General features: G+C 40.6%; 1 long non-coding RNA gene across 1 annotated transcript; it reads right to left on the bottom strand.

The window, feature by feature from the left end:
• Window positions 1-39246: 39246 nt before the first annotated feature.
• LOC112956884 lies at window positions 39247-62611 on the bottom strand. Its single transcript, XR_003251121.1, has 3 exons — window positions 62552-62611; window positions 54757-54917; window positions 39247-39388 (listed from the first exon to the last, which is right to left on the bottom strand). It is a non-coding gene; the product is annotated as an uncharacterized LOC112956884 (long non-coding RNA).
• Between the last annotated feature and the right edge of the window lie 9478 nt (window positions 62612-72089).

Raw genomic sequence — 72089 nt, 5'->3', positions numbered from 1 at the left:
GTGAGCCTGAGATGGATTTAGAGAATGTTAATGGGATGGTTAATATAGAACCCAATTAATAAATAATTAAGGAGAATAATATAATTGATGCATATCATTTGGGCCTACAGAAAGGAAATTTCATCTCTCTCAATATTGTTGAGGAAGGTTGCTTAATAGGACCTTGGCAGAGTAGATTTCTGTAAAATATTCTACTTAGCAGCACACAATTTGACCCAGCAACAAGCACAGGGAGAAAACATAACAGATCGATCATGAAAAGCCTGAATCTGCTTGGAAATAAGGTGCCCTTTTTAAAAAGCAGATTCTTACTGGTAATTTTTAATCACTATTGTACACAGAAATCTAGAAGCTTTTGGGGGAAGGGGAGGAAGGATTTATTTAATTATGTTCAATAGAACTATCAACAACTTGGCATTTTAATCCAAGTCTTTAATAATGTGCCAACTCACACGATCAGAGTCAGGAAAGAGATATATATATATATATATATATATATATTTATATATATACACACACACACAGAGTTTTTTATATATACACACACATACACACACATATATATATATGTTTGTGATGATATGGAGATGCACTTATAACTTTTATAACTAGTGATTGAGCGATCATTAAACAGAATATGATCATTTGTTAAGAGAGAATCACAACTCTAACCATTCCCTGCATGACTTCTTCTCCTCCCTTTCTTAAGCACACTGTTGTCCAATTAACACTGTCATCATTAGTGTGTTGTCACTGAGCTGTCTGAGCCACTTAGAGCTGAATCCACCAGGTGAAACTGTTAGGCAGCAGAACAGGTGGCAGAGTAAAATAAAATGCTTAAATCACACAAAATATTTCCTAATGTCAGGCCAACAAACCTGAAGCGAGATGGGAACAGGGTAATTAGCAGTGACATAGCTGAAAAATTTGTTGTGGTTAGGGTTAACCATAACTGACTAGAGGCTTGAAAATTAGAGAACAATGTTTGAAGGAAAGAGGGAAGATTTTCTTCTTCGGAAGAAATAAAATTTGAACAACATATGACAAATCCAGTGGAGAAGATGAAGGACCTGGAAGCTAAGAGACTAGGCTTTCCTTTCTTTAAATCACTGATTAGACAGGTGGTCCAAGACACTAATTCCTCCAGCATTTTAAACTTATTTGCAGTCTCTGTCGTGGGAAGGAGAATCCTTTTCCCTATCCCTTGACCACCAGTCTTGCAATCTCCCCTGCTAGCAATCACAAGTATCTGGTGTTAGGAAATTGCAGCATAAAGGTTTGCTTTTGTTTTATGTTGTTTGTTCTGTGTTTCAACATCTCTAATGCGAAATGGAAATAACAGTCCTTTGCTTTGCTATCATGCCATGGAATAAGGCATGTGTTAGGAACATTGCTTGCCCTATCAGAAGATGTGACAGTAAATTATATAAGGAGAACAAAATTCAAAGGGAGGCTGCTGCAACGTTATAATCAGAGAGAATAGACATTAAAGGAAGATAAAAGTGGGCAGCTTTTTTGCGTCTGCAGACTGAGCTTTTGGTTGTGCTATAGCTTCTAATCTCACCATGGCTACAGAAGCTGAGCTTGCTTCCTTTACCCTCCCTCTTCACCATGTCCTCTAGGTGCAGTGATCAATTCTACATGTCAGATCTGCCATATTTTGCTTTTTAGTCAAACGCTGCAATTACTTTGGTAAGTTACCCTTATGGTTTCATCTAGCTGTTTTCTAGGAGAGTATCCGTGAATTACTGGGATCAAAAAAGAAGCTGCCATTTCATGTGGCAAGAAGATTTTATGTAGAAATACTTTTCTTCTACTTTGAAGAAAAAGGAAAGCTACGTTTAGAAGAGAGAAGTTTGAGACATTACATATTTTGCATTTTTTGTTATTAGAAAGAACAAAAGGTGCTAGCAAGAGCATTTACTAAATATATCAGCACTCTCTCTCAAGTCACTTCTCTGTATAGAATAACAGAGCAATAGGCCAGTAAGAATCCAAGAAGTCATCTAATCTGTGTTTCTCAGAATCTCCATCATTGGAGATTTTTTTTTTCCAGCCTCCTTGGGCAATCTACTTCCAGTGTTCATCTAATGTCATGTTTAACTTGTAGTTCCCTTGCTACAATTCAAGTCTACCATATCCTCAATAAAGTTGGACAACCATTTGCCTGCAGATGCATCAGTTAAACCTCTCTATCAACCTTAATTAATACATACAGAAAGTGCTATCACATCTTAACTCAGTCTTTTTCTTAAGCTAACAACTTCCAGATCTTATAATCCTTCTTTTAGGAACATATTTTCTATATTGTCTACCTTGCTAAGTCAAGGTGGACAAGAGCCACAGCTCTCCCATCGTCCATCCAGCCAGTCATTCCATCGTAGAGGCTGTCAGGTTTGTCAAATACAACTTCCCCGTGGTGAATCCATGCTGACTACTCTTGATCACCTTCCTTTCCTTGACATGCCTAGAGATGGTCTCTAGGATGAGCTGTTTCACCAGTTGGCTTCATCATATGGCTTCTGCTAATTCTTATCGTGTTAATCTAAACATATGTGGGCCTGCCAGGGTACAGTGAGACAGGTACATCTACAGACAGACATAACTATATGGGTAAAAATGTTTCCCTGCATGTGACAAAACTAAAGATGTCTCTCTCTTTACACTCAACTATTTCAGGCCTTCAAAGTTTAGCAAGGGCCAGTATCTTGGCTCTGGGAAGCCATGCCAGGGTGCCAGTTGTTGTGACGGGCTTCCCTACACTTGCTTCTGCAGTCTCTTGAGCGAGGATGTCATTTCCGAGATTAAACCATACCTAAAAAGGCTCCGATCTCCAAAATCCCTTCTTATTCTCTGCTGTCCTCCTTGCTACACCCTTACTAACCTCAGACACTGGCCAGGGCTGCTCCCCCATGCACTGCTTGCAGAGGGAGAACGACCAGGAGGGAGCGGACCATCACTAAGGATCTGAGTAACGTGGCCAATGCAGATGCAAGGTTTGAGAAAGGTGCTTAAAATTAAGTGGAAAACGGAAGGCTGTGATATGAACCTAACTTCTCATCCACCTCTGCTTGCTTTCATGTATTAGATGAGGATGAAAACTGCATCTCGTACCAGTTAATGTTTGCTACTGCAATAAAATCACAGCCTAATAACAAAGGCAGCAACCTAACTGGCAAGAAGGGAAACCTGATTATTTAAATAAATGTGGTTTTGCACTACAAGAGCATCAAAAGAAAATGTTTATGACCCACAGATCTTACTTGACAGTTGTCTCATTTGAAATGACTAAAACAGACCTATACAAAGGAATTACTGGTAGAAAATCTATGAGAACAAAGGGCAGGATTAAAATTGTTCTGTATCTCTTCCCCCAAAACATCTTCATTTATATGCTTGAAGTTAAGCATGTAAGTGCAAGTCTCTACCCAACTGAGGGAAGTGCATGTAACTGTTTTCAGTATTGCTAAAGATGAAGTTTATATTACAATAATTTAGTTACAAAATTCCTTCTCTTCTTTTAATAATTTCTAATACATTTTAATGTTTATGGTTTTATAATTTTTGTTTGTATTATTGTAAAGGATTTTAAAAATGTAAATATGAACTAGTTTGTATTATTTCAATCACTGACTCCCAAATCTGCAAGTAGCTATAAAAGGACAACATAAAGTAAAATACATAGGAGTATTTCTTCTTATATTCTCTTTTACCCCTTTAATTTTTGCTGGTATGTTTAGTTAGCCATTGCACTCTACCCTACACCAGCAGAGTCTGAGGCACAGATGACGAGCATGCAAATGGCAAAGGATTTTTACAGTGCCTGCCCTGGCTGCACAGTTCATTGCCCAGAAGACTGACCTAAAGTCAAGGATTCCTTAAGAGTCTACCTAATTTTAGAGAATCACTGCTACGTTCGGACCTTTTGCTCACAAAAATAAAGTGATGAGAAACTTCCCTAACTTAACATGAATCTTGATCAGCAACCTAATCCCTCACCGTCATGAAGGCATTAGTAAGGATACTTTACTATAACATAACTGCTGCAGCATTCCAGATAAAATTTAGGTGATTAATTTCTTGTTTAGGTGATTAATTTCTTCTGCTTCTTCATTAAATATTTGTTCTTAGTAGGATAAGTGTTTGTTTTACTGATTACTGACAAAAGTCAGAAAAATTTAGGATCTTTATCTGTCCTATAATTGTCCCTTCACTGTAAACAACAGATCTCATTTTGGGAAAAAATACCTAAATTACTTCTTGAAGATGGTCAACTGTGTAAAAACAACATCAGAACGGTTGTTGTGATGATTTACCGATGTCAATAATTAACTTCAGCTACAAATTATTGTATGTTTTCAGTTTTTGAAAGCAAAATTCCTTCTGCTGCCCTTCTTCATGCTTTGAGCTGCATTTAGCTTTTTTGAAAGACTGAAATCTGTGTACATTCTCATTCATGTATGCTACATCAGCATAAGCAGCTGACAAAAACTTACTACGGCCATCCAGAATCCTTATTTTTAATGAACTCTACTTATTTGCTGACAAATCTCAGTTCAGTTAGCTATCTAGATTCTCGAGTCAGACAAAGATGCTGAACGATTGTATGCAACCAGTTGCTAGATTAAACTCTCAAGCCTGGCTATTTTGACTGCTTCGTTAACTGAATAAATAAATAAATTGACCTAATAAGACAGAATAGTCAAGAATAACCTATTCATGGAATGACATGATCTGAAACAACACTGTTTTGACCCCAAAGTCCTGAATGACCCTCTTGGTCTCCCAGGAGGCAGGGGTGGCATGGAAACATTTGCAGTTTTATATTAGGTTTCTACAGGAGCTTGTGAGCGGGATAGCTCTCTTTAAATTATATTTAAATGGATGGTTAATGCCACTATGTTTGCAAACACTATTATACCCATATATCAGACCTTCACTTCAGTGTAGGGGGGAAGAGAAACAAACATTGGTATGTAGCCCTTATTCCTGTATATAAACTCCTGTACGGGCAGCAAGTCATAGCTAAGCTTTGATAACTCCAAAGCACCACGTTAAGCATCACCATCCATATCTTGCAGCAGTAGACCTAGTGATTTCCAAAAGCTGTCAAAGGGAAAAGTGGTGCTCCTGCTCAAAAATGTTCATACATTTCAAGAGAAGAACACTTCCTAATGGGAAAACTACCTAATATTGCTGGCACAGCTAGCTCAGTCAGGAAAGGGTGCAACTCCTGACTAACATTACGGCACCAGAAGAAACCGCTAGTTTCTTCTAGTTGGGAAGAGCTAGCAAAAATACCTTTCTTCTCTTGCCAATACTGTTTTCCTACGCCAATGTAACATCCATGAGGATTTTTGCCAGTATTTTACCAGTATTTTTTTATGAGGATTTTTGCCAGTATTATTCCATTCTAAGGAAAATACCTCAGCAGTACACTGCAGGCTAGGGGAGTATCTGAGCCATTTTGAACATGAGAGTGGAGATCGACTCTGTGCAGACTTGTCCATTCTTTGGAGATACCGAATTTTACAGAATTCATTCAAGGGCAAAAGCCTTTTCTGTATTTGAAATCTTCCCTCGAGATCAAACAACTGAATTCTAGGAGATATTTCAGCCAGGAGTTGCTCACCTCTTTCACTAAGGAAAATGATGGGATGCACTCAGCAGAACTGAACGAGACAAAATGGGCCTTCTGAAGGGAAAACTTCAGATATCGGTGACGGTAAATCCAAACGTTCCATACATTCCTCTCAGTAGCCTGCTGAAAGGAAGCTATTGAGCTTGCTGGGACAGCACAGGGAGTTGTCACTGCACCAGCTAAGGCCAAATGGGAGTGGATGGGAGCCCTGAATCTGCAGCTGTTGGAGAGATGGCAGAACCGTGTGGTAGAAGGTGGGACGAGCTTCCTCACACTTGTTTTCTTTGTCTCATATCTGACAAGCTGCGCCAGCTTTGTAGGGCAGCAGGCAATGGACTTTTGACAGCCCTACGCTTAAATTGCTTTTTTAAAGTATTCCTTTAGAGCTTTAAGTGCCTCTTGCAGTGCAACCATACTAGGTCACAGCCGTTTTAATTGAAAAGCTACATTTTGGAGTACCCAAGAACACTGAATTGTTAACAAGAACTTGATTTTAAACATTGTAAGGCAGAAGGACATGAAAAAAATGCTACCATATTTTTTAATCCTTTCCTCTGAGGCAGAAACACTCTCAGAACAAAAGGACGGACAATTTTTAGTAGTCAGAACAGCAGGTGTGGAGGTTGCCAAGCAGAAGGAAAAAAGGAAGCAGAGCAACAGAAGAGCAGCTTCTAACAATTTTATCTCTCTTTACACCCCCCTCTTGGGGCGCACATTTCTGGAAATAAAAGACCAGGCAAACCAAGCCCTGTTGCTGCTGATGACAACACTGGCCTCAACCTTTGTCTCACAGTCTTTGTTTCACAGGATATGCAAGGCACTTTTGTATAGCTTGCTGTTTCTGTAGAACTGCATGGACGTAGATGTGGCAGCAGCTACTTAAAAAGACTCACACAAATTTCCATAAAAATGCTGTTGCTTGATCTCACACAGATCCGCATTGATCTCCTCCATTGAACTTACGGGAGCTGGGCAATAACAGAAGGATCTTCAAAGAGCATTAACTGAAGACTGAAGCCATAATTGCACAGAAGCGACTTCCTTTGCCCAGCATAGATTTGTATATGCTCAGCGGGCAGGTATACACTCCACAGACTGTACTCCTTGGTCCTACAGCCTTATCTGTGCATCCTAGTCATTGGGCAGGGATATCCGTGATGTACTGTGCTCCACGAACCACATACCTAAGGGCTTCTCCGTGAATTACTTGCCATGTGTGTGTCTAACCACAGTCATACCGAGACATCTGTTCGTAAGGAAGAGATGCTGGGAAGAGCTACTGAAATCCTAATACATAGGCCGGGGAAGGACTGCAGCTCAGCATATACTGTGTTAAGAATATACTGTGTGAAGTATCAGTATGAAGATAGATGAGCATACTTAGCTTTAATTATGGAATTAAGTCCCGTTGGTTTCAGGTAGGCACAGAATTATGTCACTGCTGAAATCAGGTTTTGCTAGCAAATGCACCAGGACCACAGTTTCACCTTTACCTGGTACAGGTACAAGTCTGTCGTAGCAACTGGGGCTCATACTGAAGAGCATAAAACCAACATCACCCACCCTGAGCAACAGTGAGTTAGCCTGATAACACAGGTTAGAATCATAGAATCACAGAATGCTTAAGGTTGGAAGGGACCTCAGAGATCATCTAGTCCAACCCCCCTGCTCACACAGGGTCACCTAGAGCACGTGGCACAGGGCTGCGTCCAAGTGGATTTTAAAGATCTCCTGAACTCCACCAGCTCGTAGTCACTGCAGGCAAGGCTGCCCCCCACCTTCACATCTCCAACCAGGCCCTCTCTGTTTGTCAGTACGAGGTCCAGCAGCCCACCTCTCCTGGTTCATGACCAGGACAAAACACTGACTTTACTGAAGTCACTGGGAATTCTGCCTTGAAGCCCATAGGATCAACCCATGCATCAGTCATTCACATCTGCACTAACAAACTACCACTTGTCTTCAGGTTGCAGTAGCCAGTGGTTTCATTTGATAAAACTTTCTGAAATAGTCCTTTCTGAAGTGCCACATTTATTTCCTCTTTATCTTGTAGATCAGCACATGCAGTATCACACACAGAACATATCAATGCCAAATAATTCAAATAATTCATAGATAAGCAAGTAGGTAAGTATGGCACTCATATGTCATACAGCAAAGATATTACTGACAGGCTGTACTGCAGCCATATAGTCATCTCTTCTCCCAGATATTTTAGAGTTTAAAAAAAAGAAGGAAAAAAAATAATGGAGAGATTGTGCTATAAGAAATAGATGCACAGAACAGTTAGGGCCATAACAGAAGTATACATCAAATTTAGGTATTACATACTAAGTTTCTAGATCTAATGCCCTAAGCAGGAAACACTGTCAGAAAGCACCATATGCTGCTGTGAAAATCAACCAGGTTGAAAAACGTGGTGGTGCGTAATAAAATAAAATACACATACTTCTTGGAAGGACATAAACTCCATTTGATTTTTGTATTATTTAAAGACAAAACAGCACAGTTATATAGTTTTGCCTACCCTATTCCATAAAGCCCAATTTTGAAATCAGTGTAAACCACAGTGATGCTTCCTGTGCTAGTAAAGTGGAAAAGACAGTCAGAAGACTAACCCATGGCCTTTTGATGGGACTTAGAGTGTGCAGTAGTAAAATACTACACAGTATTTTACTGTGAGAAGCAGTAAAATAACCCAGAGAGGTAACAACCACTGGGCTCTACTTAGCTGACTGTATTCACCCGAGCACAAGATCTTTGTGATAACAACATCTGCCATTAACTGGCACGACTGTTACAGGACTAAGCTCATCAGTTAAGCAAACAGCAACTAGTGCAACTCAGTGGAGTCCCAGGAAAACACTGTAGGGTTCTTCACCCTGAGTGTCCAAGGGTGTCTTAATCTTGCAAGGAGTTGGCAAATGCTAGAGTACTTCTTCTCCCCAAAGGCGCAGGGGACCCCTTGCAAGGGGTTACCTTAGCCCAGCAGGCCAGGTAAGGGGAGCGGGGGATACTCACAGTCCAGCCGGAGGAGTTGGTCAGCGTCATTTCCCATCCCTGTTCAGCTCATCCCTCGACTCTGTCATCTATGCCCTTAGGGAAGACATGGGCAACTCTGCTATGGGCATCCTTAGGAAGTGATCTCTCCAGAACCTTCACGTGAGATCCATAAGAGTATCTGCTTTTTGCACCATCAGTGAGGTGACTTTTGCAAAAGTATCATTTTTTTTGGCAAGTTTGGGATTGTTGAAATTTTTAGCAAAGCTAAAAATCCTGTCTTCGGAAGACTTCCCACCTCTCTACCTTGCTGCTCTAAATACCATCATTTCCCCATCGTGTTTCTGCCACACGTACAGAGTTTGTGCAGTTCTGCAGTTTCCTTGGTAGCTCTTTATTCGCTAATCAACTAGATGGCAGCTATTCCATCTAGGTATAATTAAATATCCACTATTCATTGAAAGACTGTGATGAAAGATACCTCTATCAGTTTAAGCCATCCCCACACAAAACACCTTTTTTTTTTTTAAAAAAAAAAAAAAAAAGGCAAAATATCTTAGGCTATCCACACTTAACTTCTAAATTCAGAGATAGTGACAAACAGGACACCCTTTAGATGTCTTAAAGAAGCCAAATAGGAGTTTAGAGTTCTAAGTTACAGGACTGATTTGAAGAGCGAGATACTTTATTTCTGGAAATTTTGGCTGAGTGACATTTTCTCTCTGCAGCAATACTGCATAGGCATTACCTTACCAATGGCAAGGTAAAGAATCCTCAACCAGCAGAGGTTCTCCCAGTGTGGTCACACTGAACCATTTTTTTGGTGGTACTTTAGAATAAATAGTTTCATTTTTACCTGAAAACTTTATTATCCTACAAGGAAGATAGTTTTAGCTGCTTTAATTGAACAAGGAACACAGAACAGACCATAAAACCTCGCAAATGACAAAATAAGTTAGTGCTGTGGCTCCTGGAGTGTGTGTGTGCGTATGTGCACACGTGTGTGTACAAATTGCATGAGCAGAATATTATTTCAATCTTAATTTCTTAATGTTTTTCCAAAATGTTCTAAAACATGGCATCCACTGTCACTCTTGTCTAATAAAAATATAATCCTTTTGGCAGCCACCACAGATGCTCGTTCTGCAGTGATTTCCTTTTCATTAACCATAATGTTCTTTATGCCCGTTACATAATACATTTATCAGTATGTATGAAATCAGATTCCCCAGACAATCCATTCCATCTTGGGACAGCAGATTACACCCCTGGTATACCAAAATATGCAACTCTTAAATTCAAGTTAATTAGATTCTAATGAGGTCTAGCTTTTTATTTTTATTAACTCACTCCAACTACCAGAGACCCTTCCCTAAACAGAGGGGGAAAGTCTTGCACTTTTACAAACAGGTCTGTTACTCAGAAAGACTGAAATATGCTTTCCTAATTTTACCTGGGAATTCAATTCAGGGGGATGTCACTGGAAAACTCTGAAGGGGTGAGTAATATTTTAAGCAGTAATGGGAGGAGATAGAATAACATTGCTTTTGTTCGTGAAATTTGAGCAAAGTCCATGATTTACTTGAGCATTTCCTGGTTACATGGACCCGTTTCAGCCTTTTCCAAGGGGCTTTGAGCAGACTGCTGTAGCTCTTGTAGGATTTAATTGTCACTCTAAGGGAAACAAGCTTTTAAATATGTTGTCAAGAATTTTGCTTTAATAAGGTAGTTTTATAGCTATAGAAAAGTATATCAAGTGAAGACAAACTTCCCAAGAAGCCCAGGGAATCCAACATATTCCACTTGAAGATAAAATTATTTACTCTTACTTTGGATCTTATCAGTCTTACACTAATACTCCATGGGAAAAATGGAAACTGTCCTCAATAAAAATTGGAAAACTGAACGGCCAAAATGCTGGAAAATTTCCAAGCACTCAAACCCCACTGATTACCCTTTGCAGAAAGGCTCATAATCGGGCTGTGCATTTGCACTGTAACTGCCTTCCAATCTCATAAACGTTGTCAGAAAGAGCCTCTTCAAATGAAAGCAATTGCAAAATACGCTCAGAGAAGAGACCCAAATCCATCTGAAGTAGTAGTAATCTCTTCTTCAGGGAATCAGAACATCACAGTTGGCTTCTTTACAGGGCAGAGTTATTTGATAATTAGCAAAGGTAAAAGTTGCCAAAAGTGCACATCTAAGAATTACTGATGCATATGAAAGAGTAAGCCTATTTGGTTATCTAGGAGAAAAATATTTTGGATATTCAAGTGGATGAAGCAAGCCATAACGAAATCCAGAAGGCACTGCTTGTTAAAGTAAGCAGAAAGGAAAATTGGCTGGGAATGAAGACAAATAAGACTATTAATGTTTATAACCCAACAGGCAATGAGAGGAGTCAAAGCAGGAACACATGTGATTGCAATACATAGACCTCTAAACTACAGGTCTCTGACTGCTAAATGTTTGCAATGCAAAGCAAATGGATTTATTTAAGAAGATACTTGTGGGGTATCAGCTCAATCATGTTGAAACAAAGTGCTTGACAAAGCACTGCCTCAACTGCAGCATTAAAATACAACTAGTCCCAAAGAATATCTAGTTGAAGGGCTAACATTGCATTTGTAATTACATTCATCCATATAAAAACTGGTGGTCACATTGGTATAGCTTCCAACGGAGATTTTTAAAATGATTGGGGAAATAAAGTGATCAGTTAGCTTTCCCCCCTCCTAAAGCAGCATTAATATTTAAAATAGCAGAATTCCCATTACACATAGAAGAATACATACACGGTATACATGGTTTTGGAGCAAGTCAGTCATGAAAAGTATTGTCAGTTAATGTGAAGCAAGTGTTTAAATTCTGTTTGTCTTACTAGGGGAGGACAACAAGAGGCAGCTGAATTACTATTACTCACGATACTAGAAATTTAGTGGGTATCTGAAAGCAGTCACATAGAGCAAACATCTGTATCACCATGGAAAGTAGTGAAAAGCTCTCTCATCTGTCTTATGAAAAAGAAAAGCATCCCCATTAACTATAATTTCTCCACAGACAGGCCTCTCCTTGTATAATTAAGCTATTAAAATGAGAAAGAGCCATATGCCCATGAAGCAGCAGAAGACCAGAACAGGGAGCCAGCTGCGATACCTGTGTTACATGGAACACACACTCCTTGAACATCATTGCCTCTTATAACGTATCTCCGGGCTGCTCTTCCACCATGCGAGGAAGTGCCTGGCTAAGCATGAGCAGAGGGTAGCTAAAGCAAAATGTACAAGTTGGACTGTGTTTTTTTTTTTTTTTTTAAGTCCAAAAGTCATTTAGTTTTATTACATGCAGTTTACACGGTGGACATTACAGCAAAGGCATTCTCACTACAAGAGATCCATCAAACTGTCAACACTACAACACAGCACCTCATTAACTCACTACTTTTGCCCGCTTTTTTCACTTTGCATCATATTTTAATCTAGTTGTGTAGATGCAGCATGAAAAATACTCTGGACAAGTTCATTGCATGTAAGAGGAAAAAAACCAAAAGCTTGTGAACCATAAGTATTTACAATCACACATTATATATTTGCTTCTACTATCTATTTCTATCGCTAAACTTAATAAGATTTATACCTGAAAAAAAACCACACCTTTGGATTTTCTGTATAACTACTATTGTCAAGCAAATACATCATTCATATTGTTTGCTCGCAGGAAGATAAACATGTTTATTTTTTCCATTGACTCAATACTATGAGAAAATTAACCTACTATACAGCTACCCTAAATAAAATTTGAAAAAAAGAATAGTTCACTCAAAAATCTTCCCTACTGTAAAAAGATAATTGGATAATTAAGGAAGGCTATTTTTCAACAGGAAAATCTGCAACACATAATGAGTGCTCGTGCAAGCATTAATATTTTCTCCACTGTTGCAAGTGAAAATATGCAGATAGATATTTCCAAATATTGAAGGTAGTGCCTGCAGACAGTACTAACAGGTTCAAGTGGTACTCTTACCTATTCTTTAGCTACGTAGGGGCTAAAAAAATGTCCAGCTGTTTCAACAGCCCACAGCCAATTGAAAAATTAGATTGCTAATATAAAAGCCAAAAGTATCAATAAGGTAGTCACTACAGCAATTGGCAAGTCATTGTAAATACACCTTATCTCTGACATATAAACAACGTTCTGTCGCAGTACTGGAAGAGAGTATCAAGGCAACCTTCTTCGCTCAAAGTTTGCAGAGTAAATGACACTTGGATCAAAAAAAAAAAAAAAAAAAAAATCAAAGCTCCTACTTCTCTTAAGGGGTTTGGACATTTTTGATGTCTCACCTTTTAAAAATAAGCTTTTCAAAGATAAAATTGATTTAGTCAATTATAAGTAGCATCATTTTGGTGCAAATACTAAGAGATTTTAAATCTGGAGAGCAAGTGGGTGATGTGAAAGTGATTTTTTTCCTCCTCTCATTTGGAAGATCCTTGTAACATTTTAGCACAATGTATTTTCAGGCTTTCTTCTTATGAAAAAAAGAAAGTTCTTAAGTCTTAAAATTCTTTTTTCCAAAGCATTTCTGAAGGCTTTTAAATCTGACATATTCATATTGCCTAAAGAAAAGAAGCTCCCATCTCTGTGTAGCAGTTCAACTTGCAGCCTTTGGACTTCCTGCTAGCCCTTTGGGCACTGAGGAGAACTCCAATAGTGAAAGTCAGAATGCTTAACCTAAGCCACACACAAGAATAAGAAAGAATTCCAAAGATTAAGCTAGAAACGATGGTACATTGTCTCAAGCTGTTAAGTGTGAGAAATGAGGTTTATCAAACCAATTAATAATGTTTTAATATCTACTCCAATAAGTCTTTTTACTGTTTTTCAATATTATCACCTATTAATTATGGTGAAACTAAATTGCACTGCATAAAGAGAAAGTGATGTGAGAGGATATTAATAAAAGAGGAGTGAGAAGATGAAGCAACTGCAGAGAAAAATTTCTCATCAACAAGATACAGCATGAAAAAGATGCTACACCTATAAGGCAAGTTCATTTAGTTCATCCCAGCAGAGCAAGTATCTCTTCAGAAAATAAAAGTACATCTCTATCAGATGTGAAGAAAAAGGTACACAGTTAATATGTTAGTATAGTTAATACAGTTAGCAATTACTACTGATAACTGAGCTACCAGATACAGGGAAACTACTTTTGAACATAACAGTAGTTAAAAGAGCTTTCTTCATAAATACCCTTTGAAACTAAAAGCAATTTCGCAGAATGAAAACTGAAAGCCTATTTCAATGTTTATAATAATTAATGCAGCTGAAGCAGGACATAAGCGATAACAATAATATTCTATATTTCCATAATCACTACCATAACATACCTCTCTGTTGAGCAATATTTTAAGTCGCTATATAAACTACCCAAAAAGAACAATTCATTCAGTACTTGAAATGCTGACAGCTTTGTCACACACTATACCCTATCCAAATTACTTTGCTAGCATTTGCTTTTCTTAAGCCTGCACCTGCTTTATTAGATTAGCTAGCTAGCAGTACAAGGTTGCAGACACCTGCACAAGGTCTTCTTTGAAAAGTTAGCCCTGGTACTGACAGGCAGTAATAGAAAACTCAAGCCTTGCATATCCACTTGCTGGAGACCTGCAATCTCAGCTTGTTTTGCTTGTTTGGAATACTTTTCATCAAAAGGATAGTACTGCTTACGTAGTACTAGAGATTCAGGAGAGAGGAATACTGGAAACAAGTCCTCTGGGTAAAGCTACCGTGATGTGAAGGAGCTACGGAGCTCTGGTGATGGACGGACTGGCTGTTTTCTCTGTTCTTGCTTCCCATCTCTAGATGCAACCCTGTGAATCACCAAATTTCCATGATTGTAGCTCTTGTGGAAAGGACTGCTATGCCCCACGCTTCATTTCTCAATTCAAGGACAGAATACTATTCCTAAAAAAAGGAGGGATAAAAACATGCATTCATTGTCTCTCACAGAGGAAGGAGTCTCCAAGCAGAAATTCCCCTGGCAGATATTTAAACACTCCTGGGATTAACCTTGCCTGTCTTCAAAACTTTCTGCAGCCTATAGGTCTGTATCATACTCATTTAAATGGAAAATGAATCACTTGGAGAGTTTAGATCACGTGAACATCTCCATTCCGAAAATACAAACCGCACTGTGGACTCCACTGAATGATGACAGATGACAAAGAATCCCATTATACATAAACACCTTTAACAAATCCCACTCTATCTGCTAGCACAAAGTCCTAGCAAAGTGTAAGACAGCTTGAAGAAACTTTATTTCTTGTAGTAGTCAATTGTGCTTTAAATATTTGTAGTCAAAGTCTGCAGAGATGGCGAACTAAAGAGCATCCTTAAAGATGAGCACTGACTAGAAATCAGGCTGTAGCAATGATAAACAGAGAAAAACATACAGGAAGTCTCAGATTTGAACTTTGCAAAGAAATGAAGTTTTATCAAGTGAAGAAAATCCATGTTTATGGTGGATAGCTACTATAGAAATATCAAATAAGGTGGGGGAGTGAAGAGTAAGGTGGGGGAAGCAATATCAGACAGAAGGTTTAAAACAAAACAAACTATGTTTTTCCACATAGCATGCAATTTAACTAGATTTTGCTGATGAGGTGTACTTGTATTCTAAAAACAATTAAATTTCATGGATGGAAAGAGATTCCTCACTCAGAAAATACATGTGACACAAACGACTAGGAGAGTATATCTTGGGCTATATGTTTGCCCTGTACTTATATTGTAGCATAACTACCCCATCCAGCATCGGAGACATGACACTCATCTAGTGAAATGCTAATCTGACCGAGAACTTCTATTGTTATGGCCCTCTTCTGTCCCATCTGCCAATCTAAAAGAACCTAGACAAAGTCCAGTCTCCTTGCCCTGTCCCCTACAAGATGCCTGTATAGAGAAAACATCATTCTACAAGAACAGATCGCCAGGTCAAAGCCACCTTTTGCTAGCCTCTAGGAATGCCAGTTCTCTGAAACTGCCGGATACAAGATGCCCTTCTCCATGTTGCCTGAAAGTCTGCTCTGGGCAAATACAAGCTAGCACAGACAAGTGCTGCTGTTCAGATAGAGGAAACACAACTTTACAGTTTGATACTTACAACCTACGCTTCACAATATCTTACTGAAGAGCTGACCTAGCCTTGGTTCCTCTATAATCTCAGGATATAATGACATCACAACTCTGAATCAGAACAGGAAAGAGAATTCTTCAATCAAAATTATATATCTTGAGAGTAAGCACATATTAAAAGACAAAGTTACCATACTGATGTGCAGTTATTATTGTCTATGCTAATACTGTCTAGCTGTAAGTTCACCTTAAAGTTGCTCTGGAGTCTCCTCAGGGTGTAGAGAAGGCAAGAACCGCTTTGCAAGGAGTCTGCTGAAGTCATCCTGCACTCTGCTTAGATGCTGGCTGCTGTAGAATAAGGTCTTCAGAGAAGTCAAACTCAGGGTTATTGAATTGCTTAACAGGCCCCTTTTGTTAGTTGTAAGAGGGCAGAAGAAAAAAATAATCTCCCCAGAGTCTTCTGAGGGCACATTTGTGCCCCATTTGTGTCCCACCGATCTTTTGTGTGGCTTGAGGATTCTACTTACACTTCCCTGAGCTCTCTATCCTGAACAAGAAGAAAGGTTTTGGGTCCTGGTCATCTTCAGTTTTGAGGAAGAAGTCAGAGAGCACATTGCTAAGAAAATAGATGCTACACCACAAAGAAGACACGCTCACCATATATATATAGATTTTTTTTTATTTTTTGGGGTTGCGTGTGTCAAGTAAATGCAGACTTAAAAAGACCCTGGTGGGACTTGACCACTTCTGGCTTCAAGAAATACATTTTCAGACATTATTTCATTCTTTTAGTAGGGGATATCTACTGCTAACTACTCAAACCATTAGATTTTCAGAGCTCCTTCACTCTTATGATGGTAAGAACTTCAGTATTGCTTGAGTGCATATTTGCTTATACATTGTTAAACGCTGCCATTTCTACTCATTCTTACTTTAAAATCAGGATCCCTTTAATGTGTGAGGGTGCAAAGGCCTGAGACTGTCACCTCCATGAATTTCAGTTGCATCCATCATCACACAGTGTTTTCAAAATCCAGGCTCCGTATTTGCTAGATCATTACATTTGTTAGCAGTAGCAAGCCACACAACAGATGGCTTGCTTTGCTAGGTCTGCTTTGTTACTAATAGCTAGGCAATTTAATTTAGGTGACATCTCCTCTCCTTCAAAAAATAGAAACCCTGATACTGTTGACTTCATCCAGCATGAAACTATAAGTGAGGTAATGCCAACACAACCCAACAAGTATTTACCCCCCAAAAGTTTTACATTTAATATTCATATTTTTTTTTCTGCACCTGCATAACAGGAAGCTTGAGGTTCTATGATAGGCATTGTCAGTATGGGTATAAAAATTTAAGATACCAAGTTGCTTAAAGACAGTGCTCTAATCGCATCCCTCACAGATTAAGAGCAGAGCATAGGTAAATCATTCCCCCAAAATACGTTTTGCTCTTTTTAGTGGGTTTCCTAAATTCATAACTTGACACAAACTGTGAGGTCCTCTTGCTGCTCAATGACAGAAGATGTTCTAGTGCTAAAAAGACAATACTCCTCTCCCAGAACACCAGATTTGCTGCAGTGATGATTTTTTGGAAACAGGCTGATAGCAGCTTGCATCCAAAATCTCAGTTCGCAGGGAAACCTGTGCTCTTTTGAGAGGCCATTCTGTGTCATATAGAAGTTCTCCAATAAGGCTCTGCAAATCAACTGATTGTTTGGGTAGTCGAGATGGAAAAAAAATAAGAACAGGCAGATTCACATTCAAATAGAATAAACATTTGGTTTTGCTGCTGAAAGTGAGATATCAGAACATTATTTCATACCAAAGTAAGAGGAAAAGCAAAAGAAATTGAGACTATTGTTTCGATCAGTATTACATGGAACAAAACCACTGCCATTATTTCTACTACTACTTCAAAGCTAGATCTAAAGAAAGCACAATACATATTTTTGAGCCAGAACTCAGGCAAATTGGGCAAGTTTGTAGGTAGCTTCTAGACACCCAAGCTTCCTTTGTCTAGCCCAAGCCATCGGTATTGCCAAACACAGCTAGATCTCCCTTTGGTAATTAAAACAAGTGACGAGTTCTAGTGCTATCCACTGTTTGCCTGAGAAGGATACACAATTGAAACATTAGATAAAACAGAAAAAAAAAGAAGCATGTATAGTAGCCAAAGGAAAGAGACGTCCACTTTGATCACAAAGGGTGAGGAGACATTGTGGTTTCACTGACATAATTTATCTACTGCTTTAGTTTGATGTTGTAGATAAATATAGCTATTGTACAGAATGTTAAAAACGGGCAGCACTTTTGCAAAGCTGAAATATCAAGAGACACCAGTATAAACACAGCCTGCAAGAAAGGAGTTCACTTTCTTGGGAACATTGCACCTCTTCCTGCATTTAAAAGCGTGGAGGACTAAGAGTTCTGACTAGCTTCACTGCAAGACAGTCTGAAAAGCAGGTCCCATTGTCAGGGCTCTTTCTTGATGTTTTAAGGTTGGATTATAAATAAACAGTGATTTAAGACTACTAGATTAAATTTCATGCTTCAGAGAGAAATAAAGGAGAAAAATATTCTATTAAACTTGAACACTCAGTGAACCCTTATGAAGCTGTTTGTTCCATATTTCCCTTCCGTGTCTGCAGTGGATTTACTAAAGTTGTTACTCATATTCAATAGGTGAAGTAATAAATTTTGTTCCTCACTGACAGTTCTCAATCACATGGATACACAGACATGCTACTATCAATCTTCCACTGCAGTCCAAATTCGAAAGATTCTGGGGAGAGGCCAAGTGAAGTCATATAACATATGCACACACTTACAGTCACACACACATTTGTGTGTGTATTTAAAAAGAAACTAAAGTTCACATAAATTCTGCATCAAAATTTCTCATAAGCAGTAACCTTGCAGCACCCCTTACACTGCCACTGTCAGGTTAGAGTTACAAAATTATAAAATGAATTCACATTATATGATGTGAATGTGTTTTGATGAAAGCTCTGAACGTACGTCATGCATGCACAGCGGGTACATAATAATTTCTCATATATAACAGATTCAAGGATAAAAAGTTGTAAGTAGGCTTCAGTCTATGGCCTCAGGGCTTAAATGATTAATCATAGAGAGAACTTTCTCTTTGCTCCGAGTACGTTACTATGAGAAAGAACATACAGTCACACAAAGACAATTAATGGACCAAATAGGACTCTGCTTAGAACGACCTCAAAGTGAGGGCAGTTAATGATAAAGAGGAGAAAGGCAAAAAGAAGTATTATTATTGCTAATTCCCTTCCTCATGAATTCCTCACTGTCATATTTATATTACAGGCTAGGAGTGTACCCTAATTTCTGCTAAGGGGTCCCAACAAGGGATTGCTTTCATCAAGGCATCCCTTAGATATACAGGGCTTGACCTTGCTTTTATTCGAATAAATGGGAATTTTTCTATGGACTCCTAAACGTAGGGTCCATGTCTGAAATACAATTATTTCATATTTTAAAAAGCTTGGAAAAAATTGTCCTCTACTGAATCTTAAACTCATTGGTGTTTTCCACTGAAATAATGCTGAAATGCTTCTGTGCTGCAAGGTGTCATAGTTTCACGAGTGAGTTCGAAAGTAGCTAACAATATATGACATGGGCTAGTTTTTTATACAAATCATATCCCTCTAGTGTTTCAGGGAAACAGCTCCTGACAGAAGTGGGAAGAGCAGCAACTGGCCTGATCCTTGCCTGCAGTGAAGATGCTCACAGCATAGTGATCTGTGAGCTCTGCTGCTTTTCTAGCAGCAGAGCAACTTAAAAAAGGCTGTCCCAAATTACAGGTTAGAAGCAGAAGAGCTGCAGGCTCAAAGATCCCCCTCTACCTGCCACAAGGCTGTGGGACAGGATGTGGCTCAGCTAATGTCTCTGCACTGGAACCATCCTCCTGTGGTTGCCTACACGGCTGCTGCGTTAAGGGAATGCATTGGCTAGCCCAAATTAAGCTCCCCATAGATTAGCAAAGACTCCGTCATGCACAGTAATAATTAACAGTTTGAATTGTATGTACAGTATATGCTTGCATAGCTGACTTCAGTGATTGTTTATTTTCTGGCCAGAATCCAGGCTTCTAATTCCCTGCCAATGGTATTTCTGAATATGAAAAATCACCAATATCTTAATCAGCTGAAATATCACAATGAATTACTCTTGAATGCCACAAGATCAAAAAGGATAACAAGCATGATTATATTGAACTTACTTTATAAACATGGCTCCAGTACTGGAAACAGCTACAGCTCGATTTCTCATATGTCTTTGCAATTCCAGCCAAATCTGGCTGTGAGCAACTCTTCCAAAAAACAGTTATGCCACTAATGTTGTATTAAAGTCAAGGCTCCCTTAGATACACGTGTATCTCAAATGGAAATTTAACTCTTGGTGCAAGTGATTTTTATATTTAGCAGAATGAAGATCTTACTACTTTTTCCAAAGTTAGCATTGAAGACTGTCCTGTAAAGATGTCATTCAGTTTCTGTTCACAAATACTTGACTTTTCCTTATCTTTGAATAAGTTAAATTCTCTGTTACCATAAAAGTCTGGGCTAACACCACTTCCGCCTACAGAAATCACTATGTCTTTTACAGCCTTCTAGAAAGCAAATCGCTTTAGATTAAAGTTCTGTGCTTTATGATATTTCATATGAATAATTTTTGTTTGGTCTGTTCTGACAGCTTTCGCCCAGATTGTACACCACAGCTCTCCTCAAAAACAACAGCAAAAAAAACCAAACAAAAAAGCACAAAAAAACAAAGCACCAGACAACAACAACAAAATCCAACCATAGCTGTGCAAACTATACTCTTAAACCTAAAGTTTTGGTGTTACTTTGGACATTTACATTGCTATTCAAGATGAAATGTCTATGGTGGACAGAAAACACTTTTCGGGAAAAAACATTTCTCTCTGCAGATTTTTGCCTACGTTTTTGATCATAAAATATCAACTATCCAATTCTGACAAGGGACGTAATGGGAAAGCACTTTAGCTATGTGCATTAGGAGTCAAACTGAGAAGCAGCTTTAAATGCAGTATAGGGACAGCAGTGAAATGACCAAGGAGGGTTAGATTTTTAAGAAGGAGAAAAAAAATATCAAAAGTAAAAAAATGTTGGGTTAAAAAAATATTTTTAAAATATCACAACTCCGAGTAGAAGTTTGCAATTCTAACTTTTCCTTGGTAACTTCCAATAGTCTCCATTCAAGTGTGAGAAAGGCCTTTTTCTCCTTTGGATAAAGTGAAATCACTACCTTTTCTGCTTGATGTAGTAAATCCTTTGTAAACCAGCCACCATGTCACACTTCACTGCCTCTAGATTGTATCAGGAATGGAATTCGAATAGCCTGATCTAGTGCCATTAGAATAAATACAATTGTATCAGTAACATGATCAAGCCTCCGTTGTTTCTCACAGCAGCAAGAGCTCATAATCCTTCACAGCCCTGCCAGGAATGTTCTGGGATTTTTGTCTGCAGCACTCCGTCCACAAGTGTGTTACTGCTGGGAGGTTTGAGGCCTAAAACAATGCCTGATGTTTTGTGTAATGTTGTCATCTGGTCCTTTATTAGGAAGTTTCCTTCTAGCTACTGAAGTATGTTTAGGAACACATCTTGTTCCTATGGAAATTGGCGAGAATTCTGACCTCAGCTCCAAACAGAGCAGGCACTGGCTCCGTGTGTGCCGCATCAGCCACGCCAGTGCCAAGGGACAAAAGTGGTTTCCACACTACACTGGCAGCAGGCAGAGCCACCAACCCACGTGCCTCTCACGAGTGAAGGTGCCAAGACAAAGCCATCCTACCACCAGAGCAATGTTACGCCAGCTGAAGATAATGGACAGCTCAGATACTGAATCAGTGTCAAAACATCAAGATGCCACCTGAATTTGTGCAGCTTCCCAAAGGCTCCTCTTTGTAGGCATTACATATTGGCAAAGAGCATTGAGCTGTAACCAAAGAACATACTACCTGTTTTACTAGCTCTATATTGACCTTGGGGTTTTTGTTCTTTCTCCTTGGTTATGCTGTGACGTTAGATTCCTTAGGATGAGCAATATGTATGTGCACCTGGGCTACAGCTCAAATCAGAAGTCTACCTTCTCTGTAGGAACTGTTAAGTAAGCAATTAATTATTTCCCCCACTCTTTCAACTCAGAACTGTTCCAAAGGTTGCACTTTGCTCTTCATAGGTTTTAAAGGATTCTCCAGGAAGCAAGGCCTCCTGAGGTCTACAGGATAATATCTAGATGTTGGAGCAAAGATACAACATGGCAAAGTTAAACTGCTCGCCACATGTTATTGCATCTCTCTGGGGTCAACATTGAGTTTCCTAGAAGGATTACATCGCAGACATATTGCCAGGCCTCAGCAGATAAACTCACTACAACTGAGGCTAGGTAAGCCGCAGTGGCAGCGATGCCTTCGTGCTGTAATGCCTACAGCAGCCAGCACACACCTTTGGCTTTGTTTTGGGGATCTCTGAAATGTTTCTGAAGCAACAAGGCAGCCCCATGTGCTCACATTTCATCCACGTTTGTTATTTGACTTCCACTCCTAGAAGGTTTCTAGTGACTCTAGTACCATCACTTAACTACTGCCATTCAGTTCTGGAAGACAATATTGTAATATTCATTTTCACTAAGTATTATTATTTTTGCTTGAATTTTGAAGTCCATTAAAACGTGCATGAATTCTACACCTTCATACAAAGGCCATAGAGCACCATGTATCAGTGCAACTTTGAGAAAAGAGAAGTATTTTGCTCTTCAGATTTCTTATAGATTATACTGCAGTGATATTAAATGGCTAAGGCCCATAACTCTTGAACCTTGTTTAATATTGGTTTGTATAATAAGATTGGAGAGTAACAAGCTCGCATTGATTTCACTTTTCATCTGTTTTCCAAGTAGAGACCCACGTCCAAAACGTTCATGGTGACTAGTGGGCTTATGCACATTAACAGGGAAGCATGTAACTCTAGATATTTAAAGACTTTTCTTCCAGGGAGCACATTATTAAAAAGAACAAAAAACATATTTGCGTTGTTTCAAAATTGGCTCTTAAAAGGCTAAGTCATTTTGAAATCATTGTACAGAGTTCCTTAAAACAAACTAATAAAAGGATGGAAAGAAACTTTTCTAGACCTTCAAATGTAAAAGATTTTTGTGGAAGGAAATGCCCAAAACATAAGAACGTGACTTTGCCTTCTATCAATACGATAAAATATGTTATTTGCTTTATTTTAGCAGCTAAATTCTGACAAAAGACAAATAAAACTTACAGTAGAAGAGAGATCACTTTAAAAGTCACTTTTCAGCTGCAAATCTTTCACAGAAAACACCCCTGCCTTAGTCTAAAAACCCTTAGTTTATCAGAAAGCATCTGTATTCTCCAATATGGTTTCTTTGGAAAGTAAGACCAAACAAAAGAACATAGCTGGATCTACCACCAAATACATCAGATTTAAAAGTGTAAACATTTTTACAACAGTTTATCAAGAGCATAATTAAGCCCTCAACTGGAATTGACTGAAACAGCTCTCATACCATCCTAATGTCATTATTCGCTCCTGTCAAGTGAAGCCGAGTGTTTTATAAGCTCAAAACGGGAGTTTTGAAAAGTCACCTCTCTTTACTCCACTTGCAAACATGGGGAAGGAACCACCATGGATTTGTAAAAATCTTAGTGCTCTCCAACAGTGACTAGCGATCACGTGAAGATGAAACAGAAAGAAAAAAAGTTGACTATCATGCTTTGTTGTCGCCTGCAATAAGCCTTCAAATCTCTTCAAAAGATGATTTCTCCGGATAGAACATGAGCACAAAACAAGACTCTACACTGAAGATCTCACTCTCCAAATAAATAAGGCTGATGGAAGATAAATAGGGAGGAGATGTAAAAGAGGGGTAAGGTGACTTGTCCAAACCAAGGTGCTCAGTCCCCTCTACTAAATGCCAGTCCAGTACCTTATTCATCAAATCACTTGAGGGGCTTCCAACACCAGGAAAAGCAAACAATGGTAAGGTTATTTCCACATGCCAGCAAAGTTTAAATAGTAGATAGCGTGTACAGAAGCATTAGAAGTAATTTTGTTTGTGAAGGTGTACATTACAGCCAAGGAGCTTTGGCATAACACTGAGTAAAATATTACATAAATCTGTATCATTTTGTGGAATTAACATTCATATCTATGTTTTTTGCTGCCTGAAACAAAACACCTTTATCAATGGCAGATCATACACTCAGATGTCCTCCTATAAACTCAAGCAATTATTCCTCTGAAAAATAAGCCTTAAGTTAGTACAGCCTGTTTATGAATTATCTTTCTTGCTACCTTGGTTTCAGAAAACCCACCCACTATTCTCTCATGCCAACAGTGACCCTTGAATTGCAGTTTGAAAACTAAATTAGAATATCTGTTCTTCTTGCTATTGCTAGTAAAACAAAAACAAAACAAAAACAAAACACCGACTTCACTAGGGATGTATAGAGAAGAAGAAAATTGAGCTCATTTTCTTTCTACCTGTATTGTCTACACAGCAATAGAGTCGTAAAAATTTAATAGCTCAGTATGGAAATATAATTCAATGACATCCAAAGGAGATGAGATGCTGACTAAGATATCATTTATTTTCCTTTCTTTCTCTTTATAGGGTTGTCATACTTCACTAGGGCTGGTAATGGTCAGACAGTCATCAATTCTCAAGAATAAAGGCAGGTGTCTTACTGCTAGGCTGATGAAAACAATAGAGTATAAAAAGCAAGGTCACAGGCCTTGATACTTCAAAATATTTAAGTAAATGCTTGAATCACGAGTTGCCTACTGATATTAGAGAGCACTAATGCATTTGGAACGAGGCACACATTTTAGCACTTCACTGAACTGAGCTGAGGGGAGATTTCCTCAGGGCATGAAAGAATCTGATTTTATTATAGAACTAGCTTATTCATATAAAGTGTGCATTTCAACCACAAGAACAAAAATATACATGCACTTCTTAAGTTTCCCCTAATATTAAAGCTATTGTCATCTAACCATTATAACTGAAGCAGTATCTTGGTTCTTTAGAACTGTACATCCTAAAATATTTATTAAATATTCCTTTTCTGTGTTTTTCTATGGAACATCAATTACCAAAACATTTCCTGAAAAAGTCACAAAAAAGGTAGAATACATAGTTTCAGCTGTGTAGTTAAGAAGCCAAGTTAAAAGCGTATGGACGTTTCCTTAATCTCTCTTACTCCCAAAGAAAAGTGTTCAGGTCCTTCTCCAGTTGCAATACTAAGGCATTGCAAGACCATCATTCAGTTTTATAGCCTTTTTTTCTCCCCCCCCCCCCCCTCTCCCTCCTATCACACCTTCTTGCTGGAAGCATGCTATTTCTCATTCTAGTATTAAAGATGCTCCTATAAATTTAAAATTACTACTGTCCTATTCTTATCTGAACCTGTTGGAACTATTCCAGTGAAGCAGTGATGCTTAGTTGATATGAAGGGGATTAGAACATTGATTTCATCCGGGTGATACCTGCTAACATAATTTGAAGAGCAAACACAAGTGTGTTACATTAAGCAAAGACCAAAGACCAAAGATCCCTGCCAAGGTCACGCCACAAGAAGGTGACCAAGTTACCCAATAAATCACTCATCGTTCCCAGCTTTGTGCTGTAGCAATGAAGCTGCAGAGACTGGAACATAAAACCTTGTAAAAGATGCAAGTTTCTGTGCTCCTAAGAGATACATGAATAAGATGACGACAAACATTGTGCTGTTCAGTACGAACAAGCCTAAAGAGTACTCTGAACAAGTAACAGCCTGATTCACATTTTACTCTGAGCTTTACGGCTAAAGGAAATAATCCTGGAAAGCGAGGATTAAGAAATCTCATACAACTCTCATATTTCTGCTTAGCCCCATCCGTGCATCGTTAATTACTGCAGGCAAAATAGCTGGGTGATAGGGGAACACCGGATAAGGTCCACGGGATCGCTCAGGTTACATTTCGCAACAAGAACCAGCAGCAAACCAAGCACCAGCGCAGATACGTTTCCCTTCACGGACAGGCGAAGGGAAGGGAAACCGGGCAAACAGATAACCCCGAAGACTCAGAGGGGTCCTGTCGCCATGGAAACAAGTCGCCACTAACGAGCTTCCCGAGACAGGAGCGATTAATACCTGAGCCCTGTAAATAAATATTGATTCCGAGCCCAGCCGCGAGCGCGCGCGGGGAGCCCCGCAGCGAGCGAGCAGAGCCGCCCTCCCGCAGCGAGCGGCTCCCCGCGCAAAGTTTCCCGCGGGGAGCCCGGCGGCTGCCGGCCCCGTCGCCGCGGAGCGGGACGCGGCGCCCGCGGGGCTCCGCTCCGGTCCGTCGCCGCCCGCCGAGCCTCACCTTAGGCTGCGCGTCTCTCGGGGCGCCGCCGCCTTCCCCGACAGCCGCCGCCGGAGAGCGGCGGGCAGCGCTCAGCGCCGGTGCTCGCGGCTCGCCACCTCCCTCCCCATCTCCGCGCTCCGCAGCTCGCCCGCCGCCTCCCCCCGCCCGCTTCCCCACCCTCCGCTTCGCGCTGCGCCCACCCCTCGGCAGCCCCTTCTCCAACCAGGCGCTCCGGCTCTACCTGGGGCCGCCTCTCCAGGTGTCTCCCCGCGCCCGGACGCGGCCCCGCCGTCCCGCACGCAAAGTTGCCCGCTCGGCCAGGCGCCTTCCCCGCCGCGCTGGCCGCTCGCCTGAGGGGAGCCCGGCGGCGCCGCTGGGGCCGCCTGCCGGGGTGCGGGTCGGCACCGGAGCCCGCTGGCCGGCAGGGGCGCCAAACGGGTCCCGGCGGAGCGGGGCACCGCGCCGCGCCTGAGGGGACTAACGGCGGTAACGGCCGCCTCACGGGGGTAACGGTCACCCCGCAGAGTAACGGCCGCCTCACGGGGGTAACGGTCACCCCGCGGAGCAACCGCCGCCTAACAGGGGTAACGGTCACCCCCGCGGGGTAACTGCCGCCTCACGGGGGTAACAGTCACCCCGCGGAGTAACGGCCGCCTCACGAGGGTAACGGTCACCCCGTGGAGCAATGGCCGCCGCGCGTGGGCAACCGTCACCCCGCGGAGTAACGGCTGCCACGTGGGGGTAACGGCCGCTCTCCCTTCCCACCTCCCACTCATTACAAGTCCTCCAGGGATTAAGAGTACTTCCCGTTTTAAGAGCATTATATTATGAACAGTGATTTGGCGGTTTAAAATTACTCTGGGAGCATTTAGCTACCTGTTAAGAAGCAACCCCCCCCCCCCCCCCCGCCCCAAACGGTTAAATTGCTGGGATAAACCCGGGCGTTATGTTTTTTCTCCAGCATCCCTGCCGACCACAGCATATTTTTTTCTCATGCATTTTCACTGCGCTTGGTTGGTGGGTTGTTTGGGGACTTGGACAGCTTTAGTTTTAACTTGAGTTGGCTTTAGCAAATCTCCGCTTCCTTCACATACATTAAAAACCAAAAAATTCAAAAGGAGCTGCCAGGTGTTTGAGCTGTGCCAGGCGTATCCAGGCAGGAGCAGGGTGAGGAGGGCTGGGACTTGCCCCCCAGGAGCTCTGTAAAGGCACCGAGGTGGCCGCCCTGCCCCCTATACTTGTCCGTACACCCCAGTAGGAGCCAAGCACGCTGCCAGCAGAGCCGTGGTTACTATGGTAAAGGACATGTGTGTTTGTATAGGGTACCACGGAGCATCGATTAGAGCTGCTACGCACTGCGCCGTGGCAAGTGCAAATAGAGTTTGCTACGAGGATATGGGAAGGCGCCGGAATAGCATCTCCTAGGAGCAGAGTGACGCAAGTAATAGCCTGGTACCACTGCTGGCAAGCCGGAGCCTCTGCTTAGTAACAGTAGAATAGTTTGATTCCTACGTTTCGCTACAAATTATAATAGCTGAGGCTAGGCAGTGTCTGAAGAAGACTCTGACAATACCTTACCTTGTACAGCGGGAGCTGAGGTGTTGGAGTGAATGGACAGCTCGCAGTGCTCAAAGCCTGAATTTTTTAAGAGGGGACTCGACAGACTCACACACGAGCTCTTGTGGCTCCGTACCAAGCGGTGATTTTAAAGCACATCCACACATGCAATATGTCATTGCTGCTCACAGTGGCAGAAGCTGCCTCTCTAAGAGAAAGCCTAAAGCAACCCTTGGAAGATGCTGATGAAGAAAATGTACAGTAATTTACAGATTCACTTTTCCAAAAATGCTTAAGGCTTTCTCCTACCTGTCTCCTTTCCTTACCCCACAGCTCCGTAGTCTTAACCAGCTGCTGTGACCTCTCAGAAAAGCGATGCCTTAAACCAATGTCTGCAAATGATCTTTGTCATATAAACTCAATTTGTAACAAAAACTATTCTTCATTTACATTTTAATGCCTAAATCGTGCAAAGCAGGGAGCTCCGCAGACACAGTTGCGAGTGTGATGACTCATGCCCACCACATGTACATTATTTACTTTTGGGGATAGAGTTATGTTTAAATTAGGCTGCTTGATAACATAATCTACATGTTCTAAACTGTTTCACTATAATTATGATGTGGAGGAAGTGAAGTTTGATTTCTCAACCCCAGTCTCTCTCCCTGACATGTTTCAATTGATGGTCTTGTGTGAAAGCACATGCTTTGGCTACAGAATATTCAAGCAAGTGAAAAATACTTTTTGCACAGTCATTGCACATGGAAAGGAGTGATTGCAGATATATCTCTAAAGTCAGACAAGAATATAAACTCTTAACTTTCTTCACACTAGCAAATTTAGTCAGTTGTTTAAAAGCTGTAAATGCTGGATGGTTTTAGACCGAAATCAAGGTCCCCTCTCAGCTTGTGCCAGTTCCTTATAGCAGGATCTCTCATTACACAGTCATATAAAACTAGGCTATACTGTTCCACTGGGACTAATTCTTTTGCAGACACCTCATAAAACTCCTTAAGACTAGGTGGGCTGCTGTTATGTTTTCATAAAGTAATTACAAAGCACAGGAAAGGTGGACCACTAGCTCATCCGCTTCATTTTCCTTACCATTCCATGCTACTGCTGAATCCTAAACTAAACTAAAAAGGGGAAGGGGAAAGAGCAATGAGACACTCCAGTTTTTCCAACTTCCCTTTTATAAGGAGGTGGTGCTAAGAAGCTCCCAGCAACCAGACACAAAGATTTCAAACCATTCTTGTGAGGCACCCAGGCTTCCCCCACTCTGTTTCTTTGGGCTGTTCTTAGTATTTTAATTAGAGTGCTTATTACTTTAACTAGAGTGATTCTCATCCATTTCATTATTGCAGGTTACCAAAGAAAAAGCTATGGCCAGAGTCTGCTTTAAATAAGACACAGATGAATCTGTAATGTCCAAGGAATGGACATTGCTGAGTGCATGCAGGTGAGAGGAGAAAGAGCAGCAGGGAAGCTGTGTATTTTTCTTCCCATATTTCTGGAAGAGAGAAAGGGCTGCTAGACTTTTACTGGTCTGAGCCTTTGAGGGGCTTTTTGGGTAGATATTAAACAGATAGGCTTAAGTGCTACAAAAAGTAATAGGAGATGCGAATTAGGGACAGGAAATGAGACTTAAATCCTGAGCAGTGGGTCTGCTATCCCAGGCTCATGTCAGATGCAGCAGCCCATGCCCCAACAGGCTCATCCTTCTCTGCTGGGTGCTGTATGGCTTTTTTGCACTAAACAGTCAATTAAACTAACCTGGTATTTTAGGTATTTAGAACAGACATTCTAGTTTTTAAAAAGTGTAGTTCCTCTAGCATCAGATTAAACTCCTTATGTAGTAAATGATGTTTTTAAATTGCTACTTCTATTGCTTTGGTATGGACAGTAACACTGAAAAGAAGACAAGAGAAGTGAGTGATTTATCAATCACCCCACCTAAACAGGTGGTTGAACTGATATTAATATCAGGTCTCCTAAATTTGATGGCAGTGCTCCCCAGCTAAACCTATACTAATTCAATGTTTCCAAATTTTTAATTCTATAAAAAAATACAAAAGATAGTTAGAATCCAAGCAGGGATTGCATGGTTATTTGTGATATAAAGAAGCCTTCAATGTAAACCTCATTTGGACCTTGGGCTGATACCACAGTATATAAAAAATAGCATAAAGATAACTACTCATGCCTTTTTTCATGACTTTTTTTTTCTCTCAAGCTAAATTACTATTTTAGCCACTTATGGGCCAGTTCTGCCAGCCTAAATGGCCAGGTGCAAAGTGCTGCTGAGTTCAGTAGGGGCAGGATCAGCCCTTAGGCTTTACAGTAGAGACCTCTGTGCTGAAGCAGATGTGTCGGTGGCCAAAACTTGTAACAATTTGCATGCCTGAGTTATACATACAGATAAGCACATGTGTAAGCATTTGTGGGACTGACCCCAAAACTCTGAGATTTTCATCACTACAAATTATAGCTCGCCAAAGCCAACAACTGTGTACTGTTCAGGCCTGGGAATTCTGAGCTTTTTCACCCACTATATAACTGCTAACAGTTTTTTTATATTTTTTCCTACACTGTTTTATAAAATCTAATAACACGTTACTAATGCAGGAAAACAGCACGTGGCAGTATCAGTTCTTTTCTGTAACAGCTGATTAACCTTTCCTGGTACTTTCAATATTTTTCATTGGACTAGTATGAAATGCCCACTGTTTCCACATAGTATTTGGAAAAGGGAGAATTTTCACGTATTGTTTAAGCTATTTTTCGTAACTCGTCTTTACCTCCTATCTAGGGGGAACTTCCATGGACATTTTTAGGGAGAGTCACATGTGAACCAGGTACACCCAAGACATTAGACCCTGCCAGACTAGCAGCCCTGACATCTGCAGTGAATTAAGAATCAAAGTGCTGACTATGAACAGCAAGGTCCAAACTCAGGTGGTTTGGACATAACTCTGGCTACCACATGGTCCTGAAAGGTTGCCAAAGAAAGCTTTCAAAATCAAATCCCAAGGAAATGAGTAAGGGACAGGTCACACACCTGCAGGCCAGGCTTTATATCTACAGATACATGTATACATTGCATGCATATATATCATTTCCAAGAAGAAACCATGGTATCTAAAACGTGGATGAGAACCAGCAACTCTGGCACATGTCACTCCAGACTTTACAGGAGCCCTGGCTTTGGAAAGGAATAGTCACAAAGAAATGTTTTGCTCATGTTATAGTCAGCTTGGTCCCTCCTCCTGCCACCTCGCCCCCCCCCCCCCAAAAAAAAAAAAGGGGGGAAAAAAAAGAAAAAGAAATGCTAGCATTTAGCTGAAAATAACATAGGTTAACCCCCCCCCCCTCATTAGCACCCTATAGGCAGAAGAGGCAGGATAACTATTTTTTTTTTGTGTGTAAGCCAATAAAAATTTAAAAAATGGTTACATCTTGGTGTTGATGGTGGGCTAGGCTGCAACACTCCTTGACATTCAAAACCTGTTAATGCCCGTCATGGCAATATTACGCAGTGGGCTGATGCTCAGGAGCTATGTTAGGTTATCCCCAGCCTAGTTTTAACTCCTTGAGCTTTTAGATACTTTTTGCTCTTTCCTTTTTCTACTCACTGCCTAGAAGGAAATGTGTGATTTCCCTTGCTTCAGGAAACAGGTCTGTGCTAGGGAGCTGGAGCATCACTCCTGTCTGATATGAGGGGCCAAGGTGTCTTTAGAGTTTTCTGTAAGGGCATAATTTTCTCAGAGATCCCTCACTCTTTTGAAGCCTTTGTCCATGGCTGTGAGCTTCTAGGTGCCGAGATATTAAGAGGCTCCCGAGGAGTTGGATGGCACTTTGTAACTTTGCCTGTGTTTGTGGAAGGCAGAGGGAGGAACTGGGAAGAAAGGAAAAGGGGTCAGCTCTGCAAAATCTCAGCAGGTCTTTACGGTCACAGGGGTCAGCTGAACCTGGCCCTTTTTTTTCAGAACTGAAAAAAGAACTGAAAAAAAAGGAAGAAGGAAAAAAAGAGGTCTAGGAAGATACAGTATTTCAACTGTGATGTGGAATCCTTAATAAGAGAGAGAAGAGAAAAGGGTGGAGGGTGGAAGATGTAAGCAATTACAATGTAAATAAGAGTTATGCAAAAAAACGATCTGGGGGAAGTGTGAAGAGAAAAGCAAGCTGGGACAAGTTATATATCCCACATAGCTTACAGTTTAAATGACTGGACTACGCGCACCAACTAATGGCTTTTCCAGTAGCTTAGTTTTGTCACTGTTCACTTCCTGTCAGAAATTATTACACCGAGTCCAACTGCTAAACAGTGGCTACATTTCATTCCAAATATGGCTGCACTTAGGCGTTGGAATTGTTATTGCTGAACTATATCTTTTAAAAGTTTTAAAGGAGTCTGCGATCCTTGACGAAGAGCGAGCTCCATAAATGCATGGCGGCTAGATTTTACTAGGAAATACTAAACCAGAGCAAGGAGGACAGCAAGTGGGGTGGGTTTTCTTGCGGTTACCGCACAGGCTCAGGGATTGTTCTTTTCCAGGCCTTGTGTCTGCTCCTCTGGGTACCCTTGGCAAGCAGGCCACATTTCAGCTTAGCTATCCATAACATAAACACAAAAATATCTGGTCTCCCAGATGTGCTGGGGGACATATTGTTTGTGAAGTATTTTAAGGAGCTCTGAGTGGGAAAGAATTTGCATTGTTGTATTTTGCTTGCTGTGATGTAGCAGGAGCTCCTCTCCTCTCCTGCCTGCCTGCCTGCCTGCTCACTTCATGGGCTTTGGAGGGTGTCAGACATGTATGGTACGAGTGAGAGGGACTACAGACAGATGGGCCTAGCAGCACGTCCTTATTTCCTAGCTGCTGTAAGTGCCTTTGGCAGGAGGGCCTATCTAGAATGTTGTTGGGTCCTGTAGGTTGGCTTTGGGTTTGCCTGTTTCTTTCGGTCCTGCTCTGCCACTGTACTTAAGGATCCTGCCGAATGAAGGAGAATAGAGGGGCTGCTTTCCTTTGAGTTGGGAAAGGTTTTATTTTGATGAGATTGAGTGCAAAATGAGATTTTCCCCTAATCTCCTGTGTAATTCATTCACATAATCTCTTTGTAGGCACATCACATTAATCCCTGTTATTGCAGAGAGAACCTAAATCATTGAAAGCGTCAGTACCTACTGCTCAACAGAAAAGGCCAAGCTATTCAATCTCCTTACTCCTTCTGCTATAACAAAGATTTACATTTTTTTATTCCTTAGTATTTCACTGGAAATATTCCTTGAAGTCGGTATTCGAGGGAAAGAATATGTATTTGAATGAGAAACACACAGTACAGCACTGAGCTAGGCCAGCTAACGGGTTTTTCCATTATATGGTAATAAACTGCAAAAAGCTGGGTCAAGGGCTTTTAATATAAGCTAAACCCAAAGACTGAAGCACATTTTGCCAAAGTGTTTATGTTTTCCCTTATGATATGTTCAATCTCCCTGGCATCTATCAGGGCAGAGCAGATGTACAGAGAAAATAATTAATAAACCTCGTGGAAATAGGTTGCACAATATTCCCTTGCACAATATTCCATGTCCAGAGGTTTTAGATTGCCATCCTTGGACTCAAATTAGCATACAACAAATATCTGTCTTTACTGTTAAAGGCAGTGACTCATAATACAAATCCCCTGTGCACTAATAGGCGATTAAATCCAGAGCAATATTCCATCCTCCTGGTTTGGACTTCTTAATAATGAACTGGAAGAGGATACAGAGATGGTAAAAATCTTCTCCTGCCCAAAAAAGAAACTGAGGTGATTACTGTAGCCATGAGGGAACTGTTTTCCCTCAGCTACTGCTGAATCATCTCTTCTACATTTATCTTCTTCAGCCATTCATAGAAACATGTGTGAAGAGCAAATGACCCAAACACTTTCACTGGAGTCCAGGTATTTCCTCAAAATTCTCCGGAGCTCCCTCAATGCTTTCGTTTCTCTGTTAGGCATTGCCTTTATGCTCTCTTCTGTATTTTCAGTGATCAAAAACCTTTGCAGACACGAAAAAAAGAATCTCCCACAAGCAATTTGAAGGACAGCCTTTTAGGAGCCATTCCCAGCCATTTGGGCCCATATCCTTGTAATTATTTAGGTATCGGAGTGAAGCATCTACAAATCCTTGAGGATCTGGCTCACAGATGTGCTAGAAAATGTTATCTTCACTTTGAAGTACAACTTCAATACAAATTTGCTCACTTCATGCTGCTGAGTCCTTTCTTGCTTATTTTTGCCTGGCATCTTTTTGTCAGTGAAAAGAAACAATGCAGTTCCCTTGTATTTCAGTCCCTTGACTTCCCATTCTTGGGGCACTACTTTTATCTTGACAGAGAAAAAAAAAGTAGTTTTTCTTGTGGGAATTTTACATTAAGACACTTCACTTCTCTGTCAGAAAATAGTAGAAACCATTTTCACTGATGTACTAAGAGTAAAACCCAGTAAGAAAGCAAGTAGAGGTGACCTCTCTGAATACGTTTCCAATTCTTGCTCTTTCTGGAAGCTTAGGTTGAAGCTCGGCCAACTCTGCCTGAGCAAGATAAGCGCTGCTCTGCGTGTCCTCCTCTGTGAGCAAATCTTCTAGAGACTGAGGTCCCTCTCTGTCCAGCACAGACCTAAAAGATGTTGTGGCTTTACTGTCCCTTGCTCAGTGGTGGTTGTTGTTGTTCTGTGAGCACAGATTTTTGCAGGATGAGATACGTTAGACAATATCCATGTCTATAAGTAGTAATTATGAGCCATTAGATGTCACAGCGCTAAGCTCATTTTTCCTTATTTGTCCTCAAAACAGAGGACCATTTTGCATGCTGCTTTGAGTTATCTTAGCTAAAATGTTCCATTTTTTTCCTTCTCACCAAAGAAACTCTCTACTTTGCCTGAAAACCTGTCAGTCCTTGGGCAGTTACGCTGAGGTTGCCCAGCTCACAGAGCAATCTCCATTGCCTTGTGTCACTGCACAGGGAGCCAAACCTGGGCATGGGGGTAGCACGTGGTGTGGCAAGAGAGAGACAGAGGAGCTCAGGGAATGGGGGAAATGGGAGAAATGGGAAGTAAGTCAGGCTTGGAGGACTCAAGAGGACTTTTGACCACTCAGCTAGTGGGCAAAAAGGGATGGAAAGGCAATGGGTGGCAGAGCCTACAAAGAGAAGTAGATAAGAAGGGGTTGCAGGCAAAAAGCAGGGAATGTAGAAATACAGGGAGAATCAAAGAATGAGACAGAGAAGCAACTCAGGGGGAAGTGCTCGGGGAGGTGCAAGGGCTGCAGCAGAAAGCAGTTTAACAGGAGGATCTAGGGGCTCCTGTACAACACAGGTGCAGATTAGAGAGCTGGATTTCCTCATCAGGGTAGCAGTGACCACGTTTGGCTGATACCCAAAGACATGGTGGCCTTCACAGCTCAGGGTTTTCAAACCCTTTTTCATTGACTTCCATGCTAAAGCTTTTTCAGGATGCTCAGGGAACGCTACCAACACGATGGTTTTGCACACTGCAATTCCTGACACTCTGGAGGCAAAAGCACTTACAAAGAAAGACGCACAAATAAGCAAATAAAAAGAAGTCACAAATATTTTCAGAGCTATTTCTCAGTTTTCAAGGCAAACGTTCACAAATACATCCCCCTCATGCCTCCCACATGTCAAGCACTTGTTCCAGTCTAGTAAAGACCAGAACCGGATGTGAGAGGAACTGCAAAGAATTTGAGTAGATCATAATGATGTTTTTTATTTTTAATCTTTATCTTACGTAGTTCAATTTTTTTCCCTAATTCCTCACATATTTTTATAGTACTCTTCTGTGCCTTTAAAAGGATTTTGTTTAATCTGTGGCTGTTACTGCTTTAATTATAATAGCAATATTCTCCCTATGAAGCTATGGAAATCAGCTACTCTCACATTCTAATCTAATAAGATTTCCACATTCTATTTCTTTGCAATACTCTTAAGGAGCTTGTAAGCACTATTTATACTGATTCTGGTCCCCTTTCGTGAAGAATCACATTTGGCCAGATTTCTCCCATGATGGAAGCCAGCCTGGTCTTCTCCTGAGTCTCTTTTGTGCCGTTCACAGCCCAGTCAGAGACAGCAGCAAGAATGTAAGGTTTTCTGGGAAGCAGCAACTGTCTGTCCATTTTTGCTGCACAGTAGCAGGGAAAAAAATTGCACATTATTTTGTGCTTTTTTCCTGCTTTGCCAAGATTTGCCCATAGCCTGGATGGGTTAGGAAAAGCTGCTAAAAGAAATGGATATTCACTGGGCAGTGTCTGCCACGATCGGAATCAGACAGTGAGGTCTGACAAATGGCCTTTTTTGAATATGTCCAAGTGGCAAGCAAGAAGATAAGCAATAACAGCAGATTCTAATAAATCATCACAGATTAGAAACGATATCCAACTGTTGCAGCCTTTTAAGCACATGCAGTTGAGGCAAGTCTTGCAGCCCAGACACACAGAAATTTCCCCTTCGAATTAAGAGGAATTTGCCTGAACAAGGGCTGAACGACTGCAGACTTGCAGCCCAGCCCTGCGAGCCTTTTCTCATGACAGCATCCAATTAAAATTAATGAAGTAACTTGTTCAGGATCACCCAGGGAAATGAGGGGAGAGGCAGCAGGGGACATCAGATTACATGAGTCACTGCCTCCTTTCCTTGATATTAGAGTCAAAAATAATCTGAAAATGCCAAAATGCTGAAAAACAGTGCAAAACTGTGTGAAATGCTAGCCAGTAGGTAAGCTGGCTCCCAGGCATTCAGTTCAGGGTGATCAGTTTGTATATATATGGCTGTTGAGGCATAATGAGGCATGATGTTCGGCTTGCCCCTTTTGCCCCAGCTCACCCCCTGTGCTGGATGCAGCGGAGGGAGCCGCTGTCCCTTCACAAGCCACCTACGAGGATGAGGACGGCTGCTAAAGCAGGTTGCCATCTCCTGTGACGTTAGGGTAGCAGGAAGGGAACGGGGAGGATGAGAGGATCTCGCCTGCTATTCATAAAATAAACAAGTTGCCTTGCTGCAAGTGTCACCAGGGAGCAACTAAAAACAGGAAGAGTTTCAGAAATCTAATTTGCTCTTCATTGTATATGCTGTTTGATTACCTTCTACAGTTCTTTCTGCTTGCAATAAAAATAGTTACTTTCCAGTCATTTCCATTTTAGGTCTTTCTAGCACTCGCACATCCATACAACATTTGAATTGCAAATATTGCAAACATATTTATTAAAAATAGTCATTTCCTTGCAATTCTATGTATGTATGCATCTCTATCCTGCTATTGTTTTCAGTTACTATGAGCATTTATTCTAGCTGTCCTCTAGCAGGCAGCTTTTAACTGGCTCTCCTGTCTGTAAGTGAGGAAGAAGGAAGGAACAGTGCCTTTAATGTACTTTCTGGGGAAACTGTTTAATCACTGCTCTTGAAAGAACCATCTGAATCCTGTGCAAGAGCTTCAGTGCACACAGAAAATGCTCATTGACTAGACATTCAGTACCACCTTGTCCAACACCTATGCAATTCAAATGACTAAACGAAGTCAAACGGAAGGTTCTATAGTGAAGTTACATCCTCTCCTATTTTTCTGTCTGTGCCCTCCTCTCCTGACTTAACTGAGCTCCAAATTGGGAGCCAGCTCGCAGTGCTCAGTGACCATGGTGGTGTGACTGAATCACAGAGTCACAGAACGGTTAAGGTTGGGAGGCACCTCTAGGGATCATCCAGTCCAATCCCCTGCTCCAGCACGGGGCACAGGGCGGCATCCAGGCGGATTTGGAAGATCTCCAGAGAAGGAGACTCCACAGCCTCCCTGGGCAGCCTGTGCCAGGGCTCTGGCACCCTCACAGGGAAGTAGTTCCTCCTCACCTGGAGATGGAACTGCCTGTGTTTCAACTCATACCCATTGCCCCTTGTCCTGTCACTGGCCGCTACTGAGAAGCCACAGGCCAATTTTGCACAGACACACACTATGAAACGGAGGGCACGCAAAGAGCTCGAACCAGTTTGGGAGCTTTCTCTGCTCTGCGAGCCTCCTTCATCCTTTGTTACTACCCGTTTGTCTCACTGTTTGCTGTGAAGCTGCTAATGAAATACACCAGCAGAACTGAGATTAGAAGACCTCTTGATTTCTCTCCATCTCCGTATTATCCCTTTACTCCTTTGGAAAATGAGAAGCTTGTTTTTTTTTTTCTTAAATAAGCTGGTAAAATGGAGCCAAATTAAGTGCTTTATTGTTGATCTATAAAACTGTAAATAATTGCCCAGGAGACAAATGCATGTAGAATCCTGACTCTTTTTTTTTTTTTTTTTTCCTAAGGTGCCTAGCTCCATGTCTCCAGGAAATACCAATCACCATGGATCCCTTGCTCTCATCTAGTGTCTTTGAAAAAGCACTTTCTATTTCAGATCCAAAAGACTGGGCTCTTTCCACTGAAGTCCTCGAGAAGTCCAATGTTGCTTTGCACGTCTCCAGGATGTAGGGTTTGCAGGGTCTGATTTTCAGTAATTCCGAGCTCCAGCTTTTCCCACTGGCCTCCATTGAAAGGGAAGAAGATCAGAAATGCTGGCCCTAGGATACCAGGCCAGGATGGGTTGTTTGCCCTGGTGAATGTGTTATTTCCAGCCATGGCGCATTGGTTATAGGGAGTGCAAGCACCAGGCACATGCTCTGTAGGTACCATTCATCTTGCTGTCGAATGGGCTCCTGTGTCCTGGCTCTTAGGGAGCACAGCGGTTTACATCGTTTGTAGGACAGGCTGTTAATTAGTGTTGTGCTGCACTGTGAGGCAGCAGAAGACTCAATACCAAGTGAGAGTGAATGTTCTTGGAAACTGGTGACAGTGATGCAGAAAGAGGAGGGCTAGAGAGAGAAGGGAACCACACGTGCTGCCTTCAACAGAGTCAATGCATGTGGAACATACTGCATGGCAACTCATAATTAACTGGCCATATTTAAGCAATACGGCACGGCAGTGCACAGATTGTGAAGCCAAAGAAAATTCCAAGTGTCTTCCATTTCCTGACAAATGTTATTTCACCAGCAGGATGCCCCATTTTCCTACTGCCTTGCTGCAGTCACAGACTGAAATCAGTATTTAAGTGCTACTTTTAGTCTAAATAATTATAGATATTTTAATCTTGGGGTTGCTGTAGGATATTGTCCTATTAGCAGGGTTATTTCCTTCTCTCTGTTTTTTTTCCTTCTCTGTAAATGATGCCCCTATTTGTCCCTCAATATAAGTCTCCCAACTACATCTGCAATACTACCAGACTAGAACAAAGGGAGCTTCTACTATTTATTAAGAATTTTAAGGTGAATTTTTAACTTTTTTTTTTTTTTTTTGGTAGACATACATAAAACTATTTTGGAGCAACACCAAGTAAAATTCTAGAAGATAACTACTAAGATAAATTAACAGGGATATCTTTGGGCTATACAAAAGCATTACTTTCATACTCACTACTTCAGTATTCATAGTCCAGTGAGTACGACGGTTGACCTCCAGAAGTAACTCACCCCACATACTTCATCTGCAGGCAAATCTCACTCCTGATCTCATTCTTTTTGCTCCTGGGGTAGCTTAAAATAGAATCCCAATGAAAACTGAGCTGTGAATTCAAGAAAAAAACATGTCTAGTGTTAGCACTTTTTCCTCCTCAAGAATGTATGCATTGTTCATTTTAAATTCAGGATTACATCGCACCCTGAATGGTCAGTGGACAAAAAGCTGCTCTGACGTCCAATTACTTCCTCCAGAAGAAAAAGTGTTTAAAAAAATATGCTTTTCCAGAATACCAGCTTACTATTTCCACCTGAGACCGCAGTAAGAGCATAGTGCTCTATGCACAATTCACATTGCACTGACGGGCAGGCACAAACTTCAGTATGAGCTGAGGAGGAGAAAAGGGAGAGCAGGAAGGGCTTTTGAGGCCACAAGGTGGGCCTCACAAGGGCTAGGTAAACTTTGCATTTTCAATGCTCCATGTAGAAGACTGACGGGAGAGAGAAGAAAGAAGTCAGTCTAGGTTGATCACACTTCAGGCTGGAGGAATCAAGCCCCTCTCTCAGTTACAGAGGTAGAATGAGTACCTTTGCTCCCTTTCATTTGTGTAAAGTGCAGATTTTCTTAGCTTTTGGCAGAAAGGAGATGATTCCTGCTAAGAGAACCTCTGTCTTTCTCTGGCTGTTCTCAGTGGTGCCACTGACAGAGTGCGGAGGAGGATGTGACTTGAAGAAACAGCCAAGAAAGACTTTATGGTTGCCCACGTGATCAGACCCCACAAGGATGCTCTGGCAGAGTCAACTCCCTGGCCATGCTTGACCATGGAGTTTATATGGCAGTTCCATAAAGCCTGCTGACTTCTGCTTGGTAGTGTCTTCCTCTGCCATTAAGATCAATGAGAACACATTAAAATGTGTGGGCCACAATTTTGGCAATAGAAGGAGCTTGTTGTTTGGTCAAAGTTAACCCAGGCTTTTTATTCTGATGGAACGGCAGAGTTTCTTGACATCCTAGGCACTATCAAATACAATTTCTGAGTCAGAAACAGAAATGCTCATACTCTAGAGTGGTATACCAAAATAAATCACAACAACATGCTATTACCAGGATGTCTCTTGTAGAGAGCATGACACTATTTTAAATGATATTCCAGTTCATCCTTGACATCAAGGAAATATTTTCAGATCTGATGAACACAGAAAAAAAAAAAAATGGTAAAATGTACATGTGGACAATAGCACAACTCTTTGTGCATTTTGAGACACTTTCTTGTTTAATCGAGAGAGATGATTCTATTCTTGGCAACTGATCTTATATTCATGGCAATAAAACTCTGGAAATCTGTAGAGGCAATTTCTCAATTGTTTAGCTTAAAAGAAAATCCAAGAACATCCATCCAGCCAGATAGTCCAACCAAGAACATATGCCAATTTCACTGCTAATTGCCTCTTTTAAGTCAGACCAGCTGAGTTTCTGCTACCTTACATTTTTACTGGCTGAACTCAAAAGACTTTTTTTAATAACGCAGATTGTGAAAGTAATTATTCACAATTACTAAATATTTTGGCTGACCAAAAACTGAAGTGTTATCTCTCATCCTGTAATCTTTTTTTAATTGAATGTTAGCAACTTGAAAATAGATCTGAAAGCAAGAATTGAAACATCTTGTTTGAAAACACTGAATTGTAACATTTTTGTCCTCCCAATATCTTTTTTTTTTTCCCCATTTTTAAGCTACTAGCCAAATGAGTGAAGAATTGTGACTATTAAACATATGCATTTTTGGTAAATAGATCATTACTGAAATACATGAGTCTACAGTCACTGCATTCTAGAGACTATATGCCACAATTTTCTAAGATCAGTCATTGGAAAGATCTATTTGTAAAGAATGCAGTGTATATCTAACCTGGAATTGTGTCATTTGATTGGGGGATGATCCCTACCTTTCCTAATTTGTACTAATTCCCAGCAATATTGTCCACGACCACAGGACTCCCATTGGCTTATCCCAATGGGTACAGCCCCACCAGTACTGCATCCTCCTTGGGTTAGTCTGTAGGCACACAGTTAATCTCCCTCCTTAGAAGTACTCATAATACAAGCACTTAAAATGATCAGCAAAGAAGAAAGCACCATAACCTGTTTTTTAGGAGCTTAGTGCTTAGGCATAGCAGAGCGTGTGATTTTTCTCAAGTTTCGCAGGAAATCTGTAAAGGAGATTAGAAACTGAACCAGCATCTCTTGAGGCCCTCTCTGGTGTGTTACTACTACAAGGCAATCTTTGCTGGAAAGGAAAGACAAGCCACACTTGTTATTTCATTACTTGCCAAGCTCCAAACACAGCCAAGGATCCTCTCTGTCTCCAGGAGCGTGATCCTAACCCCCCGGCTACTGCTGAGAACAGGGCAAGAGTCTCCACTGAGCGGTTTCCTTCTTATTATTTGTTATGTGTATCAGTCTGTTGTCTTTGAGCCTAAGCCATAGGTCCAGATCAGACTGTGGTAGGCACAGCACAAACACGGGCCAAAGAAAACAGAGTCCTTTCTCCAAGAGCTCCTAGTCGGAGCGCTGCGGGTATCTCCGGTACCTGCAGTGATTCCGATGGCAAATGAAAACCGGAGTGTACAGCTGTGACATATGGAAGGCCTCAATATTTTTATAAATAACGACAGGCTTAGAGACATGGGGGGATTTGCGTTTTAATATGCTGATGAAAGACTCTGTGTTCATATGCTCAGAAAAGGAAAGAGCTTTGGAAGACATTTATCATAATAGAAAGTTCCTTTTTTTTTCTTTTTTTTCTTTTTTTTCTTTCCTATTAGGTGTATTATGTTCTGTGGGAGATTTCAAAAGTTAATTTGCAATTATATTTCCAGAAAGGACATATAGGGGAAAAAAAAATATGATTTTTAAAAAACATTACCTGGAAATAAGAAGGATAGCTATTTTTTTCTCGAACCTGTAGGCAAATAAAGCAGATATAGTTGTCTTTATGGATATTTATTTGCTAAATGTAATTTAGATATTTATAATAAAAGAAAGAAAAGAAAAATAAAAGGAGAAAAAATAAAGACTCTAAATGAAGGAAAGTAGATTTCGCTTACTATTCATTTATCTCACTATTCATTTATTTAACAAAAATAATCTATAATAATAATGCTCTTTAGATAATGCTCTTTGGATTCTGAATCCAAGGACCCCAAAAAGATGAAATTCTGTAGTTTTTGCTGAGAGTGTGGATTGTATATAAATAAATTTATATTAGAACTTGCTTATCTTTCTTAAGCAAACTAACTTTTACAGTCTTCGTTTTATTTGTTAGCATCTGATAACAATTAGAGTTAAGCCAAATACATACAGAGTCACATAGAGAAGAAAGCAGATACTGTTATGCTAGCTACTGTTTCCCTTCTTACATATTCATCTCTCTATTACTGGAGTGATAATTAGCTTGAGGTTTGGGACAGGATCTAATCCAGAAACCAGACCAACAACTGCCCCTTAAAGTTCAGTAATATTTGGCAGCACAGATCAAGATTGCTCACAACTTCTTTAAAAACTCTGTGGTACATTTCTTGCTATCAAAAGCCAGTAGTATCTTAAGCAAATGGACGGGAAGAAGCTTTCAGATCCCATGACTCTAGCAAAGACTGATTACCTTCCCATGGGAAGGTTCTCTATTTGATTGCACCAGAGCACTTGTGTTTCTAGAGTGGAGAAGAAAGTGGGTGAGATGGTCACTTTAGAATAGCCAGAGAATTAAAGAAGGGCAGCTGGTTGCTCCTGGACAGATGGGGCTATTGACGGGCTTATACTCTAAATATTCTGTTCAGCTTCTGCTGAAATCTCTGATTTTGTGCATTCTATATTTACTTAACTACAAAACTCTCAGCCCTCTGATATGAATGAACACTGGTCTGCCTGTATAGGAAAAGTGTTTTAAGGAGGATGCTAGAAGAGTCCAACCCCCCTGCACACGCAGGATCACGTGGCACTGGGTGGCTTCCAAGTGGGTTTTGAAAATCTCCAGAGAAGGAGAATCCACAAGCTCTTTAGGCAACCTGTTCCAGTGTTTGTCCTCTGTTCCAGTTCTCTGTCACACTCAATGTCAAGAATTTTATCTTTTGCAGACTTATTTTTATGGTCTATGATTGATCTTTGCAGATGAGTCTTCTTTTTGGGAGCTACGCAAGAACTTGTTTGTCTCTTGGTGGCTCAGAAGAAGGGGCGTTATTCCAGGACTGTGGCTAAGCTGCTCTCAGGCATTCATTCCAGTGAAAGCTGGGGCAGGCTGAGTTGGTGCTGGGATGGAAGACCTTTGGAGAGCACCAAGTTGTTTAGAATGGTGGAAAAGTATAAGAACTTTTGTTTCTTATATGAGACATCAGTCACTTTTGGTTAGTGTTCAGGATATCATACAACTAGCCTTGGTATGTCCATATCCTGGCCATACTGACAACTGGCAAAATGTTTCTTGAGCCCTAAGCTCTCATTGTGACAGTAAAGAGCCCAAGAAAAATACCAGGCTGAAGAAATTGTATTGATTGCCAGGACAGACACAACGTGCTCTGTGTTAGTTCAGGTATTTCTTTATAGTATTGCATTGAGGTATGTCAGCTTATGCCATAACAATCAAGGTTGAGATCTACTGGTCTTGTGGTGGGGGGCACTGATGAACTGAGGCTGTGCCCCATTTCAGGACCGAGGTTATTCCTGGGACCAAAGGCCTCTATTGCACATTGAAAAGTTTACCATGGAGGGCCTGGAGGGACCCCCACATGGCCTTCCATATATATATATATGTATATATATATATATATACACTTAGACAAATAATGTATGAAAACAGTGCAAAAAAAATTATGAATCATCTCCTCATACAATGAAAACTGAATTGGTAAAATCTTGAGAAGCAGCATTAAAACCTCATATGAAACGGATGCTATTACCAAATATGGGTTTTATGTGGATATTACAAAAACTGGGAACACAAAACTGATCTTTTCATCTGTTGACACTCTTGCAGGAGAAAACATAATGTAAAATTCATAGCAATGCTTGGGGTTGAAGCAATATTGTAAGTTCTTACATGCTTATGAAAAGAAGGCTACGGTAACTGTTTGACTCTGTGTGCATTACAAACAAAAACTGGCAAATGTTCATTTTAAGAAAAACATGCCCAAAGATTTTTGTAAAAATGCTTATGGGAAACTCATTTATGTATCTACTTGTTCTTTCAAGGGAAAATGCAAAATGTAGTTATCATGACAACATTTTATTGTGTACAAAATTAGCTCAATTACTAAATTAGAAAGGAATTCCAATAGAAACAGATATAACAATAGTATGGCAAATAAAATCCTCATGCCTCTTTTTTCTTGTACTCAGTAAATGAAGAATGATTAGCCACATGCTACAGCAGAACCTGTGTTAGGTTAAAAAATGCTCATTTCATGTGATATTAAATACACTGCCTATTAAGTATCCTGCTTATTAAGCCTGTTCTGTATTATCCTGATATTGTTCTTTATCTGTATATGAAAATTATCCAGAAAAGGAGGATTCCAAGCAGCTGCTCTTAATTTTACTGTGTATTTTGATTTTATATTCATGTCACAGCAGTTGCGAAATCGCATTTTGATTTTATATTCATGTCACGACAATTGCAACATGGTTTCTGTGATTAAAAGTTTGAAAGAGTCAATGTCTTTTCACTTCACACGCATATAATAAATCTCTAAAATGTACATATGAGGATGCTAAGTTCTGTTTCTAACTATCTGAAAGCCTTGCTAAGTTAGACATTTAGCTGATGTGCTTAAATTAGAAACAAGGTCATGTTAGGCTTCCTACGCAGCTAATTCATGCTTCCTGAGGGAGATTCAGCCCACCTATGATATGAATCACCCACTAGAGGTGCCTACTGTTCTTCATCGACTGAAGAAGGACACTAGGATGACCTTAATCTGAATTTAGATTCTTTAGCTAGGTACTTGAAGTTAGCTGAAAAGATTCGCTAGGACTCTCTTAAGTAGTGAAGTAAGTTTAGATTAGATAGGGATAAAAGGGGAAGATGAAATGGGAAAACTTGCTGAGTTTAAAGAACCCAAACACTTTGGGTATTTGACATTTTGCTATGCAAAAAAAATATGCGCAGAAGAACTTCTCCCTCATCCTTTATGTCCCACTTTGGTCTCTGACCTGACATCCCAGAAAAGAATCTAAGACAAAAATAAATATGATCACCACTCAGGTTAAGAAGAGAACTTGCTTAAGACCATAAGGACTCCCGTCCTGGGTCGCCCCAAAAGTCCACCTCTGCTGGTCTCCTGTGTCCAGCAGAAGGCAGAAATAGCTGTCAGTGGGGGACTTGAAGTACTAAAGCAAACGCAGTGTGTCATATTCCAGCAATATTCTTCCATTTTCTAACAGTCTGTGGCTTGGGGGTGCCCTGAACCAGAAGTAATGATGCTTTGTAGTTAGCAATGTTCAGTTATATTTTTCTTATAATTAGCTGTCAAATGTCCTCTTGAAACTATGCAAGCTTTTGGCACCTGCTCCTTCTGGGGCAAGGAATCCCACTGCTTAACTGCGTGTTGTAATAAGACTTTTCTTTGTTTCTTTCGATTGTGTGCTGTTTTCTGTACCATACTCCTCTCCATTCAGCAGGAGGAACCCTTGGCAATCCTCCCCTTCTGCAAAACCTCTGAAAGGTAAGGAACTATTTGTTGCATGCTCACAAATGACTGAAAAATATGTAGAACAGTGCCTCCTTTTCCTCTCTTCCTGTCCAGCTGGAAAAAGTAGTTACAACACAAAAGAAGCTAAAGCTCTTGCAAACACTAACACCACAGAAGAGTAAAGTCAAGGGAGAACAGTGGTGATGGCCCAAGAACAAAACTTTTTAATCAGCTGAACAGAACCATTCAGAGATATCTAATGCCAAATCTATATGAGGGTCTTTACACACATCTGGAAGAGTCCCTGAGAGGACAGAGAAGACTATCTCTGAAATTATGCCCCCCCTCCTCCTTGAAGTAGTTTTTACCCTGTTGGATAAAAATGCATTTAATTTTGATAGGTTACTGGCTCCTAAAACTCCATTGAATGCTAAACCTCAGGAATTGATTGGTAAATTTTTTGAATTCCCTTTAAAAGCAAAACAGAGAATGCAGCTAGCGTATGATTAAAAAAAAAAAAAGAAATTCTTTCAGAGAACACAGAGTATTAAAACAATTATTTTCCAAGATTTAGGAAAAGGCGGGGAAGAAGCAAGATCAGATTGTTCAGACAAGTATGCTAAGCAGGGGAGATCATGAGCCCAGCTTTAGTTCAAGGTTGTTGAGAAAGTGCATCTTATTCAGCAGCTGGAAAAAGGTTAAAATATTTGTAGCATCTTTAAATTTGTTTCATGCCAATTTTTTTCTAGTTGTTACAGTTGTCTAATCAACTTATGCATAAAAACTGATCCACTGGCTGTGACTAACGTGGCTGGTTTGGCTGGTTGCCATTTCATCTTCTAGCATATACACTATTATCTCCTGGATTAGCTCTAGCAAGTCTTACTAAATGTCTGGATGTGAAATGGCCCAGCAAAAGGAATACCTAATTCCACAGGGGTCTCAGGGGAATGAAATACCTGCAGGAAGAATGCATTTAAATTGTGTATCAGTTATATGAGGTGTCTTTGTCTCCTTTAGCCATGCCAGGGAGTTAATGACATGTTGGCAGACACATCTAACCGGACAGATCAATACAGACAATTTGTTTGCAGATAGTGCAATGTTATCTCAGCACTGAAGTACACCAAAGAGATGGTTTCCCTGCAGGAAAGCACTAAGTCCACCTTTTAAAGCAGTGTCGGCAGAAAACCCCTCTGTGCCGCCCTGCCTGGTTTCTCAGAGCCCACAGTGGCTTCTTGCTTCATGTAAAGCCTGAAAGAGGCTGCTTTTGCAAACTGGGACAATATGATGTAAATAACCTGAAGCAGGCATTGATGTGACAGTGAAAGGAAATAAAGGTGATACCAATTGCTGAGCATTAGACTATAGTGATTTTTATCAATTTAGAGCTTTTCTTTACCTCTTTCTTTCCCTCTCATCCCATCCACTCTCATCCAACATCTTAGTTTCCCTGCTCCTATTTTTGAGCCAGAGCTTCTCAATAGCTCAGGCCCTGAATACAGCAGTCTGCTGTATGAAATGAATACGGAAGAGTTTCTGACTGCTTTAGAGTGGTTGCTTAGTAAAGATTATAATTTGTGGCAATAGGTTTTTTTTTTCCCTTCACTCATTTCTATCTGTCTTGAACATAAGAAAGAAAATGGTCCTGGCAAAATCCCTTTGTCAGGAGATGGAGCTACTACAATGTCAGACCTCTCAGTTCAAATCCTATCTTCCATAACCCTATACTTGTGCACTGTATTTGGCAAATATATTAAGATGGAACAACCACACACATGAATATTTTGACATCAGTTTAAACCGACGAAACTTATCAAGTTTCCATTTTCCATGTCCTACAAAGTGTCCACTATCTTGTCATAAGAGAAATACAGCATCATTTGAGATGGTACTAAGTACTGGCAAAAACCCCTCACAAGCATGGCATCTTGTGACATCTTCTCAACTTGTCCCATGCCAGTCTCCACCTCAAATGAACACCTGGGTTTATTTTGAGATTTTTTTTTCATTGTAAGCCAACTAAAATGACAACGGTGCTGGAATTACATTTTAAAGACATATATCTAAGTAATATCTGGCAGTTCATGTCTCTGATAGGTGGAGACTACCCATAATTTCACTATTTGGGGGACTATGCTTGTGCGGATTTCTTTCTGATTTGCAAGGGCTTGTTCATTTTCCAACTGACTCTTGTATCTCTACACTGTTTTCTCAGATTGTGCATCTGCAATGCCATGAGTTACAGAACCAAGGAACAGACACACAAGGGATTCTACAGATATAGACCTTAAAAAGTTTCTGGAGGAAAATTAACTTGCATAAGAAAAACAAAGAAGCAAAACTACTTCAACCTGTAGCACATCTGCTAGCAGATATGCCCCACTGAAAATTCAAATTACGATTCTGGAAAAACCCTAGGAGACCTTAAGAGAGAGAGAAAAATGAAAGACTGATTTAACTGACATTGTAGGTTTTCTTTCCAAATGGGTAGCAGTCTCTGACAAGCAGCAATGCTTATGCTCAGGTCAGGATGATTTTCTCCTCTATAGACATAGGCAATATTTCCAGGAATTAGTTGAAAAAGCAGGCATTTTTCAGCTGATTAAGGCCACCTGATGAAAGCTCTGATTACTCTAAGCATCCTTTTTGTGCAGAACAGTAGGCTCCTATAATAAGAAATGGTAGATTAATAACATCCTTGAAAGCTTTCAGATGAAATGGAAGAATCCTTTCAATCCTCAGAGCACTGGCACCAGCTGAGTGGAAGCACATGGGTACTTTGCGGTTATTTGTTCAAAAATTGCTAAGATCTATGGCAGCCCAGGCCAGAAACTTCCATCACCCTTTGAGAGAGCAGGATGTGAAGGATTCAAAGGTGGGAAAAGCCTGTGCCTTGAAGGACTTTGTCACAGAGATCCACAGGCCTTTCCTTCATTCAACTTCTTTTTTCAAAAGGTGCTTGGACCCTTTTGCGACTCATTTGTGGAGAGTGATACTGGGGAGAGCCCTAATATTCCCATGCGCCAGGACTACAGCAGGAATGTCATGCTATGTTTTAACTTCATACTGATATCTTGTTCCAACAGTGCTGTCAGATGTCTGTTTAAAAGCTGATAAAGAGAGAATCAAGTTGCAGCAACGAGCTTGAAGATGCTTTTGGACTCTGCTTTGCATCCAAATCAAGATGGATTTGTTAAAAACTCTGACAGCCATTGACAACTTATTCATGCCATAGCATCAAATAGAGAGATCTCAATGTGCTATTTTATGCTTACATGGAGAAATGGAGGTTTATCTTCTGTATCTGCAAAATTTTGGATCTGAGTCTGTGTTTCATTCCAGCTTTCAGATCTTGTATCTCATCAGCTTCTCACATCATGAGCTACAGAGCCCCTGACACCTCTATTATCTTCTGAGTCATCAAGGCATCATCATGTTATTCTTTTCGATTTGCTTTTGAAGCCATAACTTGGTGGGTCCATCTACACTGTAGACATAACAGAGTCATCCAATAGGGCATAAATTAAAAGTACGCGCTACTAAATCCCCTTGGTACATATATCTAATGCTTCAAACCAGAAATTCAGTGCTACTATCGGTTCACTCCAGAAATGAATCAATATTTGAGTCTGAAATTAATTGGGAAAAATGTGAATAGCTGGAGATCTCCCAGCAGCCATGTAATGGAGAATCTCTCTCTGAGGATCTCCACAGGGAAATGAGTACAATTAAGGACCAAAGTATCAAACTGCCAAGAAATTTTAACTAGCTTGAGAAGCCTTATTTAAACCCTGAGTTCCCCCAGTGGGTGAACAGGAAACAGGGAACATCACTTCTCCCGGAGCTACTGAAGAAAGAATCTACATACAAAAATGAATATTCTACCTAAATTTCTCTTTATCCTCTGTTGCCTCCCTGTATACACCCTCCTAACTTATTAAACTGAAATTAATAGCTCTTATACAAGTCTTCTGTGTGATTCTGGTTAGCGCCCTCCAGTCACATTTAAGAGAATCCAAATTATTGTAAGCAAAGCAGCAAGGATCTCCACCCTTTCCTAATGCTCAACAGCACTCTGATATGTTGCCCTTGCTAGTGCACTGATAATTAAGATAATAAATGAAAATTAAGAAACTAGAGCAGATGCTGCTGGACTGCCAGAGCTCCCAGGATGTCCCACTCTGTCTCTTTCCCTGGCACTTTGTTACTGAAGGGCTCTGCTTGCCTCAAGTTCGTTACAAATTGGGCCACAGCCCTCAAGAACAGTCCCAGTGCTGACTGCACCTTGCAATTATGAGAGATTTTTTCATGGCTTGCAGGTTGTTTTATCCAAAAAGGTAAATATCAACTTTATCAGTCACTAGTTTGTGCTGGATAAAGGGTCTTTTCTCTAATGTCTGCTAGTGCTGTAATAAAGAAAAATAGGACGTGGATAAATGCTCCCTGGGACTGTCCAGCAGTCAGGCAGTTGAAGGAAGAGAGACCCATGCATTGAAATAGCTTTCAGGAGGCAAACTGCTCCATATTTCATTGTATTTATTTGCTGAAATGTATTAAATTAGCCCATAATCCCTTTGCTTTTAATGGCTGCAAAGATCATGCCTGCTCTGAGTGCACGAGTTCACAGAAAAAGAGACAAAAGGGCTTGTGCCCAGAACAGCCCAAGGATATGTGGTCATTTTGAAAGAGTAGCCAAAGACAGGCGAGCTTGTCACCCTTGAGAGCAAGGAGACACATTCAGACCCTCCTGGAGCATGCAGCCAGGAATGACTGTGTAAGAGCCAGTGATACGGCTGCCCTCGATTCACTCCTTCCCCTTTTACGCACGTCTCCTCGTATTTTATAACTCCAGCCCTCGCTCTAATGTGTTATGTCTATGCTGTATTGTCTGGTCTTGTATTGTCTGCAGCTTTGACAAGTTGTAAAATCGTATAATTGCGGAGTTCTTGACGAGATCCTGAAAAGCCTGCAGGATTTGGGAACTTGCACAAAAATATATGGCTCTGTATGCTATGTTTTGCACACACACACAAAAAAATCAGTTAAAAAGATCCCCCCAAGTAGGCTAGCACATATGTTCTGCAAAGGCAGAGAGATGGATCTTGCTTGTCATTTTAGAACTAATGGTCTCTCTCTGGGCACTGTGATGGTGAGCAGTGAACAGCAGCATAAACATGCAGCAGAGCAGTGGCCCTATGCATGGATAGAGTCATATCTGGCAGCAGCAAAAGCAAGAAAAGTTTAAAAAGGGAAAGAGAAGGCAAGAAGAATATATATGTGCCTGGAAGCTGTGGGGTTAGTGCCAATTGGAGGCCTGAGTCTAAAGACAACAGCTCTGGAGTAAGTAAAAACCAAGAAGAGAAGCTGAGAGCTTGAAAACAAAGTCACAGGGGACAGAAGTTTTTGGAAATACAGAGGAGTCTGGAAGCTGTAAGAGGGAAGAAGGGGAAGATTGAGAGAGTGTGATGGCCCACACAACAGCGAGGATAACACACAAAGCCCTCGATGTAAAAATAGATGACTTTGTGGAACAGAAACAGAGTTGACGGTTTAGATGTGAGATGAAGTCCGGCCAAAGTGCACAGTCAAGGAATTTATTGGAGATTTTGCCAACCCAAAGGATTATAAATCTGAGATTGAAAAGAAAAATCTTTTTACATTTTTAAAGTCACATATATAGCAAGAAAACCAACCACGGAAATGTCTTTTAGAATGGCAGTTTCTCAGCTATCTTATCAGCAAAAGCTCTCAAACATCTGAATTCCTTATGGCCCACCATCTGAATTGAAAAGATATTTTATCTGAAAATGAAATGATTTTCTAGACGACTCACCACTATCTCATGGACCTTCAGTTTGCAAGTTAAATGATATTACAAGCTTGAGTGCCACATGAATAAGACTCAAGGAAGAGGTGGAGGAAGAAGCAGGACAGTGGCCAGGAACAGAGAGACAGTGACTGTGGCCTGCCAGGAGGGTGGAGGAAAATCTGGCACTAAAAACCTGGGGAGATGGCAGATGGAGACAGGATAGGAGGACTTTTTGTGCTGAGAGACCAGGCTGACACATGTAAACTTTGGACCAGGAACAAGGGTTGGGAGAAGTTGAGACTGGACTAGATACAGGTAGGACGTGAGTCTAAATATCCAGCAAAGTCTTATGCTGTCCACTGGCAAAGTGTCTTCTGGAGACTGGCCTAGGTAGAGGTTAACCATCTACTGATTCTGCTATCAGTTGCTGTCTTATCTCAAGTAGTGCAAGATGGCAAACTTTATGGAGAAATTCCATTTCTGGTAATGAAACACTGAGTCAGTAACTGCACATCTTTGTTATTCTGCTAGTCACATTCCTTCAGTATGTTCTTTGGGATATTTTTACTGAAGTTATCTTTATCAAAACAGGTTTTCAGAGAGATCCAGGGAAGTTTTCCAAGTGTTCCTCCTCAGATCTCAAAGCATCAGGATGCTTGTGTTAGCATTACAGTGAGACTGTTAGGTCCACATTAGACTAGGAATAACAGCCCAGAGAGGGCACCAGTTGAGAGACATCTCTAGCACTCAGTATATCTTCAGCATGACTGTAGAGTCTGGCTCATGCTCTGTACCTGCCACAGATCTTCTCCTTTCCAGATCTGCGTTATTACTGAAGTTCCAGGTGGAGCAGTTACCAAAAACTACAGCTGGAGAAAGCAAAGATAAAACTATCACAGACAAAAATGCCAGGTATGCTACAGGCAAGGCTCATGAACTTATTTTGGGTAAATTAGAAAACAGCACTCTCTATTCTACAGACAACATTCAGTAAGATCTGGCACTGGGAAATAAGAAGTCTACCACTCTCCAGCAGCACAGTGAAGAAATGACTAGTGAGCATATACAACATGGATTGCTATTAGATTTACAAATCACTTCAGATAGATAAACTGACTGGGAAAGGTCACAGCACAACATAGTTCAATGTCCTCATGCTCCTACTGGTTGTTTGAATGGCTGCTCTGCAGAAGGTGTAACAGCATAGCAGGGTTATTGCAGCTGCAACTGTCTATTGCTACGAGCCAGGTAAAGTCTGTAGCAACTGGTAATAGCTTTTATTAGAAGAAATGACATGGTGAAGAGAAAAAAAAAAAAACGAGACAAGATAAGGTGCCAACAGGAGTTTTTGTTTGGTTGTTATTTTTTCTTAATATGCTTCTTACAGATGTAAATTTGTGACTCTCAAAGAATCCATTAGGAATTAGGCACCCAGGTCTGAGATTTATCTTTCTTACAGCTTTTTTAAAGGTATTTTCCAAAAGCAATTGCATAAATAAAAAATGCATTATGACTTCTAAATAAGAAAACAAAACTCAGTTCACTAAACAACAAACAAATGCCATGGAAATAAATAAATCTTTACACAACTTCTAAAAGCACAAATATTGGGAATTAAAATCCTAGAATTAATGTTGCTATTCAATCAGGACCAATCTAAGGACTGTTGTCAGCTGAAGCCATAAATTCACGGCAGCATAAGTTTACTAGATATGATGGAAAGCCTACTGGAACGTCCTGGCTAGACAACTCACGGCCATTTGTTCTGATTGAATTTAAATTTTTCCTGGTTTTTCTGTCCATAAATCAACTGAATCAACTGTAAAGCTGGACTACTGCATTAGGAATATAACAGCTGATGTAAGGACCTGTGTTACTTCTAGCAGGACAGAACAGAGGGTGAAATACTGTTTGAATTAAATTAACCAGATTACCTACAAAACAAAACAAAACAAAAAAACATGTTTGAAAAGACAAATGCTTGGGTTGAATCTTACTGAGGGAGAAAGATGGTATCATGCAAGAAAACTTATTAGCCAAATCCATAACAAGACCAAGAATTCAGGTTGATACTCAACAGCACAGCTGAAGAGTTATGCAGGCGTATTGGCGTATATACGTATTTATTTGGAATACGTATTGAATCAACACAACATAGGCTTTGCCTGCAAAAGAATGTGGCAATGATTTCACTAGGATTGCTTCTTTAAATCAGTTTCATTAAACATGAAGCAAATCCACATGTGGACATAGTTAAATTGATTTACAACCAGCTTATGTTGATTTAGCTTAATTCAAAGGGTGGAATTTTATATGGCAGCTATAAATTGATTTGCATGTGTCTACAGGATACAGTAGTGGTTCACTTAAATAGACTTAAAACCAGACTTTCGTTAAGCTACTTTTACAACACTTTAAATAGCAGGTTTAGGTATTCTATAAACAAGTTTAGGTTAAATAGCAGGTTTATTTAGGTTTAATTTAGGTTAAATAGCAGGTTTAGGTTAAATAAAAATGCACACATGTACACACACACATGTACACATAAACACACACATACGTACACACTGTAGATGACACTTTTCAAAGAACAGCAGATTCAAATCAGTCTGAGTTCAATGTGATGGAACAGATCTGAGCTTGTCTGTATAAATTTGATGTTTACTTAATTTTTTTTTCTTTATTAAACTATGGTCATTGCATTATAAACAAACCCTTTAAGAAGCATTTAGTGTCTTCCATTGAACCTTTCTTTTCTTGATTTACTTATGTCATACATAAGTAGGATGTCTCCCAATCCCTCCAATTGTCACCCTCGAGAGCAAGGAGACACATTCAGACCTTTGTCTACACCTGTGAAAAACACATAGCAACACAGATCATCTTAGCCTCTGAAGGGCACTTAAAATACACAAATTCGGATCAACAGAACGTTTCCTTATGGAGCAAAGAGAGAAGAGTTGATACAATACTGAATACCTTTTCTCATCTGTATGTTCAAGTCATGCTCCAGACTCAGGTTTTCAGGTGGGTTCCCAGTGGAAGATCTAGGCCATGCAGTGAGGAACAGGCCCTTGATTCTCATCTGCTTGTAATTCTGCAGCTGAGTTGCTCATTTCCATTTTACTTCATAGCTGAGTCTGTGGGGAAGGAGATAGCAAAGAGAATAGGTGAGTCTTATAATTTTCATTTTTGGTAAGTTGAGTTTTTTGTTACTTTTTTTTACTCAAAAGATTCTTTTAATGTGTTTGATGGACACAAAAAGAAAAAAAAAATGAATAATGCTCACTTGGGCTAAATAATCCCTTGCCTGCATATGTGAGAATGAGCTGCAGTGACTATTCATTGGAATGGTCTCATCAGCAGGAACTGGTAAGTATTCAATGCTTTGGAAAATTAGGCTATTTATTTCAGGTCCTAAATGTGCACTTGGGAACTTCACTTCAAGCGTGCATTTCTCAGTGCCAATACTGCTAGACTCTATGATACAAAATCCCTGAGCAGAGATCCAAAGGAAATCTCAATGTTTTATGCCTCTGAAGCCAGTGGATGCTTTCAAGTTTCAGTGGGACCAGGAGTTCACTCTCTATCTTCTCTATATTTAGCTTCATGCTCAGCATGCCGTCAGCAGCTAATCAGTACACAAGGGACTAATATATTTGGTGAGAGCAGGACTGTCGTGGTAGTGATTTCCTCGTTTATCCCCTTTGATAACAGCAAATTCTTTGTCATCACCCTGCCTTAATCAATGAAGAAAAGGCCACAAATCAGCAGTCGTTCTGTGGGTTAAAATAGTGTTTTGGTGGCGTACATCAGGTCTCAGTTCAGAAATGACTGATGGGAGATTTTACCGAGGAAGCGAGGAATGTGAGTGCTCTAGGAAATACTCTATTGGATTCACCTCCCTGGGAATTTTTATATGCCACATCTCCTGCCTTTTTGCACAATGTGCTGCATGTCAGGAGGCAAGACATTTTTATGAGCCCCAAGGATCAGTCCTCTTTCACAGTCATGACTAAATGGTACCTCAGAAGGGGTAGATCTCTGTTTGAAGCGAAGAAATTCCTCACTTGCAAAAGTGGAATTATAACAAGGTGTTCTCCAGAGCCGCCTTCCAGCACATTTCTGGAAACGACTCCTTATCTCGATCCCAGTCCCTGGATGCACCTCCGAGGCTGGTGCCTTGATAGACGGCAAGCAGAGAGAAGCCTTGAGCTGCCAGCCAAGGCAGAGAGAGAGTGATGCTCCCTTCTGTGCCTCGGATGGCCTCGGGGCTACGCCAGCCTTGACATCCAGGCTGCAAAGAACAACATACCTCTTGTCTACGCCGAGGGGAAACAAAGTGTGCCATTGGTACGTGAATGGTGTGACAAGATGCATAGGGTTTCCTATAAAGCTAAGGAAGGAAATTCAGGATAATTCGGTGGAAAGAATGATGGATTGAGCTCCAGAAAACTCTTGGATAAAGGCAGAGGAAGAAGAGGAGTGCCAGCGAGACAGGAGGATGCTGATTTTTTGAGAATATTCTAGTGCTTGGTAAAGCACATACTCAGAAAGACTGAAATTCTGCTTCCATTGAAGTCAGTGGAGTCCAGTGAAGTCACTTCCATTAATTAAGATGAAAATTACCATCTAATACCTTGCCATTGCACACTATGCCAGCCAATTTTACACTCTGCTGTAATCATTATTAAAATCTGATTGACCCTGGAAATGCTTTCTTCTCTTTTGTTATGATTTCCAGAGATGTCACAGTTGCACCTCCTACAAGAGCTCACACAATAACCCTTACCGGATGCTGGGAGGACAAATTTGCTTGAAAATGAAAACACTCAAAAGTTTCTACCAAAATATGTCAGAACTTTTTTCAGACTTTGGCTGACTTTTAAGATGTGGGTAAATACAAACACAATATAAACAAATCAACAGAACTGTGAGTTTAGAGTGGTCATTTTTATCTGTGCCTGCAAATGGCTATGGTACCAAAAAATATTTTAAAATTCTAGAAAAGTCAACGAAGAGAAGGAAATATACTGCCAGTAAACATATATATATATATCATATATATTTACATATACTCCTATTTGTTTTAAGAATTCAAAAATACCAAACAAGTTGCAGAATCACTGTTTTAAAGGGTTTGATATTGCTGAACTTGCTGAATTAACATGATGTCATAACTGTGCTTGCCTGTTCACAGAGCATGAGGATTAGGGATATCTTCACAAAATATTTATAAGAAAAACAAACAAACAAAGCAATGAACCAAAAGAATTTGAACTTGGATGCAGCTGTAGGTATCCCTGTTGCCTTCCCGGGCTGAAATCACAGAACATTTCATAGACTGGGGGCTATTGGAGAATGGCTCCTCTGTGCCCACTGGGATTTTGCACTGGTTCCCTAAGGAAAAGACATTTGTTTACTCGCAGTCTTTGTGTGCTTGTGCGTGTATCTTGTCACCTGCTCTTTCTGCACGATCTCGCTTCAGCCGAAGCTGCCTGCTAATTAATTTGCTACCAATTTTGTAGGCGCCCGCAGGCAAGAGGAGCAAGACAAAACAAGTAGCTTCGCAAAGGGGAGAAGCCTCAGTGTGAATTTACCTCTTTTGACATCAGAGAAGCCGTCGAGGAAACACACATCCTAAATGGCACTGTCCTCAGACTTCATCACCCCTGCCAGACACCGACCCGCAAACACGCAGCTCTCCTTACCTCTGGCACTCATGGAACGACTTGTTCTGAGGCTGGATATACCAAATCAATTAGTGATCAGGTCTTTGGCTCCAGGGGAATTCAGGACTTTAACCCTCTAAGCAAAGGACGACCACTGTGCACCTCCCTCAGGGCCAGGGGATGATGCAGCCAAAGGCTTTGATCTGCTGTCTAATTGGGGCGGCAGAGCAGAGCACACAGCCCTGGGCTTCTAATGGCTTCAGTTCTCGCTGATTCACCCAGAGGCTGCCAGTGCCCAGATAAGCCTTGTTTTCCCTCAGGAAGCCAGCCTAAAAAATAACTAGTAATTTAGGGGAAAAATGTCAGGCTCAATTCTGTAAGCCAGAAGTTATTGCAGTTACTGGATAGATTTTATCCTGCCTTTAGAATTTGCATCATGTGAATACTTATGCTCATTTATTACAACTAAGACTTTAAATTCATAAAAAAAAACAATCCGTTCATCTCAGGCAGGACTTAGGGATTTAAGCAGCTAAGATGAACGGATATTAACTGAATAATTGCTTTTTTAGCATAGAGACAGCCTTTACATATGGAAAAAATGTTAAGTCACTGGAAAAAAAATCAGAAAACTATTATTTTAGGTGAGTTTAATTAAACTATGGGGTTTAGTGGAAGTGGCAACGAGAGCTTTCCCCGGCACCGCGCGCAGCCGGTGCTGGACCACGGGCAGCCCAAGTGTCGGTGGCGGCGCGATGCCCGTCCCCACCACGTTGCTAAGCAACTTCCCAGGGATGCTGATGGTCATTAGCTCTTTTAGGACTGGGTGCACGATGCTGCTGGCTTTGGCAGCAGGAAGAACGAGCGCGGACCCGCGTCCAGAATGCAGCGCGGTAAAGCTGCACGTGCCCATCTGCATTGGGATGTAAGCAATTGGGACTTGAACAGTTTCACTGTTCCTGTGAAAACAAAACCTGGTTTTGAGAAGGACTATCAACACTAAAGTGCACCTACTTGTTACAGAATGGCAGTATCCACATAGGGCAATGCTTTCAAACACTGTCTCTCTCTCTCTCTCTCTCTCTCTCTCTATATATATATATATTTCTCCATTCATACTTGAATCTGCAAAGCCTTTCAGGTGTACTGTTCAGGTTTTCCCCCCTGTGCAAAACCACTTTGTGCCAAGAGCTATATATTACCCAGAGTCTTTATTTGAAACTACTATACTTAGTTTTGCAGTAGTTTGAATGAAAGTGTCCTGGGGTCCTGAGAGCAAAAGAAGACAATGATGAGACCATAAAATTTACATTCTCTTCTTAAAAATAAAATCAGGTTGTTCCAGAGTTCAGCAGCAATTGCAATTCACTCTTGTGCTCCCCTTTTCTTGATTGCAAGGGCAAGTCACCTGTCCCCAAGCCAGGTTCCCCTAACGCCTTCCAGTTCCCTCAGCTCTGTGGGCGCTCAGACCTCTCTCTCGCGCGCCGCTATTCCCTGGAGATGAAGGCAGCTGGCACAAAACGAGGGAATAAATCAGCTCCACATCACTTTTCATTTCCTTAGGTGGTGAGGAAAGAAGGCAGGTTGAAGGCTCACCCTCATTTGGGAGCGCTTCTGATAGAAACCGGCAGATTTGTGTCTTTTGTACAAAGCGCCTGCAGCGCTTGATTGGCACATTTATTTCGCCCTGAAATGCGTAGGTGAAGGCAGTGATGGAAATGTTTGGGTACGTCCTAAATTCTGATTCATTTCCCTGAAGGTTTTGTGTAAACACATGCAACTGAATTATTTATGAATTTCTACCTTTTCCCCTACCACGACGAAACAACTTGTGAAAATGGGCACAAAACAAAAACAGTGCCAGATCTTTCATAAGAAAGAAAAAACATTTCCTCCGGTCTTCTAGTATTGTTCCTTAATAATTCTGAAAGCCAAAACTTTGTAGGATATCACAATGACTGAAAACTTGGAAGCAAATTTTAATGCTAGAACCCTATGTTTTTGTACTTTCAAAAAAAAATCTCCGAAAAACAACTTTTCTTCCTTCAGTAATTCCCCTTAATTGGGAAGCTACAGTTTTCTGTCGCTCAGGATGGAAAAGTTTTAATATACTTTACATATTAAATGTGGAAAGAATTTGATAATACACCTCAAAAAGCCAACTTGCATGCTTTATAGTGGTCAAACACAGCCACACTCTGTTCTGAAATTCAACATTCAATCATCAAGAACATTACAGAGCTCTTGTCTTTAGACTTTCCAGTCAGCTGCTGCAACAAGAATAATGCCTTTTTCCTGCAGCTTCGTTTTCCTGTCTATTGAGTCAAGTTTTATCACGGTACAATTTAATGAACTTTGTGAATTTGACTCATTATGTACATTTTATTGTTATACCATTCAAAAAAATGATATCAGGGAGAAAAGTTGCCCTAATCACGATGAAAATCATTTTAAAAACTATTTCACTGCATAAATGATTTTATATACCTTATATACCTTAGCTGATTTTTAACAGTACCTATGATTTATGGCACACCAATGAAGGCAAATAACCTGGCATATGCCAGGTGCATTTGCTGAGTGAGCTTCTATTTACTGTGCGAGCTTCTATTTACATAGGTTATATTTACACAGTGAGCTTATATTTAACTCGGTGGTTAAGTATGCTTAATGGTGGCCCTTTTCACCTGCTGAACTCTGCCAAAAAATGTCAACTATTGCTCACAGTGACCATATGGAGATTACACAGCAGCTACCTAGGGGTTGCACAGCTCTCACCTCATAGTCGCTCGCTGCCTGTAGCAACCCAGAGCAATGCTACCCGATGTTACCCAGCAATTGAGGGCATGGGCAGAGCAATTTCAACCCACCAGAGGACACAAGGAGAGAAAAAGCATTATCTCACGTTGGAGCCTGTAGAGTACGCTTGTACTGTCCTTATTGCCATGAACAGGGGGAAACACCAAAAAACATGCAGCCCTTAACTTGGATTAATCTAGTCAATCAAGACTAGATCAAGAAAGAACCATTTCAATCATCACCAACTATGAAAGCGAAATTAAGGCAGTACTTGTAAACACCAAGCCGACCTGGAGGTGTTCCCGACAAGCAACAGGTTGACAGAATTCCCATAGCCTTCAATTCCTTAGTTTCATGTTCTTTATTTGCCTAGTAAAAAGTTTTAGTTTTTTTTCAGCATCTTTGACAGTGAAATTTCATCATCAATTAGAAATAAATTGACCAAGAATGTGTAATTTCTCTTGTGGGAGTTTCAGTTATTTCAGTTACTGAAGAAGAAGAGTGAGTGGATATGTGGGAGTGCTAGGAAGCAGTTTCCTCTGAAGATGCAGTTTGAATATTCACTTTTTGTTTCCAGGCAGTAATATCAAAGACAAAAAATCCCTTAAGCTTTGCGCTGCAAACTCTTCATCCCAAGCTATGTTGAGCAAAATTGATTTTGAAGTTATTTTTTAAGCTATTATTAACATTCCTGTTTTCTAAAATATAATTCAAACAGATATGAGAAACTGTGCCATTGCCATATATCCATCTCCCCACCCACATGCTGTCTATCTAGGTATTATGCTATCTGCCTGAAGATTGAGTTAGTTTCCAGGTTGAATGACGTTCAGAAAACTTTCAACAAAATTGAATTTTATGAGCATGAAGCCATATTAGAGCTTGGGAAAGAAACCAGAATTGCACAGTTTCACAGGAAATCATGCAGTTTTGTAGGTTCAGTTGTGTTTTGCTTTGAATTTATAAATTTTCTCAACTTTCAAATTAAATCTAGGGGTGGGAACTTGTCTGAATTCAATAGGAAAGCAACCTTTCCATGAGCTGCTCCTCAGTCCCCTCACAGCTCAATGAACACTGCGTTACAGCTTGGGGTTTGACTTTACCTACAGGTAACAGAGAATATTGTATTACTGCAATTTTAAAACAACTTGTCTTATTTAAAGAAAACTTCTAGTAGCAAGGAAACTGCTATATTTAGTATTTTAAAGCTTGAACTTTGCTTTCAACTGTATTGTGTTATTCGTAGAACTATCCAGAGCATTTTATACAATCGAAACAGCTGATCTGTGCTGACCACAAGCTCTATGCTATAAACTGCCCTTCTTCAGCTCACACTTCAGCTCTTTGTTTCTGTTAAGAAAATTCTGCATGTAACTCCTCTGGGGATGTGAGGAGAGGACTGCTTAGCCTCCCAAAACTTGTAAACAAGAGATCACAAGGCATCAAGCAGTCCCTGAGGAGAGAAAAAAAAGATGTTACCGTGATCTTTGTCCCCATAATCTGCAGCCAAGCTCCAAGCTAGATGTTGTCACTCTGAGAGGTGTTATTAAGGATAGTCATAGAACTGAAAGATGTTACGGGGAACTACAGCCTGACAGCCTCACTCTGATCCTTGTGACAGAAATAGAACAAATCTTCCTGGAAAACATTTCAAAACATATTAAGCCCAGGAAGGTGATTGGGAGTAGTCATTGTGGATTTACAAAGGGTAAATCAAGGTTGACCAACCTGATAGTCTTCTACAATGAGATAGCTCAGTGAATGAGAAGAGAGCAGTGGATGTTGCTTATCTTGACTTTAGCAAGACTTTCAACATTGTCTCCCATGACATCCTTTTAGATAAAATGATGAAGTATAGGCTGGAGAAATGGACAGTAAGATGGACTGAAAGCTGGATGAACTGCCAGGCTGAAAAGATTGTCATCTGTAAGGCAAAGACCAGATATAGTCCAGTCACTAGTGGTGTAATCCAGGGATCAATAATAGGGTCAACATTATTTAACTGATGACCTGAATGATGGAGTAGTGTGCACCTTCATTGAGACTGCAGATGATACACAACTCAAGGGGTAGCTCGTACACCAGATGGTTTCACTACCATTTAGAAGCACCTAAACAGGTGCTTCTACAGGCAGACAGGAATATCATAAAGTTCAACAAGGCAAAATGCAAAAAAAAAAGGCAAAGTCCTGCCACCTGGGGACATAGAACCCAATGCATCAGTTCAGATTGCTGGCCAAGTGCCTGGAAAAGCATGAAAGGACCTGGAGATCTTTGTGGGCAACAAGTCAGACATGACTCACCAATGTGCCCTTGTGGCAAAGAACGTCAATGGTTTCCTGGGCTCCATTACAAAGAGCATTGCCAGAAGATTGAGAAGATCCTTCCTCTCTGCTCAGCACTGGTGAAGTCACATGTGGGATACTGGGTCAGTTCTGCACTCCCTAGTGCAAGAGAGAGAGAGACATAAGAGACCAAATTCACCGAAGAGTCACAAAAAAATGATTAAGGGACCAGAACATTTCTTCTATGAGGAGAGGCTGAGAGAGCTGGGAGTGATCAATCTGGAGAAAAGCGGGCTCAGTGAAGAATCTTATGGATGTCTATAAATACCTGATGAGGGCAACTGGGGCAATACCAGGCACTAAACGAAATACAAGAAATTCTGTGTAAACCTAAGAAATAACTTTATTTTATTATTACTATTTTTTAATATGATGGCAGCTGAATTCTATTGAGTCTTCAACTTTGGACACTGTCCTGAGCAACCTGCTGTAGTTGACCCTACTCTGAACAGGCTGGTTGGACTGGATGATTCCCAGAGACCCATTCCAACACTAACTATTCTGTGACATGCTGAATTGCTATGAAGCGGTCAAGGAGTCAAAGAACATGAAGTCTACTGCTATCTTCATTGTGCTATACCAGCTGAACCTTCAAAACAACTGTTATAAATACAGCACAAAACCCTGCCAGCTGCAGGGCACCAGCACTGAACATCTCTTCATTTGAAGGCAACATTGAATGTTTGGAAGAAGTAGCTTCCCTAGAAACATTCCTGGAGGAAGACAAGATGTGTCTGTACTAATAAGAGCGTCGGCAGGTGGCATGGAGGAACCCTTTGCACATCAGCATTGACCACACTGAAAGTATGCCACGGCTGCCCAGAGCACCTGGTACAGCTTTTCACTGCAATGTGGTTTGCAGCCTATAGCAGTTGGTCTATTCTTCTTCACCTATGCTAATCAGATTAGCAGGCATGTAATTAAATATCAGCTCCTATTAAGACATAGGACTGAAGACTCCTCTGCAGGCTTTGAAAGGATTAGGAGCTGCAAAGCTCTTTTTATAATATTGGTGGAAGGAAGTAAAATAATGACGTTCAGAGATTCAGAGTGCACAATATTGCACTGAATTACAAAAAGAAACCCAAACATATGGCATTAAAATGAAACCAAACCTGACACGAGGGAAAACAGTGAATTTTCTCTAGACCTCTCAAACTCAGCAGAAATACTCAGGACTCAACTAAGCATGTATGCAAAATACTCATTCTCACTGCATATGATGCCCTTCGGGGACGAACTGCATCATATGGGCAAGACAGGGAAAAAAGCACATACCACCTGTACTAGCATATGATGTTACTCTCCCATAAATGAGGGTGAAACTGGTAAGTTTGGTAGACAGCTGCTGTCGCTGGTGGCAATGGTACCTGTTGCTCTTGGCAGTAAAATATAATCAAAGTTTGATCAGTATTAAATACGATTGGAGAGAGAAAATGGAGGCAGCAAGTAGAAGCAGAAAATGAATTAGGATTCTTAATGAACTTCCTCTGAGTGAGCAGCTTTCACTTCATACGTCACACTTTAACGAGGTGTTTAAAATTTTATTTCTTTTTTTTTGCCAGTAATAGAAAAATTAAAACACACATTATTAATAAAGTAACTTACAGAGAGACTAAAGGCTTTCAAGAAGGAGAACCGAGATGTCAGAGGCTCTGCTATAGAAGCTGAGACACTATCTGCAGAGGTAAATATTTGCAACTCTTTTTAAACCTCTCGGAAATGTGTTTCTGGACATTTACAGCTATAGAGTAGCTGTAATAAAGGATTTACTGCTGGGACAGCAACTGCTAGAAGTGGTGAGCATATGAAACTAGGGATGAAGTTGTATTTGCCATTCAGAACTTGTTGCTCAGCACTCCCCAAAGGAAGCACACGCTATGTATGGATGTGGTTACTGTAATACCATTCATTAAAATAAATGGTTTTCTGTGGGATTCATCTGTCTAAAGATGATTACAGACCTCATTAAATCTAATTGCCCCACAAAGCACCTTGCTCTGCAACAAAGAAATGGAAAACAAAAAAAGTGAATCCTCCACTGTCAGGAAGACTGTAAGGAGATAGCAAAGTTGCACAAGTTGTTGTGTTCATGTTATGCATACGCATGAGGTTCAGAAGATACACGTGGTAACAGGTAAGTGTGAAGCCAGACAGTGAGCAGAGCTGAAGAGTAACCACTCTTGGTTTTCATAGATCCACAAAAAAACAGTCAAAAAAGAGATTTCACAAAGATCTATGGTGAGAAATTGTGAGGATCAGCTTAAGACTTGAGAGATGAGATTTTCTCTCCAGCCTTGTCACTAGCTTGACGACTATCTTTGGTATCAGCCCCACTTGACCCTGACTCAACCTCCAACCTAAGGAATAGGGAGGATCACGCTGATCTCCCCCTATGAAGAGTTTCAGGGTCTCTCTGGTCAAACAGGGTATTTCTTTTGTAGTGGCCACTTAAACTTCTGCTTTAGAAAGCCTTACTTTGGCACTTCCAGTACTTCTGCACTCACTGGAAGTGTTTATACACATGCTGAACTGCTTTCTCTATAAAGTCTGATAAGCAAATTCTGTTCTATACCACGGTTAGTTGGACAAGAAGATTGGCATTTCATTACTACTACCATCTATAGAGCAAAGGAAGAAGCTTGTCACTATTTGAGTGTACCCATGCTAAGATTTCTACCAGCATAACCATAAACATATCCTTCCTTGCTACAAAAGTTAGACCAACACGAAAACTCTGCTAGGACAAGCGCACTTCCATGGCTGTATAAGCCAAAGCAATTGAAATAATGGAATTTATGCTACCACACATCTGCTGGGTGCCAGGGTAATTCCTAGCCTTTGACATGCTAAGAAATATGGATTCAAATCCCCTTAAAGCCAATTTTACTTCTCAGTTCAGATGTATTAAGAGCATGAACACAACTGCAACCAGAAATTTGCAAAGCTGTGATCATTTAATAATCAGAAGACATAAAACAATATCCTTCTTTTCTTATGCTGTCAGAGTAGGGGTGAAGAGATATTAGTGTAGAAGAAATAAAATGCCTTTGTAGACTTCCTGGTGTAGGCACAGGGCCTTACAACAGTGTATACAAAGTTTAACTAGATCAAGGCCCCTCTTCTAATGGCCGTTATAAATAATTAGTGAACAAAAACAGGTAAGGGCAATTACCAACGGTCTTGAGAATGGCTATTTTAATACGGAACAGAGCATTGTTGAAGCAATTTAACGGCTTGCAAACAAACACAAAAAAAAAAAGAAGGATTTTAGCATCTATAGGTAGGCAAATGTATCAACACTACTGCTGTGTTTTCAGTCAGGCATGGCTTACACCATAGTCCTAATCTGCTCCACGGTGCTGCTTTTTCTGTCATGCTTTGCTACTCCTTCTTCCACAAAATTACATGTGCTTTAGCAGCTGGAGGAAGCAATGCCTGCCGACCACACTGATGACTTGTGCAGCCCTTTTGAGATTCCTTTCAACTGAAAGGCCCAGGAATTTTATTAATGACATTACTCGGAGGTAAAAGAACAAACAAGCTTCCCTCATCCTCATTGGAATCGCAAGTGAATCTCTGGATAAACACGTGAGTGCTGTAGATCAGATGAGAGACAAGAAAAGACATGCAAGAAAGGTCATGGTAGCCTGTTTTTTTCTTTCTAGTATGTCTTAACTTGAACATAGTTCCTGCAAGGAAAGGAGGTGAGAATAACAGATGCTAATATACTCTCCAAGTGATAATTTTCTCCTTGTGGCCAGCTCAGTGACGCACCATCATCGAAACAAAAAATCATGACCTTACCCAGTCACCCAGTCAATCTGCATCAGAACAATAACACGACTTTATTATTTACATTTTCTCATGTTGCATTTTCCAAAATGGACAACATAAAACAAAATATAATTGTTCCTAAGGTCTGACACATCTATCTATTTGAAAACTATCCTTTAAAAAACAAAATAAAAGCAGTAATGACAAGAACCATGATGGCAATTCATTGCCTCTGAGTCAATTTAAAGGCGGTCGATTGTTTTAGACCATGGCATTAAGAGAGGTTGTAAAAAAACAATAAATGCATTAAATTTAGCAGGCATGGAGCACTTCCTGCACCCCATACACATGCCAGGTACATTAATATCCAGTAGATAATACAAATTATTAACACATTACATACAATACATGAATAAATACATTAACACCAGTAGATTAATACAAATCTATGTCTCTCCACTAGGAGTTAAGTGCATGAATGTTACTGTTTCCTGCAGAAGAAGACACTGTGACCAACAGATAAAGCAAGGCTGGTCCTTCAGACCACAGTAGTACTTGCTGAGAAAGTCTGTTCCCTCTCTGCAACACACTTGCATGGGAAATGAGCTCTCAGTATTCCCTTTTGGAGAGAATGGAATGGGCTGGCACAGATCTGGGAGGAAAGGAAGCTTTTCTGTCAGTCGTGACTTGAGAGACGCAACTATGACATCAAAGTGGTAAAACAGGAAATCAGTTCAGCATATTGAACTTGATATTGAAAGGCTAAAAGGATGCATTACGTAACCTGAATGCAACCAAGTAGTAAAAATAAAGCTTGGCTTTGCTCTATCCAGGTCTTAACTCACCTATTCAGATCAGAACCATCTGGTGTTGAACAGACTTTCCTGTACTATGTACGTTGCATTCTTTCCCAAATAAGCTACATCCTCACAGACATGCTTTGTTGCTTGTCACATTTTTCAGTATACCTTACCAAAATCTACCCCTCTTTCTCTTCCAAAATATTGCATATTTGGGTGGGATAACAAGGGATAATACTCAGAGCTGCATGTGAGAGAGTTCAATTTAGTTGCACCTTAACAAGCTTCAAGACCTTTCAAATAGAGGTACAGCAGAGGATGCTCTCTTTTTCACATGTATTTCTCCTCTTCACACATATTTCTAGAAGAGGCATCTTGATGAATGCTTACCAACACTCAAACTTGAGAAACCCTATCCCAACGAGCACTGGAAGTGGCCATATCTATTCAAAGAGGTGTGTGTGGAGGTGATTTTGACTCAGTCACTAATACTCAGCTCATGCAGAGAGACACAGGTTCTGCAGCTGGTTTTGCATTAGCAGGAAGTTTCTAATTAAATTTCACTATCTTTAAAGGCTATCACTGCACATGAGATTCACTTCCACATTCTGGAACATTGCTATTTTTTACTGTCTCCTCTCTTAAGAGAATTACAATATTAATGATGGGATTAATTTTAAGCCATTTCATTATAAATGAGTTGGATGCACTGTTAATATTCTGAATTAATGTGCATATGGCAAGCACATCTCTGCCCTTGTCTTCCTTCCCGAAAGAAATGTGGAATGACAGATTTTTTAGATGTCGCAAATGAAACCACAGTGAGGTGAACCTCTGAGAAAGGATTGGACAGCTTTTATATTAGGTAGGAAGCTAAGCTTACCTCTCCAAAATTGCAGAAACTGGACAAATTATGCTATTTGCAGTTTCTGGTTATCATAAATTGCCTTAATCTCGAGAACTAGGCTGGTTTGGTACAGTATGGACAATAATGATGCTCATGTGTTGCTCTTTGTACTTGCCAAACCTAGTGAGTTTGCTTATGAGAAGACTTCTAGTCTCCTGGCTCAGTTATTGAACCACTGCTCAGGTCAGAACTCCACGTGCTGGTGACAAGAGTTGGTGTGATAGCAAGAAGGCTCCCACGTCTTTCCACAGTGTCACCTACTATCCAGACCTTGGTTACAGGTACAGCAGAGAGTTTAGGCTGAATCAATTCATGCTTTGCTTTCTGCAAAAGGCCTAGGGAAAAAAAAAAAAAAAAAAAAAAAAAAAAAAAAAAGATGACTTAAAGATGACTTCCTAAGTCATCTTTCTTCTTCTCAGTACAGCCAGCTCGGTGCAGCCTTCAGTCGTCCATTTGGCAGGAAGGTATCTGGGATCAGATCCTGCTTTATGAGAGGGACCAGATGGAGAAGCCAAAGGGTTAAGAAGTGCTCTTTCTGAGGAAGCAACTCTCCCTCTGAAGGGAAGTCAGGGAGATGATAATTTCCATGATTCAACTTTTGATAATGGTACAAACGTAGAGTTTGGGGAAGTGATTATTACTGACCAGATAAATCAACAACACTTGCTAGAACAGTTGAGGAGGATGACATATTGCAGTAGGTACTACCGTCTGAACAGGGAGACAGGAAAAAGGGGCATGACTTTAGGCTTTGGGTTAGTGTCAAAGTGAACTATTGCAGGTAAGGAAAAAAAAAAGAAAAAAGAAAGGCAAGAAAAAAAGATCGATTTTCCTTTTGGCAAATATTTGGCTAGAGCGATCTGCTCATCTGTCATTTGCTCTACCTTGAGAATTGGCCTTTGCAGAATGAAACAAACAAACACAGCTACACCGTGTGGCATTTTGCATTGACATAAAAGCCTTGCTGAGGATAACAGGCATTTACAGAACGGTTCGTATGACTTTTCAGTGATCCTCCTTTGCCTTTGTTCAGTGCTATTCAATCAGCTTGCATTTCTCATTTGACATGTATGCAGTTTGTGTTGCTGACAGTTCTGTGAACGGCCTGCTGTCTGCCGAGACGTGTGATTTGTGTGTGCACTAATGTCCTCTCCTGAGAACAGGATTCCATGTGGATAATTAGAGGCAGACTATGTTCCTCACCTACTGCTTTAAAGGGCAAGAACCTGCTGCACCAGTATAGAGTCCCTAGGCTACCTATATAATTCCCCAGAAGGCCTATATACAGATTTTCCCCATAATACTATCTTCCGCTGTAACAGAGAGGCAGGCTGGAAAAAGAAGAGAATAAACTGCTGTACTTGCTCTGATTATGCTCAGCTTGCTCCCTCGAGGACCACTGCCAATTGTCAAAGGTTGGCATCACTCTGCAGCTGCTGTAAAGCTGCCTGTGGCCAGGCAAAATTCAGGGACACGAAGGCAGCTTGCTCATACCAAGCTCCTGACAGCTCATCCTGCACATTTCCTACCGCCCACTCGACGCGTACGCTGCCTATTCTGTGAGCACAGGCTTGGTGAGACAGAGAGTTTAACTGCCTGAAGCCTTATCTTCTGGGAGGGAACAACCTCACAGCCACCTCCTGTGATGCAAAGCTGGGACACGGCCACTAACGTGAATGAGAAAAATTCTTGCATCTATTGGACTAATTTAATTCTTGGTGAATCTTCAGATGGGGTCAATTGACCTTCTAGAGGTGGGGATTTTGCCCATTTATGCCCACATTCTGATCTCTGCGATTCCCTGTTTTGCTTTGCTCTAGTATCACAAAGCAAATATATGGATGATTTACCTACCCAGCTGACAATGCATAAGAAAAATACTCGGGGAACACACAGTTATTTGCACCTGGGTGCTGGGGTCATCTTTGTATTTAAGTAGCTACACAAGCATTCTGCTTCACGGGGTTCTTATCACTTCAAGGTTTTAAAGGCAGCTGCTCCTTATAGTGTCTACAGAGAGGCCATTTCTGCTGAACCCCATCTCTTCTGTCTTCTTCTGAGGACTTAGATTGCCTTCAGTAAGCGGGAGATATACAGCATGTATCTTTGTGTAAGCTAAATCCTAGAAATCTTGTCTGATCCTGAAACAATGTATTTTACTGGCACCTACTTAACAACCAGTGGAAAGCCAGAGATGCACAGAACATAATACTGGGTTTTTTTTTGCAAAAATCCTGGTGCCTTTTTTTCCACATAATGTTAATTTCTAACACAGTAAACACAGTACTTCTAGCACAGTAAAGGCCAGCACACAGCTGGGAATAACCAACTCATTACCCAATAGGGAATATCCAGTAACATCTAAGTGTACAAGCACATATCAAATCATTTCATCACAGGTATCTCTGGAAGTAATCTGAAATTATATCTTCAGTGACATAAAAAAGGACAAATGGGGACTCTGAATACCAATGAAACACAGGAAAATTGCTTCTCAGTTGCCTTACCTAAGGTGCTTCAAGATTTCAAGGCAAAAACATCATATTCAAATACAAGATCATATGCATATAGTTTACAGTTACTGGTTATATTTGGGTAAACACATGTATGTACATGTGCTAGCAAATAGTTTTAATACACGACTTAGCAGTGATGTCAAGATTCAATGTGGAGACAAATACACGACCCATCAATGGAATAACCATTTTTCAGTTTCAAATATCTTAGCCCTTTTCAATAAAGACAGAAAAGCTGTTTTACTAAAAAGCTAAAAAATGTTAAAAGAAACATTTTCTAGATTTCGGAAGCAAAAATAGCTTTACTAGAAATTAAAAGAGCCTTTTTTTTTTTTTTTTTTTTTTTTTTAAGGCGTGAGGGGAAAATTAATAAAAAATACCACAGATTCACAGAAAAGTTGGTTTGAAATAAAGACAGTTTGACATGAGGTTAAATGGACTCCATTCTATCAAAACCTCCAGCATTCACAGAGACACAAAAAAGAAAAAAGAGAGCTTTTGTGCCCAAAAGCACTTCCTGAAATCAGAAGTGGAAGCACCAACCATTAAAGCTTAATAAACACGAGTATAAATACAAGTTAGTAGGACTTCTTCATGCTAGACTAGGTATGTTAATTGTTTGGGCAGTCTGAAAGAATAACATGTGGGCACCTATGAAATGCCTTTCAGAGGGATCGAAGTGCTAAACTGCCTAACGCTGCTGGGAAAGAGCAGCAGGCAGATAAAGCAGCCCTGTTCCTTTAGCAATGTTATTGGCAAGGCATAGTTTACTAGAGTCAGGCCTAAAGCCGTGGTGCTTTCATTGTAGCTACGCTGTGGGTGCCTGAGATTCAAGGATGAGGATATGTGACATATTCTCAGCACGATCCTCAAGCTAGCAGGCTCTGCAGTCACTGAGTGTCCAAACGTTTTTCACTGTGCTCTCATGCCTTCCCTGCAAAGTCAGATCAGCAGGGGAAAAAACTGCCTCCATATATGAAACGGGAATAGCACAACGCCTGCTGGGCCCAAGACTGTATTCATGAGGTACATAAATGAGTTGACAACGGGAGGACGATGTAACTAGTCCTGCAGCACAAACTCCGCGGCAGCTAACACAGCCGTCCTAAGATATATTGGGTTCGTGAGCTAAATCCTGGCTATTACTGAAGCTAGCAGGGTGTGGTGCTCAGAAGACCTACAAAATTCAAGAAAATCAGCCTCAACTCAGGGAAAACAAACAAACAAACAAACAAAAATAACAATGCAAGAGTACCAAAGAGACCTGCAAATCTCAGTGACATCCGTCCATAGAAGCGTCCAGAATTTGGGAAGGTATAAAGAGTATTCAGACCTATGGACCAACCTGCACCCATCCTTCTCTATCTGCATGCATGTTCCTTCATAGGTCCAGGAACATCTTTTGACCAGTAGCACTAGATATGGTACTTGCTGTAGGGCAGAAACCCTGCTCAGTGTACCTGCCTGAGCCAACTCTCCATTAGCATCTTTTGGGA

This window comes from Nothoprocta perdicaria, unplaced genomic scaffold, assembly GCF_003342845.1.
Source record: "Nothoprocta perdicaria isolate Ctin4 unplaced genomic scaffold, notPer1 scaffold_68, whole genome shotgun sequence".
NCBI lineage: Eukaryota > Metazoa > Chordata > Aves > Tinamiformes > Tinamidae > Nothoprocta > Nothoprocta perdicaria.
This window is presented reverse-complemented; position numbering and strand designations above follow the sequence as displayed.